Genomic DNA, 71540 nt, shown 5'->3' on the forward strand with positions numbered 1-71540 from the left:
TGGATCAGTATTGAGTGAGTCCCAGGTGGGGTCTCGTTCCTTTGCCAGCCAGGACGTACTAGCAGAAGACAGTGAGGGAGATTCGTGAGCTCCTCTGGATTGCTGTGCATGCAACACACCTCTAAATCCCAAGGAATCTTGTGCAGGTTAAGATTCTAATCCAACCTGCCCCAGCAGAATATTTTCTGACCAGAGACAGCTTTGTGGGCATTTTTTAATTAAATGAACAGTATCATGGAACTAGTATTTCCAGTATAGAATTGTTAACAAAACCACCATCTCACCCAGGCCTTTTTTTTTTTTGAAAAGAGACATTTCTTGCTTTGAGTTTGCAACTAATGTATAGCTCTAATAGATTCATTTTATTAAAAAAATGTATTTCTCAGTGTTTGATGCCAGGGCATATTGCTGCTGTAATATAGACCAACCTTGTAAGTTTCCTTTTAGAGCAGGGATCTTCAAACTTGGCCCTTTTATGACTTGTGGACTTCAACTCCCAGAATTCCTCAGCCAGAGTGCCTGGCTGAGGAATTCTGGGAGTTGAAGTCCACAAGTCATAAAAGGGCCAAGTTTGAAGACCTCTGTTTTAGAGCCTTCCACTGTTTGGATCCAGCTTTCCTCTCATTCCCTGTAATTTAACACATTTTACTGCCAAAGTTCTCATTAGTTGGAAGATATCTGGGAATGGAAAGTGAAATAAGAGGGGAGGAAAAAAACACCAGGCAGCTTCAATAGCTGCCATTATTCAGTAAATATAGAAGCTGGCAAAGGACTGGGGCCTTGTTACTCCCTGGTGCTTCCTCTAGCTCCTCAATCCAGCTTTGAAGTTAAAAACTAAAACCACTCTTAATTAAAGGTCTTGTACAATGTTTCCAAAAAGCAGGTGTGCTGCAGGGAAAAAAAAACCCTCTAGGATTTTCTTTTAGGCAGAGAAACGGTTGTCTCTAGAGAGGCCATGACAGAGAATACAGTCCAGAGTTTATCAGGTATTTTCCCCAGAGGAGGCCTCATCAAATCAAATGTTAGATAACTTGAAATTGATTGGATTTTCTGCCCGTCTAAAACGAAGCCCTGCAGAGCTGCTGCTACAAGCAGATGCTGACTTCATTGGTACAACTTGTTCAGTCGTCTGTACGTTTTCCCAAATTAATCCATGTAGAATATACACTTTATTGTACAGGACAAGCACTAACCCTCCTGAAACTCTGTGCCTCCCCCGCTTTAAAGAAGAAAGGGAGGGAAGTATTATTTTTTTTTTGCCTCAAAACAAGAAGCTTTTTTCTCCCAACCCATTTTATTTTCCCAAAACTATAAAGAGAAGCAACTACATTAAGAATATTACATGTTTATTCAAAAAAAGATGTGGTACCCCCAGGGGAGAAAGGAGCGCACACATCAGGACACAGTTGGCAAAAAAGTCAATCAAAAATACCCCCAAAAATAATGACATTCCCTTCCTAGAGAATGAGATTTATTTATTTTTTTGGTACTCAATCTCATTCAAACATTTTTTCTTTAAAAAATGGCTGGGTCCTAGCATCCTAGGTAGGCAGCCACTGTACAGTGTAACCACTATGCGAGACAGCCCAGGCCCCTCATCTGAAGACGGAGGGTGGGCAGGACACATTACTTCTTGGCCTTGGCTGAATTGCGTGGTGGAGTGACAGGGCGTCCACCAGGATTCAAGCCACTGAACTGGCCATATTTGCCCTTGTTCTTGTCTGCCGGTTTCAAGATCTGCAGAAAGGAAGAAAAAAGTTAAGAGGTTGGGGAGGTGGGAATTAAAGGCTTTTTTCTGTCCTTGGTCCCTGGTGGAAAAATTCCTACCGACTTCATCTAATAATTGCAAATGTTTCAGGGTGACAAAACTAGGCACCAAACCTCCTGGAATTTGAGCATGTATTAAAATTCTTATGATGAAAATGCAATTCCAGACATTGTACCATGTAAGTGGCAAAAATAAAACAGCCATAAATTCTCTTAGTGTCTTAGAATAATGCAAGCTTAAGGACATGGAATTGCAACTCCTTCTCACCACACTCCTCTCTCTCTTCGTAGTCCTTAAGCTACAAACTCCCACGAGGCCTTATGTTCTGTTTCTTAAATTATATAAATGGATAGTACAGGACAAAAAAACCCCTACTACATTCAATTATTTTCATTTTGAAAACTATGGGACTAAATTTGTATACTCGTAGATACCTAATCTGCTTCATGTAGCGTATAAAAAAGGAGACCAAAGTGAATGCAAAACCAAAAAAGGAATAATGTCCCCAATTCCTTTTAAATATGGGAATTGCTTTTGGCAAAGAACTTCTGAGGTCCTTTATCACATTTCCCTATTATCTAAGATCACTAATAATATGTGCGCACATGCATATGCAACCTGACAAAAGTATTTTGCTACAATTCTAAAACCTGCTCGTGACTTTGCCTTTGGTTAGTTCCAAAAAAAAAAAAACCAGCAACAAAACAACAACAAACCCACCCCACAATCACTCCTATTTCTGTAGCTTTTGAATTTCCACCCATGCAGTGGCCAGAATGCAACTGGGGAAGTTGTTTTCCCAAGTATCTCAGTTTCCTATAAACCAGAGATACACAAGTCTTGCTAGCATAGAAGGCATTTAATGGATACAGAAATCCCTTTAAAATACAACGGATGCTTCAACATTGTTTTCGAGAATCCTCCGGTTGTTGCTTCGTCACAAAATAGCACACCCTTGTGACTTCAGCTTTTATTGCTTGCCTTGTGCATAAAAAGATAAGAGCTGTAAAAGTAGCATCTTCAGAAGTCCTTACCTGGAAGGAGCACATGAGGGTCTCATCAACGCTCATCATGGCACCTGCATTGTCAAACTCGCCACAGTAATTTGGAGCAGAAAACAGTGTCACCAGCTGCCGTTTGGCAAAAAACTCATATCCATCTTCTACCACCTAAACGGGGTGGGAGAAACCATCAATCAAATATATGCACATGCTCAACCCAAGCTAATGTCCCCTTGCCAACAGCATGCTTCAACCCTTCCTTGTTTGATTGTCAGCTTTTGCAGCTATGTTTCCCACCCACCCCTAAAACAGACGTGTCAAACACAAAGCCCGGGGGGGGCAGATCCGGCCCACGAAGTGGTTTCATGCGGCCCACGAAGCCATCCTGGAAACCGTGAGGGAACGGCCCCCACTGCCTTGGCCCTGGCCCAGAGACCCTCCTTCTGCCAGAGACCCTCAGATCTGTCCTGCCCGGGCCCTCATAGGCACTCTTGATGCGAATGAGGTAGAGCTGGCCACGCCCACCCAGCAGGCCACACACACTTTAGCCACACCCACCCAGTAGGTCACACCCACCCGGCCCCCTGAGGGCAACCGCAATGCTGATGCGGCCCTCAGTGAAATTGAGTTTGACACCCCTGGCCTAAAACTAAGTAACTTCCTAGTTCACAGAGACCCCTTCCTCCCACTCCAGCCAGGTGTCCCTCTACTTGCTTTATCCTCTGACCTGATGCGCTCTGCAGATCAGATCAAGATCATGTTTGTGAAGAAATTTGGCAACTACTTCTGAACCAAATGTAAAGGAGACCCCACGGTCATTTTCGCCCCAGCCTTGCACATCCTTGTCAGGATCCGACCAGAGCAAGTCACAAAGCAGACCCTGGTCAGGCACATCCGTGGGCCTCATGATCCGCCGAATCTGTTCCATAGATTGGAGGTCAGGAGACAGTCCTGGAACACAGAATTTGCATTTATAAAGCAGAGTATTTCAACATGCGGCTCTCACTAGAGGTAACGCATAACTGGCTGTACCAGGAATCACTATTTTACAACACACTTCTGTTTGGGGTATTAACTGAAAAAAATACATCTGACAAAGCTTTCCACACTCAATCCTTTAAGCCAATTCTTATCCCTGTGGGATCAAAACTGGCCTGAATAAATTTGTCACCTAAAATGCTGCATCAAGGAGGAAACCCTTTATAGGAAATGAATGTGGTCTTTCACTTTTTCCCAGACTTCATTCCACCTCCCAAAGGAAACATGCCTACGCAATATGCAAAGGACACTAAATTCCCCACTGTGCTATTGACGTCGCCTATTACTTGATTTCTTTTCCCGTTGACGCAGATTGTGAACCATCTGGAGAAAACCTGCATTACTTCAGTCTCTTGCCTACAGCATTGCGGGTATCAGTAGTACAACCAGCTTCCTCACCCCAACGTTATAGATACCCTACCTCCATGACAGCAGAAGATTTTCTCATCAACGATGGCAGCAATAGGTAGGCAGTTGAAGCAATCAGTGAAGGTCTTCCATAATTTTATGTTATACCGCCGTTTACCTATGGAAAGCAGGAAAGGGGCAAAAATTAGCTGGGGAAAAAAAAGCTTAATAGTTTTGAATAGCCACATTCCTGCAAAATTTGTTGGGGATCTCCTTGGGGTTGAAGAGAAAGAAGGACTCGTGGCATAGACACACTGCCACATAGCATTTCCCAAATCTCTATCCCCATTATCTACGTATACTTGACTACGACATGGCTTCCTTTCCCACTCTGTAAGTCCACTCACATTCATCATAGAAGCCATAGATACGGTTAATGCTTGCACACTCATGATTTCCACGCAAAAGGAAGAAGTTCTCAGGGTATTTAATTTTGTAGGCCAACAGCAGACAGATTGTCTCCAATGACTGCTTCCCCCGGTCCACATAGTCACCCAAAAAGAGGTAATTACTCTCTGGGGGGAACCCCCCATATTCAAAAAGCCGCAGCAAATCATAGTATTGCCCATGGATATCACCTGGGAGATGGTAGAAAACAAAAAAAGAGAAATGCAGACATAATCAACAATTTATACATTGCACTTATACATATGCTGTCTTCTTCCCAAGTGAGAATGGCAAGGTTGGGAAATGACTATCCCAGAACCAGACATTCATAGGCATCAATGTGCCTGTAGACATCATCTTTAATGTCTGCCAGATTTTTTTGCCCTACTTTAAAACTGATTAAATAGGAAGGTGATACAATGCAACCTAAGGCATTGCCCTCTAGCATCTTGGTTTACATAGGCATGCTTGGAAAATTAAAATAACTGTATGATGCAGCTCAATGCTTTGTCTAAAAGTTCAATCTGACCAGAAAAAAGAAAAAGAAAAAGGCAAGCTTCAGTTCATTTTGAAAGTGCCAGTACAGAATCTTCTGCTCAGTATGTGTTTTTATGACGGACCATGCCTACAAAGGCAACCATTTTGAAAGAGCTCTAGCGAAAGAGAAGGAAAAAAACTGCAACAGCTTACCACAAATTTTGAGTGGGGCTTCTAGTTCCAACAAAATGGGCTGGCTTAGGAAGATCTCTCGTGACTTCAGGCATAGGCCCCGAATCTCATTTTCTGAGAGCTGAACATTTTTGCCTGGACGTGATCCTTGCACTGGGGGAACAACAACAACAACAACAACAAAAATTGATACTCCCATTCCCGAGCAAACACCTTTATGCTGGTTACCTTCTCGGAGATATTCCTGGCATGTTGCTCTTCTTGTTTCTACAATGTTCTGGTGTAATAACCAAATCCTACCTTGTTCCCACATGAAAACTATTATTTCCGTCTCCAGCTGAGGAAGGCAAAATCCATTAGCCAGGTCTGTACCTGAAGGACATGCATTAGCTTCTCACAGGTTACCAAACCATTATTGGCTGAAGAGACATCCACTGGGGAACTGCCATGCAGTAAGCAAAATCTTAAAGGAGCTTCATAACTGTGCATTATTTGCTTTAGTATAACATTTATTCTGTTTTGGGACTATGTTTTCAATGAAAAGCAGGCTGATGCAAGTGGATCAGTTAACAGTGTTAGTAGTAAAAACCTAACAGTATGGGATGACAGCACTGTCCCGCAAGCAGTCCTCTATCATTTAAAATAAACTGACACTCCTTAACACAATAATTGCAAAGTGATGGTGTTTCAAATTTCTAGTTATAGCCGAGCCAAAGTTTGTAATCAAGGGTTTCTTCTTTGCACTGCTGCCTTGGAAATAAACAGCTCTGAATCAAAATCAAAATCAAACCATTGCATCAACCTAAATCTATACAATCCAAACTTAATATTAAAATCCTGCCTTGTTCTGCTGCCAATCTCTCTCAAACTCCACCCACCCCTGCAACAGGAATAGATTGAACCCACCTCACAATTTAAATACAGCAAGATTAAATCCCAAGCTTATCAGAACTAGGGCACAATTGGATAATCTGGGAAAGCCAACTCCCACTGTGTTGGTTAGGCAGAAAAGCAGACTCCACATCTCCGGAATTATATGAGAGACAGACAACCGAAGTGAACAGTTAGGTTGGGGCTGTAATAAGGACCCAGATTGTTGGGGGCAATTAAGCTGACTTTGTAATAATGCCGCTTAGGGGGTGTGTGAAAGCCCTAATAAGCAGGCATATACATAGAATGAAGGCTACTGCTAAGCTTGTAAGCCGCCCTGAGTCTTCGGAGAAGGGCGGGATATAAATGGAATTAAAATAAAATAAAATAAATAAATAAATAAACTGCAGCAATCGCCTGGCGATTCGGCATCCAGCCTCTTCGTTTCCACCGTTAGCGTTAGGAAACTCCACTCCCCGCCTGAGTCAGGGGCTCGTCACCTTCATTCGGAGAGGATGAGTCCCTATTTTGCAAGAACATTCAGCCCAGGCCAGGGGTCGGCAACCTCGGCTCTTTTATGACTCGTGGACTTCAACTCCCAGAATTCCTGAGCCAGCATAGCTGGCTCAGGAATTCTGGGAGTTGAAGTCCACGAGTCATAAAAGAGCCGAGGTTGCCGACCCCTGGCCCAGGCTGACAAGAATCCCTCGGGCGCCGGCACACCCTTTTCGAGGCGCAAGGGCTCCCATCCGCCCCGACCCTCCGCTAAGCTTTCCCCTCCATCCTGCAGAATTGTCTCTTTCGGACGCCGGCATCCGGCTCTTTTTTTTTTTTTTTTTTTTTAGCCAGAAGAAGATCAGGAGAGAGAGAGGCTTGGCAAAAGCGGCGCTCGAGAGGCTAACAAAACGCCAGCCGCGGTGGGCGAATCGAGGCAGACGAGGCGGGGGCAACTAACTCCTCCGGGAGATTTCAGTCCCGAACCGACCTCGCTTTCCCCGATCGTATAAACTGCTAGGCTGAAGGGGCATTATAAACGCCGCCTCGCTCGCGTAAATAAAGAGACACCTCGATCTGCGAGCACGCCGGGGGAAAAGGAAGAGTGCGTGCCTCCTGCTTAGCCGTTTCATCCCTCTTTAACGCGTGGGAGAAAATGCCGAGGCGCCAACTCGCCCTGTTACAGCTCGATCCGGTTCCTTGCTCCTCGGCCCAGATCAAGGGAAGTAGAACCGCTGGTGGAAATCCTGGGAAACCCCCCACCCCACCCACACACCCCTGCGCCGGTCGAGATCGACCTGCCGCCGGGAGAAGAGGCGCTGGAGCGGGGGCGGCGTGGTACATTCCAGCGCCGGGAAGGGAAGCGGGAGATCGGAAAGCGGGCAAGGTCCGCCGCTCGCCCTTCCCCTGGACTCTTGCGCCACTCGGGCACTCCAATCGCTTTCCGCCGCCCAAAGCCGGCCCAGCCCCAGCCGCTTACCTTCCAGCAGGCGCCCGATGATGGAATCTAAATTCAGCTTCTCGCCGTCCGACATGGCGTCCTAAAGAAGCTGAAGATCGCCTGGTTGCTTCCTTCCTGCCCCTCGGCGCGCCCCCCCCTCCCGGCCCCCTCGGTGGTCTTGGCAAGCAAGAGGAAGGGAAAGGCCGGCTTTCTTTTCCTATTTCTTGCCAAGGAGTCTCCTCCTCCGAAAGCAACCCGCAAAAAAAAAAAAGGAAGCCGTGAAGCTATAGGCCCGTCGTCTGCCGCCGCCGCCGCCACCTACAGGCTGGAGGGATCAAAACGAGGCTTCTCTTGCGATTGCGCGAGCTTTGGCGGATCCCAGGGAAGAGGAGGAGGAGGAGGAGGAGGAGAGGAGGAGGAGGAGGAGATGGTGGCGGCGAGAGGCTTCTGGGAAGTGTGGTGTTTACCTTCACGTTGGTCCCAGTAGAGTCGGAAGAATCAGCTGGCGGACAAATATGCGGACCTGTAGCGCTTTGAAAATGCGAAGTGCTTTTGGCGAATTCATTTCCCTAAGAAAGCCGGTGAACTGATACCTATTATATGCATCTGAAAGAGAGAGAAAACAGAGTAGAAAAATGGCTAGTTGTCTTTAAGATTTGTTGTTAGCTGCGAAGTCGTGTCCGACCCATCGCGACTCTACAGACAACGTTGCTCCAGGCCTTCCTGTCCTCTACCATCTTCTGGAGTCCATTTAAGCTCACGCCTACTGCTTCAGTGACTCCATCCAGCCACCTCATTCTCTGTCGTCCCTTTCTTCTATTGCCCTCGATCTTTCCCAGCATTAGGCTCTTCTCCAGTGAGTCCTTCCTTCTCATTAAGTGGCCAAAGTATTTGAGTTTTAGCTTCAGGATCTGGCCTTCTAAAGAGCAGTCAAGGTTGATCTCCTCTAGGACTGACCAGTTTGATCGCCTTGCAGTCCAAGGGACTCCCAGGAGTCTTCTCCAGCACCATAGTTTGTCTTAAGATATGCAATGCAAAATCCTATGGAAGCTAAATCCCCACGGCCTTCTTGCCCGCTAGCCTGATAGCAGAAGCTCCGTCTGCCAGAAAAGTGGGATTTCATCTTCCCAAACGGAGCAAGCCCTTCGAAAGGAATAGTCCAAGTCGGCAACCAGCAGGTCCAATTGCCTTGTGGCAGGAACTGCCCGCCTCAGTCCAGTCACTGGGCTTGTATCCCCATGGCCATTTCTGCCTTGGCTGCCAGAGAGAGCAGAGCCCTGCTCCAGAAGCAGTTTTCTTCTTCCTTTCTTGGATCAGGAATATCTACCCTGTGGAATACCTTCCCTTGGGTCACAATTTCTTTAGGTAAACCTTCAAGCAGCAGGTCACAATGTCCCCACCATTGCAGACTTGACCTGCCTTGCCTTCCCCAAGCCAAACTGTTGCTGCACTTTGTCTTCTCTGCTGCCTGACTTTCTCCCCCTCCCTGCCTCAAGCAAGCACAGATCCTTTGACGCCCCTCTCTGCTGGAGAGATCCATCAATGTCCCCTCAGTTTGTGCATTAGACCTAAGGCAAGGCTGTGTGGAGCAAGTAGTTTATGACCTGTGAAGATCCAGTCCCAGTGTTTAGCTTATGGTTCATCTTATAAAAGACAGTCAGTTAGGTTAATTCACTTAAAACATGATTCTGTGTGGTATCAGTATGCTGTAAAAACAGTTTTACATCACTAGTGCTGATTTTTTCTACATTCATGTTTGTTCTTTCCAATTGAAAAGACAGATGAAACCTTTCAGTAGCACACCTTGGGATGAGTCAACTAACTGCAGAGGTACAGTTGAGCCAATTACAGCTGCCAATACACTACTTCCTATACAGTCATTAAGGAATTTAATTTTATATATGATAAAATTCCTATATAGCAACCTTTCAGTTGTTTAGGAATTTGCAAAATCTGCATTTAAACATGTATATACTAATGATCCATGGACTTTTTCACCCTTTGCACATGCTGGGTTTAGGAATGTGTTAATATCTACTACTATTTAGTATATATGTATTTACAAACGAAGGCAAATATACATGTCCCATGATAATGTTGCAGGATCCAATCTGGGTCAGTTATTGGGACCAGAGGTTTCATCTTCCGAGCTTTTGGACTCATACTGGAGCCCATCCTCAGGGAACTTCAAAGCACACACTCCGCTAGAGAGAAGTTCCCTGAGGATAGGCTCCAGTATGAGTCCAAAAGCTCAGAAGACTTAAACCTCCGGTCCCAATGACTGCTATATACATTTAAAATGAAACTAGATTTGTTGACTTACTACATAATCTGAAACATGCATTCACCCCAAATCTTGTGAGTAACAAAGAACAATCATGATTCCCACAGTAATCATCTGTGTCTTCAAGGAAGTACAACATGTTTTCTTGAGACAACTATCCAACAATAGCAAAGGGTAGTCATTTATGGTCTAGATCTTGTTGAGCAACCAGCATCTGTAGTGGAAAGAATAGAGCATAGAAAGTTTGTGGCTATTCCAGCATCTTCCAGAGTACCTTGTTGGTACTGTGCTTGCGCATTTGGAGAATCAGTCTAGTTCAAAGCATGACGCAAATTGATCGAGGCTAAAAATTAGCATCATCCATTTATAAATTTAATAGATGAAGGTGAAGGTTCATTCTCCAAGCTTGTGGCTTGGTTTCTAAACGTTTCATTACCAGGCTAGATAACATCTTCAGTGGAGTTTAGGGGATGTCGGTGTCAGTGTTCTTCAGGTGTGGGGGTGTCAAATGAGGGTCTTGTGATGGGTCAGGTGTGAGTCATCAGTGAGAGGCTTGTGATGGGGAGGTTACATCAGGTCAGGGAGGTGAACTGCTGGTGTGGGGGCTTACGTGGGTTGGTTGAGGGTTGGTGCTGTCTCTGGTTGGCTGTGTGGTTTGGATTCTGAGGGGTTCGTAGGCTAGTTGTAAGTCAATGTGTCTGTTGATGGAATTGCTTGTAGAGCGCCAAGCTTCAATGAAGTCATGAGCGTGGCGGCTGGTAGCATGGCCGATGATTTTTTGTGTTGCTCCAATTGAACTGGTGTTGTTTGGTGTTGGTGTGGGTAGAGATTAAGGATTTGGGAATGTGGTGTTTGACTGCCAGCCAGTGTTTGTGGATTTTGTTTTTTAATTGACATATTTGTCCCACGTAGAATCGGTTGCAAGGGTTACTGTGAACATTTAGTTCCCCACCCCCTTTGCCTTACTCATTTCACAGAGCTATGTATTACATCAGGAAATGGTTTAGGGAGGAAATAGCTTGCAGAACCTGTGAGGAACTCTTGTCATAACAGTAAGGGTACGTTCATAGAGACAATTTTCTCTTCAGAAGTTCCTGAGCCAAGGGCCTGCAGTCAACATGAGATAAATCACAAAATTGATGGTTTCAGTTGATTGAAAGGATCTGAATGGTAGGGAAGAATGTCAGACCTTTCTCTGTTGGCTGATAATGTAAGCCAAGCTATGGCGGAACTACCAGATGCCTTTGATTTCTCCTTACGTGATGATGCCAGCTCTCTGGGCTCCGACTCTGAGCTGAATGGCATGGCTCCCTATCGCAAGACGGATCGCTTTGGCTTTATTGGGGGCAGTAGCCTCCAGAATGGGTAAGAGGCAGCTTCTGCTCCACAGGTCGCTAGAAGGGTGAGGAATGAGGGGACGGACCTTTACTGGACAGAGGAATAACACTCGAAGGAAAAATGGCATTGAGCTCTGCTGTAGACAAGTGGATGAAATCTGTTTTCAAGCTAGTAGAAAAATTTCATATTCTCTGCTACTTCTTTCTGTGTTCTTCCTACTTCTGGGTGCTTCACTTTGCAGAAATTATTTTCATAGGTATCAGATTGTTTTGTTCTCACCTGACTGGCTGCATCTGTAGGTAAAGGTAAAGGTTCCCCTGCACATGCGTGCTAGTCGTTTCCGACTCTAGGGGCTGGTGCTCATCTCCGTTTCAAAGCTGAAGAGCCAGCGCTTGTCCGAGGACGTCTCCGTGGTCATGTGGCCGGCATGACTAGACGCCAAAGGCGCATGGAGCGCTGTTACCTTCCCACCGGAGTGGTCCCTATTTTTTCTACTTGCATTTTTACGTGCTTTCGAACTGCTAGGTTGGCAGCATCTGTAGATACTAACAAAAATATTCTTTCTAATCATTAGAAATAAGAAAGGCAATACATATGTCTTGGTTTTAGGTAATTTTCCAAGATGCATTACTTACTTCAGATGTGGCAAGTATTAAAGGCAGAAGGGAGGTATATAAATAAGTACACAACCTTATTCTACCCTGTTGTTAGGTAATTTTGGACTAATGCCTTCCAGGGAAGAGGGCTTTTTTCTCCAAACTTCTCTTTTGGAGTAAGCAAGCTGTGTTGAATTAGTGCCCCCTGCTCATTCTTCTGAATGACTATCTCTAGATTTCTTTCACAAAATCCTATCATGGCATCAGATTCTCTTTATAATTTTCTGGTAATGGTATCTTAGGAGTCTGCCCCCAATAAAATAATTGCTTAAAATTACTTTGCTATTTTTTTTGTATTTAACTTAGCTACCATTAAAGGAGATAGTAATAAATATCAAATGAAAAGGTCTATAGCTTAGGTTAGGGTAACTTTCCCCAAGAAGAAGCCAGATATTTTAGATTTAAATTCAAGTCTTCAATTAGGAAAAGCTGGCTAGAACAGAAAAGTGTCACAAAATTGTGGTTATTTGGAGGGCTGAGAACTGACATTATTTTGACAAGAGGGCAAAGGGGTTACAATCCCAGTTTCAAGTTTGGGGATCTGGATCTATTCCCTTTTGCGCTAGCTTTATGGTCATACTGGATGGGTGCTCTTGGATTCTAATCCTCATGCATTTGGAGGGTATCAGGTAGGAGCAGGCTGATGTAAAAAGACTTGAGGCTTTATGAACTGAATTCACACACACCAAAAGATGCACTTAGTTAAGTCAGAGAGATCCAGATGTTCACCTGCATTCATATCAATGGAGCACATGAGACCTGTTTGCAACTCAGATGCAACTTGCTGGATGAAGATGATAGGAAATAATTTTCCTCTCAAGGAAAACTGGCAATACAGTAATCCTGACCTAGTTATCAACTCATTTTGTAGGATAATAATTGTTAACTTTTTGTTTCTCACATTTTGCCAATCATTTTATCCAAGAACTTTGATGCTCCTGTGATAGAAACAAAAAGCTAAGTTTGCCCATCTAGTGCATCTACAGTATATACCGTATCTGCAGGCATTCTATTATTGCCGTAAGATTAAAGGACTTAACATTTCAATGATTAACCCTATGCCCCACCTAGATCACCTGTGCAGATACAAGTGGAATTGGTTGTATGCTGTGTTTTAGAATTCATTTTATTTTCACAGGAACACTGATATTTACCAATCATGTTACTTATCAATATCTAGGCAGGCTTGGGAGACAACAGGTAAATACCAGGATAGTAGGGTAGACAGAGAAGTCATAGAACTATCCCAGAATAAGACAATAGTAAACTTCTATACCAATGTCAAGAAAACTGCATGGGAAATAAATAGGAGTTGAGTTTGAATTACCATGTCTTTGTGCTGCATCATATTTCAGGGGCTAAATTACAGTTATATTTTATCTTTTGAACCTGCATCACTTTAAACAATTTTATTTCAAAGTATATTACAATATATAATTTGCTTCATTCTTGTATTTCTGGTGAATCTAAAATTGTTACAACTTCAGGAATACTTAAGGTTACAGTATGGAATTAATTAACCCTTGGTATATTTGGAATCAGCAATGTTCTATTCAACAATTAACCCTTCAGGTTCAGTTGTGGAATGGAATACACCAGCTATAAATGTTTGTGGAGGTTCTTTGTCATCTGGGTCATGGTTATCCCAGATGTGCTTTCTTTCCCCTTGAAAACATTTTCCTTCTCATCCAAGAAGCTTGTTCGATTCTGCCTGAATGGTGGAGAATGGAAGGATTTATATTCCTTAGCAGTCATCTGGTTGTTAGCACTCTGAAGGTCGGTTGTTAGCTCTCTGAGAGTCATTGAGGTGACTTGGGGGTTTATCTGTAGACTCAGGGTCACCTGAATCAAAGTGCAGTTGGCTGTGGAACCTTCTTGCGACGGTCCCAAGATGAGAAGTGAAACATTTTCAAGGAAAAAAGACCAAGAAAGTCAAGTTGCCTTTTGAAAAGCACTTCTGGGACAACCCACTGTAAACTTCTGAACCAGGCCTAGTTGTCCTTTTCATAGCAGCTTGAGCTAAATTTTGTAGTGCTTTGGTTCAGCCATAGAATGCCTCAGTGGCAGCATATCAAGGATGGATACACTGAGATTCAAGAACTGCATGTACCCAATTGCCCTTCCTGTAGAACTTGGAATTTTTTTTATCACAATTGACTAAAAACTGGTGGTAAGGTTTCTTGTCATCTTGAAATAGAATTGCAGTAAAACTCTAAAATTGGCTTGCTATCATTTAGGAAAGGGTCAAATTCTCCTCAGGAATCATAAAAATGAGTGACCCATTGCCCATGTTAGGTAGTCGTACTGTTGCTCCTACATTCTCAAAAACATTAAATGTATATGATTTCTCATTAGTGTGATAAAAATCCCTTTAAAATATACTTAAAGGACTCATATTTTTCTTTTCCTGTTGACTGATAATTTTAAGTCACCAAAGAGTACCATCGTTGTATAATTGGTCTACCGGTATATTTGTAGCTTTTTGTAATTGGAGTAGATCAAATATGTAGGGATAGTAAATGTCTTTTTTTTTTTTTTGCATCCTTTCGTTGTTGATTACAGATTAGAATTGGCCAAGCGGATAGAAAGAATCCTGTGAAAATCCTGTATACCTCTTGCACTTCTACAAATATTCTATATGTCATCCTTGTAATATAAGGCAGCTAGAGTACTCTATCTGGATAATAATTGTATATATAAATGATCCACTACTTTCCTATTTGATTTGCTGAATCAAAATAAAATTGTAATTGTCATCCATGCTGATTGGAATTATAGTCTGTTTAAGTGCTATTATGCGTCAAGATAACAGTCTATACACCAGTAATGAGGAATCTATGCCACACGTGTGAATTGGTGACATGTCGTGAGGTACTGCATTCACCAACACCCGATAACTATTTTTGAAAGATGTCCCATTCTCATATGATTTTCTCATGCCTTGTGTGGAGGCAGCAGGAGAATGAGGTATGGTCTCGCATGGTCTACAGACCCTCTGGAAGTTGTGTGACAGGACCATGTTCTTGTATAGCCTACAGGGTCTCTGAAACACATGCAAGAATGGGGTGTTCTTTTGCACGGTTTTCAGGATTGCCTGGATGTGGGGGAGATAGAGAATTATTTCTCTTTTGTGTGGTGTATGTGTGAGTGACCTGTGAGCAGAGTCGAATTAGGCATTCTCTCAATTTTTGATACACCAATCCCAAAAGGCTTGTCATCATTGCTATACAATCGGTATAGTCCTAATATATTGTCTTCCTTGGTGAGGAAGGCAAGCCTTTCTACTCCGACATAAGTGTCTGTGTGGCCAGCCAATCAGTAGACTCATGAGAGGCCAGCAAGCAGGAGTTATAAAAAGCACTCTTAACGATGATGTTCATATCAAGATTATTTGTAATGTGGAAGAAGGCCTGAGTGGAAAATGCCTTTGCCTACCTATTAACTAACATTTCCTGTTTTAGCAATGTAGCTCAGCCACATCCTCTCACCGTATCTATGACAACTGGTGCAACCACGTTGTGGTTACGGTGGCTATTGAGTGTGCTTTCTTGACTCTTTGGTCTACATGACTTTGGAAGGCTGAACTTAATACATTTCCATTAATTCTTTTTAGCCACACTAGAAGTTCCATTTCAACTTTCAAGATTTCCTGCGAAGAATTGTGAAACCGGTGTCTGATGAAATGCAGGCAACCTTATAGAAAACTCTAAGCTTCTCTCTTTCCTAATTGCAAATCTATTATTTTCAGAGCTCCTGAAGAAGAAAATTTGTGTATGTGCCCATGGTTTGAGATAAGGAAGATGGAACTATACAAGCCATAACCCACAGCAAGCAGGAATTAATGTGGGCACTCTTAACAGTGACATATACAGCAAGATTGTCTTTAATGTGAGAAGAGCCACTTAAACATCTCTCTCTCACACACACACCCTTTTTGGCAGCCACTGGAATTTTCCCAAGATCGTCTTATTGAGATTATGAGAGCAGGGTTTTCTGTCCTTGAGGTGAAGATAAGCTGTGAATCATGATGACCATAAGCAGTAAATTGAGGTTTTTAAATTCCTGATGCTCCTGTTTTACTGTCCTTAAAACCCCCCACTATTTTTGAAGCCTCCTGCCCTCCAGAGATGTGATATGTCACCACTGTTTCCCTTAGTCTTACAGGCTGAAAAAGATTAAGGGATGCGCGTATGAGAGAAAAGAGGCATGATTTCCAGTTATAAAAAAGATTCCGGCTTCAAGTTGGTGCAAAACATACCAAGGCGAAAAAACTCATTACAGGCATGATTAATTTCTTGTAATACCTTCATTGGCGTAAATGGGAAGGGAGATAAATAGGATTAAAATGACCAAAGCCCTACCCCCTTTTAATGGAATGGAATGGAATAGAACGGAACGGAACGGAACAGAACAGAACAGAACAGAACAGAATAGAATAGAATAGAATAGAATAGAATATTTGGCCAAGTGTGAATAGACACACAAGGAATTTGTCTCACAGTGTACACGCAAAGCAACAGAATAATAATCATAGTAATAATAATAATACCAGTAAGAGGTGGTAGTTAAGAAGTTAATAAGAAGGATAATAATACTACAGCCATGCTACATGAGTAAATATACATAGACATTAGATGGGACTATGAGAATTAGATGTTCAGCAGAGTGATCTCTGTGTCTAGATGTTTTGGCATGTAATGTCCTATGGCAGCATCCCAAGGGGAGGCATTGAAACAGTTTATGTCCAGGATGTGAGGGGTCTGTAGATATTTTCTTAGCCCTCCTTCTGACCTGTGAAATGCACAGATCTTCTATAGAAGGCAGGCTAGTTGCCTTCTAGTTCTTTCTGCAGTCTTAACTATCCATTGGACTCTGTATCTATCTTGTTTGGTTGCCGTACCAAACCAGACAGTATGTATTTTTAATATTTTAATGTGCATGTAAAAAGGGGGGGGGCTTTAATCATGCAGTTCTGTTCACCACTTTGATACTGTTGACCCCACCCCAGATATCCCTCACACTTGTTTTAATTCTGTTAGCAAGATCAAAAGTCATTTAAAATGCAACCATCAACTGGGTTCTTTCCTGTTATCTGAACACCCAAGATGTTGAGGAAGGGAGTCGTGCTACATTTCATTTCTGGAGGGAAAGAGAGGTTGTTTTTAATGTAATACTGTTTCTGAGCAAAAGATGTGTACTGTTCGGTCTACCCAAGACCCAAGCAGTGGATCCTCTAGTGACTCAGTTCTTCCCTGACCTTTAGTATGCAGATGTTCTAGTATTCCAATATCTGTCAGCACTAAACCAAATACGATGGCTTGATCAACACTGAGTCTAAATCAATCCTATGAAGGCAAGAGAAGCCAAAGACAGGTATACTTTTATTATATTTATAACAGGGAAGACTAAATAGACAGAATTCCCATACTGTATTTATGATCTACTGTACTATTTTTCCCAAGAACTCAGGATAATTTCATTTCACCCCTCAGTGTCTGGGTTAATAATCTGTGCTAAGCTACAGAGAAGTAAAATGGCTTGGGGCTTTGTGCATCATAGGAACTCGTCTCAGAAGTGAGGTCACAGCAGAAAAGGCGTACAACCCTCTGACTCAGAGAACAGCTTCCTCACCCTTTCCGGTTGCAGAGCATTTTGTATGCATATGTGCTTCATATTAAAGATGCTTGAACTTGGCTCTTTAAAAGGCAGCCTGAAGATCACACCCACTCTATTGGATGGTTCTTACTGGATAAATCTCTGCCTCTTTCTCTCTTTTCCATTGTAATTGCCTCAGGGCTTTCTCTGCTGCTCCATAGAGAATCTGCGTGCAACTTCCTACCAAAATAATGTGGCAACAAGCGGGTGGCTCCAGATCCTCCCTCTCCAGAAACCATTCCCCTTGGCCTGAAGAAGGTTCCAACAAGGACATTTCTTCTCTTTTTAAATCAACTGCTCCTTCTCCGTAGAAAAAAAAGGGAAGCTGACATCTCTTTTTATGAAATTAACATGTAATTTTAGCTGAAATCAGTATTTACAGTACCTGATCCTGACACAATTTATTTAAATACAGTCAACATTTGTGTCCTACCTGAATATAATTTCTTAAATATCTTCAAGATATTTACCATTAGCATACAAACGTTATTCCTCAGATTTATTCAAATGTAACTAAATGTTTGTTTCGATGTAACTTTTAGTCATATGTTGTGTTATTCAATTTTTTTTTCAGTTTCATAGCATTGTTTTGTCCATCAAAAGTTCGTATTTTGTACCTCTAGAATTTTTGTTCTACGGAGCACAATGAATTTGAGATCTGTGTTTGTAGTTTTACTGTTGGGAATTTGTTTTGTTTTGTTTTTGTGATCAAAAACCTGTAGTAAGCCAGTAGTAAGCTAGTCTTCTATTAACCCTTCTCGCAACATTTGATTGAAATGATTTTCAAGATAAGGATGTAAAATGGACATAGGTTTGAGCCAAAATCAATGAAATTCATCTTTTCCTGGTACACTCCAATTCTTCACCTTCTTAATTTGTTCCATTACAATATTCTCTGTTTCTACAATATTTTCCATTTGTTCAGGTTTGCTTGGTTTTCTATTTCAAATATCCATGTCGATTGCATTGCTTTTCCAAACATGTTTTTTTCTCATGTTTAAGAAAAAACATCAACTGAATATTAATTTTGTAAAATCCTCTGTATCATTGTATGTATGTGAACATTTTTTTTAGCTTTTTTGCACATCCACTAAGCATGATAAAATAAGCTTTCATGTTATGCACTTTTCCAATATCCACTGGAAATCCCTTATAGAGCCTTGGTGGAGCAGTGGGCTAATGCCTCCTTAAGTAACACCAGCTGCCTGCAATTAGTGCAGGTTCGCATCCCACCAGGCTCAAGGTTGACTCAGCCTTCCATCCTTCCAAGGTAGGTAAAATGAGGACCCAGATTGTTGGGGGCAATAAGCTGACTTTGTAATAATGCCGCCTGAGATGGGGCCGAAAGCCCTAATAAGCAGGCATATACATAGAATGAAGGCTATTGCTAAGCACATTGATTTGTGCTTTAAATTGTAAGCTGCCCTGAGTCTTCGGAGAAGGGCGGGATATAAATGGGATTAAAATTAAAATTAAATTAAAATTATACATTCTAGATAATTTCTAACATCATGCACTGATGATATATCATTTTTATAATAATTTTCTTTAAAATCATAACATAGTGTAAATTTCAGCCTCCTTTATCACATATTGTTCCATTAATCTAAAATAATTTGACCCAATTTAATAATTTAACTCCATGCTAATATGACTCAGAGTTTGAGGGGCTGTAGCAAAGAGAGATACAGCATTGGATTTTAAAATAATATTGTACTTTGTTATGGTCTGTAGAATGTTTAAATAAACTGACTGATTATATCAGGAGGACCTGCATATCTCTGACAGGGATTTCTCTGGGCAGCACTGACCTAATTCATCCTGGAAAGCACACTTCAGAAAGAGAGAGGAAAGGGGGCTGGGCAGAACATGCAGTGGAGAATCATGATAGTTAATGGATCAGTTCTCCTATCAGCTTCTCTGCTCTGAAGTTAGGCTATTTGATCTGCTGGAGTAAACTGGGGGAGGAATGGAAATTACTCAAATGCCATGTCTCCACATTAACCTGTTTATGCTTTAAACTGGTGTGTTTGTGTGTGTGTGCCTATGTGGTGGTAATCACAGAACTATTCTGGATGCAAGTTTACGCAAAACACCTGTCCACAGAAGAAGCACATTTTTTAAACCTGAGGAATAAATAACCAGTTTCAAACCAGATTTTTGTCAAGGGGAAAAGGGATGCATTTTCAGAGGACAATCAACAGGCAAAATGAACCCTTCTGTAGCTTACACTTCGAGCAGGTATTGGACTAATACTTCAAACCATATTTTCTCTTCAGCCAACCACTATATCCTTTATAGCAGAGGTGGGGAACTCTGGACTTCAATGCCCAGAGTTCAAAAACAGGCTCTATAGGAATAGATTTAATAGGAGCCCTCATGAAGAGTAATAATGTCTTGCAAGGGTTTTTTTTTTCACCGTGGGAAAGTACAGTGGGGAACATTATGGCCTTACAGGAAATTTAGAGATATGCCCTACGTTTTTATTTATTTATTTATTTATTTATTTATTTATTTATTTATTTATTAGTTTTTATAAACCGCCCTTCTCCCGAGGGACTCGGGGCGGTGTACAGAGGAAGGAAGGTATACAGATGAACAATAAAAAGTAATAAAAACAATAGTGAAAACAAACTGGGACCCCAATTAACGCTATCATGCCAGGCCGGACTGCTGGAACAGGAAAGTTTTTAAGTCGCGACGGAAGGTACGGAGGTCGGGGGCCATCCGGATTTCGGTTGGTAAACTGTTCCAGAGGGCCGGCGCACCCACTGAGAATGCCCTCCCCCTGGGGGCCACCAGCCGACATTCCTTGAGCTTTTTTGCTTTTTTTCTCCTCCATATGCAGTGAAGATCATCGCCCCGTTGAGCTCATCCGACACCGTGAAACCAAATGGCTGGAAATGACAGCTCACTGGGAGAAAACCATGGCCCGGCGCTATAGAAAGGTAAGAAGGTATCTAGCATTTTCTTTAAATAGTGATTTCAGCACATTAGAGATGCTATTTATTTATTTTTATTTATTTTTATTGAATTTATATACCGCCCTTTCCCGAAGGACTCAGGGCGGTTTACAGGGTACTTTACAGGGTATTATGATCTCATGTGACGTTCAAAAAGTAACGTGCATTTGACATATTATATCAAATGGCAGTTTGTTTAACCATGATTTATTGAATAAATAGCAAATGGTTAACTTCATAGAACAAAGTCTAGACCAAATATATTATATTGTGACATGGCATAACAACTGAAACTTATCAGAAGCTTTCCCTTTATCTCTCTTTTGCACGGTACCAACCCCAGACAGAAACAGTCCAAATAGAGCAATATAAACGGAAAGTGTTCCAAGATGCCAAGTTTTTGTAACCAACGTTTGCCGTTTCCTTGAAATATTAATATTACAGCTTCTAATTCAATTGATCTTTGCAAATACAGTGCAGTATAAACTGATATTAAATTAAAAGACCTGATGTTAAAAGCCCAGAAAAAAAATGAAAAGATCTTTGCATGAAACCAAAAGGACAGAAAGTTAGGAAGACCATTCTAACAAGTACGTAGATACTAAAACTGAGAAGTCTTCTTCCTGCATCCACCTTATCTCAGGTGAGCATGAACTACTCCAAGATAAAGGCAAGCTTAGCCTATGAGCAAATTCCAATGAAAGATGAATAATCCTTTTTGGCACAAAAGACCTTTTAACATTATGAGGCTTTTGAATCCTTCATATATTACCATTAATTGGATTGTGAAACTTGGCATTTGCTTTTAATTCTTTTGAATTTTGTCTTAATTTTGTGGGCTGCCTTTATACTGTTTAATATTGTCATCCTAAAATCTATACAAGGATCCAAATCTTTATCAAGGCTACCCAAGTTTAGAAAATACTTTCGAGATTAACCTACTAAAGCTATTGCCCTCTCAGGGCTTTTTTCCTCACAGAACGCTCAGAACGGAGTTCCGGCACCTTTTTTGGGATGGAACCTTGTAGGGTAGGCAAGGCGGGTTGTATGACATGTGTGAGTTCCGGCACCTTTTTCTTTTACAAAAAAAGCACTGGCCCTCATATGATTCCTGGAACTTTTTGTGTGACCAACATGGCTTAGTATTTTATTTATTCTCTTGGGAAACAGTTGGAAAAAAACTATTTAGGGCAATAAAACTGTTTAGAAGGCAAGCAATGATAGATAGATGATAGACAGACAGATGTGTTTGTGTGTGTGTGAGAGAGAGAGAGAGGGAGGGAGGGAGGGAGTGGGAGAGAGAGAGGAAGGGGGGGAGAGATGTAGGTAAGAATATGGATAATAAAAATGTCACGTTCACTTCTGGAAGCCACAATGTCTTGGACATTTACTAGGAAAACAAAATGCAGATTCAAACAGCAGACTGCCACTAATTTTTTTACACCAATAGATATATTGTTTTCCAAATATTTTTGATTGCATGTTTAATCACTGGCCATTCTGGCTACAGCAGGGAACAGTTTAGTAACATCCAGAGGACCATCCATATGTTACTCCTCCATGCTGTAGTATGAAGCCAACCAGAAAAGGCTAAATTGGTGATATGCATGGCAGTGATACTCCCATCTTGTAAGTCCTGAGCTTCAGCTTCTTAACTCCCATCCAATCCATTATTGGTTCCACACATCAATTTAGTCTTTGTAATGTTGCCCCAGCTGAAACAGATAAAGAAGAAATAGAGTTTATTTGTATGCTGATGACGGCCAATCACTGTTTAAAATTCCCTGGCAATTACCATAGATTTAGGTAGATGTTTTATAAAAATGGAGAAAAAGCTGAATCCTTCTTGCTGTCTGTGGCCCAAACCTTGGCTAGCTATAGAGACAAGGGGTATTGAGATTCTTTATAGGAGTGGGTTCATACAGGATCATTAGGCACTTACCGTAGTTTATATGGTTTATAACGACTCAGGTAAAGCTGCTGTGCCGAAAAGGAATCCCTTCCTCTTTACGTGCACGCTGTTGGCCTCTGTTGTGTGGAGGACAGACCAAAATGGAGAGGAGCCCTGGAAAGTACCAGGTAAGCCTGCATCTTATAGAACTTATTCTAGCCTTTGAGGCAGAAGATATTCCATGTGTGTTAAAAGTATTTGGATTAGAAATGTTCTATTATTACATCAGCCAATAGGACAATTGCCTCTTCTGCTATTGCACTTATCGTTTCCATCTGTGCTATCTATATCAATTAACTGGCAAATCAACTTGGTTGTCCATGACATTCTCAAGAATTCAAAAATACTGTCTTGCTTCTTCAAAAATCAATTTTCACTTCCATAGAGAACCACATGGAAAACTCCTGTCTGCATAGTTTCTGATCTTTATGGCCATAGATATATCACATCTGAATATTCATTTGTACTCTACCAAGAGGTAGTATTTCTTGATTTCTGGTTCCTTTTTGTTCAATAACTGATCATAACAGGCAGAAGTTATCCACTACTTCAATATCATTTCTAAAGCTGGTCATTGTACCCGTTATTATTGGTCTGCTCTTTTTTATATTTTTTCCTATTTTTTCCACTATGCTCCCAGCCACATATTTGCTTTTGCCTTGTAACTGAGCTCGTGCACTTCCTTGTACCAATAAAATTGTACCAATTTTATTTCTGTGTGCTCCATCTGGTAATGTCTCTCTCTCTCTCTCTCCCCTCCCTCTCTGTGTATACATATACATACACATACATACATACATACATATACACACACACAAATACACATACACATATATGCATCATTTCTGAAGACTGTGTTTGCAATAAAGGAGTCATTGGATGGATGGAAACTAATAGAGTCTTGGTGGAGCAGCCGGCTAATGCCTCCTTAAGTAACACCAGCTGCCTGCAATTAGTGCAGGTTCGCATCCCACCAGGCTCAAGGTTGACTCAGCCTTCCATCCTTCCGAGGTAGGTAAAATGAGGACCCAGATTGTTGGGGGCAATTAAGCTGACTTTGTAATAATGCCGCTTGGGTGTGGGTGTGTGAAAGCCCTAATAAGCAGGCATATACATAGAATGAAGGCTACTGCTAAGCTTGTAAGCCGCCCTGAGTCTTCGGAGAAGGGCGGGATATAAATGGAATTAAAATAAATAAATAAATAAATAATAAATCATTCTCTTGCTTCATTTCTGTTTCTTAGATCATACAGTTCAACTTCATTTTCCTCCTTACTATTTTCAGTTGTGGCATTCCAGTCTACAACCATATCTTGTTGACATGATTTTCAGTTTCATATTGAAACTGACCATAAAAACCATCAACTTCTTCATCATATGTTAAGGTTCAAGGGATAAACTTGGATAATTGTTATTTTAAAGAGTTGTCCATTGCTTTGATTACATTGTACCCAAGTAGTACCTCTGCTGTATCCTTCCTGACTATAACAGCAACATCATTCCTTCCTTGTTTTTTATATCTTGTAGTAAACGATATGATTTTTCGGTTAAAAGTGTTTAATTCCAATCCACTTCAGTTAGCTGATGCAGAAGATGACAATGTGCAGTCCATTTTTACTTTCATTTTTCAGTTTTCATGCTTTTTACATTCCATGTTGCAAAGTACAGCAATTCTGTCTTTGAGCTTTTGGTCCTCCCCACCCCACCCCACCCTGCCACATGTCAACATCAGCAACTAGATGTCTGGAAGATGACATTATAAACACTAGTACTGAAAAATCTTCAGCTGTCGCTTAGTAGATGTTGAGCACCTGAGGAGCACATCATCTGGCACTGTATTATGAATCGCTTTATTGTGTTTATCTGTGGTGCTTTTCTTTAACAACGTATAAAGAAGAGGGTATTGTTGGGAAAGAGTTATACAAATATGGGGCCACCACTGATAGAGCCCTGGTTGCTGTTGCAGGAATTGCTTGAGGTACCTGGTGATCCTCAGTGGGTGGAGACTATCACAAAGGACATTCACCGCCAATTCCCTTTCCATGAGATGTTCCTGTCTCCTGAGGGTCCTGGGTGAGTGAGATACAGTATGCAGAGTGGAAGTTTTTGAATAAATTATTATTTATTCTGAAATAATACAGGCTGAAATATACAGAATAGTTGTCTGAAGAACTTTTCAGTCCATCGTATTTGTTTTATGGAAAATAAATCGTATTTAACTAAAATATATAAATGCTTCATATACTGTCTCTTTTAAATTTTTTTATGTCTAATGTTTCATTGATAAACAAAAATCAAAGCAATTCCAAATCTAAATTGTAACATGCTTATGTGTTGTTCTATATGTTGTATAGTAGCATCAGGTCCGTGAATATGGTTGTTGGTTTTTTTTGAGAATTACAAAGCTCCCTACTTCGCTCCAATTTAACTTCAATTTTGAAAAGATTAAAAGGACGTTAGCATGCTGCAGCACAAACGGCTAGCCTCTCTAGATCCCAATAGCATTTGTAGAAAATAAAAGCAGTGAGGTAGCCATGGGTTATTGTTTGCTTGGAAAAATACCCACCTGACCAGGAAAAAAAAACCCCAAAGGAAGCCAGAATTGGGAAGATTCAGTGGAAGGCTAAAGAGATGATGGGGAGCAATTTCCCATGCAGAATATGGTATTATGCCGCTTGGGGGCTAGCAACAAGGAATTAAATCTGCAATACAACTGCCTGTAGCAGAACAGGGGGGCTGAAAGCCCTAATAAGCAGGCATATACATAGAATGAAGGCTATTGCTAAGCACATTGGTTTGTGCTTTAGATTGTAAGCTGCCCTGAGTCTTCGGAGAAGGGCGGGATATAAATGGGATTAAAATAAATAAATAAATAAATAAAATATTATGGCACTTATTTGGTGAAAAGTCAAATTCTCCCATGCTCATCTTATTATAATAGTACACTCTGCATGCTCCAAAAATTATATATGGTCACTGCCTTGTAAAGTGTACCTACCTCTGTCTAAGGAAGGGAAGGAATTGTGGATTGATACAAGAAGCAAGACTTCCTTCACTGAATATTTTCATCTAGAGGCTAGATAATAATCTGCCAGGGGTGCTTTCAGTGGGATGGTTGTTTTGATGACTGAGGTGGACCTTTCCCTAACTGTGTCCCCACAACCCTTTACCACATCTTCTGAAAAACTATGCAGCATGGATAAAGACTGCTGATCCTAACTCTGAGTTGTGGGTATGTAAGGCTTAATGGGTTATCCAAACTCAGTCTTTGTGTGGTTAATAGTTCAACGTGTTGTGTGATCCTAGAAAATGAATTAACTCAGTAACCACACTGAGTGTGCTGCATGATTACAGACTATGATTCTTTATAATTTGCATGGCTGATTCCATTTCCAACTTTGACTTGGCTAACCCCAAGTTGGAATTTTCCAGATGTACTGGGATACTACTTGAATAATCCCAGCCAGTTGGTTGGAACCTAGTTTATACGGGAAGCCCATGAATCTATGGAAAGTGGACAGTCCTGCCATGTAGACTGATGATTTGCCCCATGGAAGAGTGTTGGGGAAGGGAAAGGCCATTTACATATTCCGAGACTGAGCAACAGGTTGAATCCCACTGGCAAAGGCACAGCATAGAGTTCTACTTAAAAGCAGAACAAAGCTGAGCTGGATTGCTCTTACTGAATTGGATGGGATCTGGTGAACCCAAGGCAAGGATGTGACCGTGGCTTCCTCAAGCCTTCTGTGATCTCTATTCCCTTATAGACAGCAGGGGCTGTTGCAGCTGCTGAAAGCCTACACTGTCTATCGACCCCAAGAAGGTTATTGTCAAGCTCAAGGACCAGTGGGTGCCCTGCTTCTCATGCACATGCCACCAGAGGTGAGTCTCAGGCAAAGCCATTCACCCTTACACTTATCACTGTGGCTGCTGGATTGATTGACTGACTGACCAAACAAAATATATGAGCTAGTCGAATCTGAAAAATATCTGGGTAGGGTGTAAGACCATATAACATTAAAATACTTCCCAAATAGAAAATTGATGGGGTTGAACCCAGTTCCCAAAGCTCCTGAGAAACCAGATTGCTTCTACTTTAACTACAAGTTAAAAGACAAACGACAGTGGTGCGTGCAGTTGGGGTAAAAAAAAGTCCCCGTAGCATTTGAGTCAAGATGCAGCTAGTCCAGATGGCGCAGTTGTAGATCAGTCTGTTTTTATATACATTGCCACAAATAAAAATTGCCAGAAATTTGACTGCACCATCGTGACCTCCTGACTGCAACTTGACTTTTTTTTTTTAATGTACCCTTTGAAGATCCCTGAGAGGGACCAGGTGGCATCCCTCTGATTTTCCAAACCCTCTCTAGAATTCCAGGCAAGATGGGCAGGATCAGATTTTTCACCCCTTTTATCTTTCCTACATCAGAGTTATTCCATACTAGATTGTCTCTATCAGCTGCTACTGTTTGTCTTCCCTGATGGCTGCCTATTTATTTTTTTCCAGCAAGCTTTCTGGTGCCTGGTACAGATCTGCGACCACTATCTGCCTGGTTACTACAGCCCCCAAATGGTGAGACATTTAAGGAAGAAGGGAAATCCAACAAACTGGATTGGGACACCAGTTCTTAAGGCTTCTCTTTAGGGTTGAGTTAAAGTTCTATCCACCAATTTTTAATAGCAGAAACTATATTGAGATAATTTTTTTTCTGTCCCCACTGCTAATGCTTATCCTTCTTCCACAGCCTCTATTCCAGCTTGTTGCCAAATGGTGCTGTCCTTTTAATCAAAATATCTGCAGGGTTTTGAAAATGAAGTCATGGGCTCAGACTCTGGTACCCATAGCAGCAGCCAGGAAAACAATGATGGGCAGGAGTGAAGATTTAACATTTTCTACCTGCTGGCTTGTGCTGGTTCATCAAATGCTGATCAGCTTTTAACAATCTGGCCCTTCAACCCTTGTTGAGAAGAATCCATTTAGCTTCTTATGAAGGTTCCTGGATGACAGTTGCTAGTAAAAATGATTTGTTAGGTTCCTTTGTTGAAAGCAACATCCTAGGCAGAATGTTCTCCAGCTGGAGATGATATTAATTACCACTGATTGGGGAGAAGAATGGAACCCCTAACATATCCCTCTTTCAATCTCTCTCTGGTTTTAATTAAGCAAAACAGGCATGTAATTAGAAGACTTTTGGAAGTATGGCACTTTGAAAGAGCAGCTCTTTCCAGATCTGGCATCTCAAGAAGCCTGCTGATCAGCTGCTCACATCTTGTTCCACAAAGTGAAAGAGAGTGCCTGGGGACTAAGTGTGTGTGTGTGTGGGGGGGGAGAAATAGGACTGCATTTTTATTTATTATTTTATTTATTATTTTTAAATAGCTAGATTAAAGGCAAAAGTTCAGGTGGTACAACTTCATGTTTGATTCACATAAAGGAACATTCACCCATGAAATTAAATCCTAAAGCTCAAGAATTGTGCCAGATGAGGATGGCAAGCAAGACTGTAATGCAGGGGTCTCCAAGCCTGGCAACTTTAAGACTTGTGGACTTTAAATTTCAGAGTTCCCCAGCCAGCATAGCTGGCTGAGGAACCCTGACAATTGAAGTCCACAAGTCTCAAAGCTGCCACATTTTGAGACCCCTACTGTAGATGGATGAAGCTGCAGGATGGAAGGATGGAAGTCTCAGAATTCCCCTCCTGGAAGTGCTTTGTGTCTTCATACCCTGGCCTTCACACTCTGTTTATTCTGTTCTGGGATAATGGCTTAGTAGTTCCTACTACTACAGTATCTTTCAGGGGCCATTTCACAAATTATTTTTCTCTCAACACTTCCTGTAACCTTAATTGGGCTTTCTCAGCCTTGTTCTCTTTCTGATGATAGAAAGATTACAGTGCAAAAAGTGAAATAATTTTCATAATGCCACTTCCTGACTATAGCATGGAGGCACGTGACTTGAAGGTTCAGCCATTGCTTGGTAAATAGACCATTTTCACAAGTCATAAAGGAAATAAAATTTATTTTAAATAAAACCTTCAATTTTAGATATTGAAATGGAAAATAGTTGAATGGCCACTAATATCACAGTTGCCAAAAGGAAATGACAAATGAAAATGCAGTACTCAAGTCAGATCATAAGATATCACCGGTCTGCTACAAATGATGTGTTCTCCCTATGACATGGTTTATGTTGCAACATAAGTTTACAGAGGCAAGAAGAGTCTAATTAAAATCTCCATGTCCATCCAGAAAGCTACATGCAGCTACATACTATTCTATCATTTATAGAAGAATAAAGAAAAAGTAATTCAGTGTTTTAATACCCAGCTTGCATTCACACTGTCATATTTTTTAACAATTGTAAACAAATAGTTATAAGTCGAGGACGGGTGAGAGTAGGAAGGTAAGAATAACAGAAGAGGAGACTATTTGATTAAATGATGTAGCTGCATCTTTTTCCCGCAGGAGGCGCTGGTGCTAGACAGTGAAGTTTTTACAGCTCTCCTCCATCGTGTGTGTCCCAAGGCCTTTAAGCACTTGCAGAAGCATGGGGTGGGGCCTTTGATGTACATGCCTGAGTGGTTCCTGTGCCTCTTTGCCCGCACGCTGCCCTTCCCCACAGTGTTGAGAGTCTGGGACGCCTTCCTGAGTGAGGGTGAGTGAGTGAAGGCAATGAGCATTTGGGATTTGTAAGTCCGGACTGAGAGAAGAAGCAGAATCACATTGCAGAACTTTGCAAACGCAGCAACTGAGGTGACTGGAAGAATGAATTGCTAGAGTTTAACCCTACAGATGCAGGAGGCTAAAATGGAAAACGACGGCAGGAGAGTCGTAACAACCTTCCTTTTAGAAAGAGAGGTATCTTCTAGGGATAAAGGAAAAGATTAAAATCTTTTTGAAGTAAATTTAAGAAGAAATGGGATATTGGATGGAGAAGGACAGGGATGCAGGGATGGTCATGATTTGGAACCAAGATGGACAATATTATGATGGACTCACACTTAAGATCTTTTGTAAGAGCAAAGTAGAGATGTTGCCCAGTAGGCAGTTTTGCTCTTGTGTTTTCACAGAGAACAGGACATTCTGGTTTTTTCCCCCCTACGTTTTGGAATGGAGATATTCCAAAATCATTAAGCAAGATCATGTCTGATAATTATTTAGGTGAAGGACTTACTAGGGAAGTCGAGGGCTGTAAAATAGATTAAATGGGGAGTTGAAAAAACATTCAGGAAAAAGGTACTAGCATATTGTTAGCTATGCCATATAATTGCCAAGAAAAGCTTATGGACAAGTCCAAGAAGTCGCCAAAAGTCCAATGTTATGCAGGGACTTTTTGGAGGTTTTCTCGTTTTTATGTTATTTTAGGGTTTGTACTACATTTTTATGTGTTTCCACTTCAAATAATAGGAAACATAATGCTGATTTTCAGGAGCTATAGTTGAAGGACGTACTTGAGATCCTGGAAAAGATTTTTTTTTATCATCAAATTACTCAGTCTTATTTTAGAGGGTCAGTCATCCCCAGCCTTCTATAAGTTCTGAGACTGTAACTCCCAGAATTCTCTGTGAACATGGGCAAAGAGTGGGAATTTTGGGAATTATAATTCTACCTTAGCTGCACTACTCTGAGTAAGCAGGATAGCTTGGTATCAAAGAACGACTTCAGTAAATTCATTCACCAGCATTATGGGGAAGAAATTTGAAACACTAATTCTGCTTTCCTGGAGTTCTCAGATTATCCAGAAACCATAAGAATCACTATTGTTCAATGGAAGAACATCCAGTTTGAATCCCAGCACTTCCAGCCAACATGAAACCTGAAAGATGTTGCTGCTTGTCCAAATAGGCCTGGCTAGATGATTGGGGAAGAGTGTATAAGAGTGCTTGTCATGAGCTCAGCTGCTCTGAATCCTGTCCTGGCTTTCTCCCGCAGGGGTCAAGGTGTTGTTTCGTGTTGGTCTGCTGTTAGTCCGCTTAGCCCTGGGCTCCTCTGGAAAACTGCGTGGCTGTTCAGGATTGGTGGAGACACTGGAGAAGCTGCGCAACATCCCACCTCAGTTTCTGCAAGAAGACAGCTTCATGGCTGAGGTAGAAACTACAAAAACTTCCTTTCTGGTGAAGCCAGCTCCCTTTTGTGTTTCTTTCTAGCCACAACCGACTATTTTTTTGGTGTGCAGGCACGTGAGACCTGCGGAAGATGATTACAGTGATAATTGGGAGTTTTTGTGAAAGTGTAGGAACTCTCAAGAATTTGCCTCTGGTGTTTAACGGTACACAAGGAAGGCATACACTGTGTCTCTGTGTAAAGAGTGGGATGTTAAAAAGGACAGAAAAGAATGTATGTTCCAAAGGTGCTTTTTCCCCAAAGCAACTGGACTTTCTTGGTTGTTGTTTCTTCCTTTGAAAATGTCTCACTTCTCATCCAAGAAGCTTCCTCAGTTCTAACTGACTGGAGGGGAATGAAAAGATTATATTCTTTGCAGTCATCTGATCGTTAGCTTTTGAAGGTCTGCCCTTAGCTCTCTGAGAGTCATTGAGGCCACTTGAGGGTTTATCTGTATCTTTAGAATCACCCAAATCAGAGAGTAAATGGGTGTGGAACTTGCTTGGGACTGCTGAAAGGACTGCGTAGTAAACAGGAGATAGGTGGTGTCATACCTATTTCGAAGGGATTTGAAAACTTGGCTTTTTGAGCTGTCTGGCCCAGACTGAGGGGTTTTAATTATTTATTAATGGGGTTTTAGTTTAAATTCAGGGACTTAATTTAATTTTAGTTTTAATCGATTTTAACTTTGTATGTCTGTATTTTTAATTTTTCCCTGTAAACCGCCCTGAGTCCTACGGGAATAGGGCGGTATACAAGTTTAAATAATAAAATAAAATAAAAATAAATACCCCTTCCCCATGGTTGAGGGAGGGCGCTTCAGTTTAAACATAGATGGCCTCTCTGAGCCCTCTTTCAAACTATGATCCTTTCTGTCCAGAATATGAACTTCGCTGTCTTCAAAAGAGTGACCCTTTTCTTTCAGACGCAGATGGACTGCTCAACGGAAGGTCATGGAGACTTAATACATATGCATGGCTTTTCTTTGTTTGCAATATTTATTGACTATCACACTTATAAGACTTGGGCAGTTTACAATTAGATAGAAACAGAACCAATACAATACAGTGCAATAAAATACAGTATCTACATACCAAGATAAATGCCATGTCAAACAGGACCAAAACATGATAGAATAAAAAAAAAGATTCTGCTTTTTTGCAGAATGCAAGGAGAGAGATACTACACATACATGTCCAGAAAAAGTATATTTCAGAAGTCAGGGGCCACCGCAGAAAAGGCCAGCCACCTGATCCAAGTCCCACATATTTCCTATGTATATGGTAGGGTAGTGGCTCTCAAGGGATAGTAAGAAGCATGGCTCTAATGAGTAGAATCAGTTTTGTGATTTAATTCTGTGTCATGTTATATAGGGCTTTGTAAGTATCCAACACATAGAATTTGGCTTCTCTCCTTTACTTTGGTCTTTTCATGGTGGTGGTTGTTGCTGAAAAGCGCCTTGCTTGAAATCAGCTATTCCAGGGGCATTTTTTTTAAAGTAATCAGGCGGTTGTAAACCTCATTTTACCCATAGGAGCCTTTACTGACTGGCTGCTAGGCACCCAGAAATCTATCCAGCAGTCCCAATCTATCATACACAGAGACTGGCTATAAGCCTGCGACATTCACCAATGCCCTTTCCACATCTCTGTTGCAGAGATGGGGAAATTCAAGAGCTGAGAGCTGCCCTTGGGTGATAGTAAGCAAAGAAGTAACTTCACTCAAGGGCCTAGGTCCCATTCCAAGGCAGGGGTTTTGATTTTATTGTATTGCTGGGCTGCTTCTTGTTATTCCTAGTGTGTTAAATTTAAATGAAACCTTGTGTACCCGTTTTTAATTATTTTGCTCCTCCAAATGAGAATTTTTTTTCTCAGGGAGTTTGCAGCCCAAATTTAGGAATGCCATTTATTGAAGCCATAAGAGCCATAAAAGGAGGAATTTATGGTCCCATATGGTCTCAGATCGACAGGTTTCACCCCTCCTTTCTTAGAAGTCCATTTACTGTAATGCAAGTACCGGTAATTCTAAATTCCTATTTTCCTCCTTGGGCCTCACACCTAAACTTGTCCTTGTTGCTTTCTTCACCTTTGGTAGGTCCATGATGTGCCCATCTCAGAGAGTGACCTGGAACGTGAATGTAGAATCCAACTGGGAAAACTGTGCAAAACTCAGCCTAAATTCCAGTACAGCTCAAAGCAGCGCCTTTCTGGTGCAAGGGCCATCTTCGACATTCAGCAACTGGAGGATGCACAGAACAATAAGGCAGAGAAGGAAATTCACTCACATACTTTCCACATCCCCAAAATCAAGGTAGACCCGCCCCCATCATCCCCAGAGGAGCAGAAGAGGGCCTCGGAGATGCAAGGTCATAAAAAAGAGCAGAAAAGGAAGCCGCCCGACACACGGGGAAAGACTTTCCATGTCCTTGAGCATCCCAGGGGTAGAAGGGAGAGAAAGCTAGAACCAGAAGCCTCAAAGTGCAAGTCGTCTTTTTACTTGGAGGCATGATTCTCACTCAGGGCAGAGAAGACATGGAACTCTGGGACAACATCATGCAGCATTTTCTCACTGCCCTGCTCTGGTTAATGGATGAATTCAGAAGCTTCGACATAGCCTGAGTTGAAGGCAATCCTAAATTTCTAGCAAAATAAATAAATGGGTGGGTTTCCTAATTTAGGAGCTTCCTCTTTCTGAAGCCTTCACCTATAACCCTGCTTGAATTAAAATAAGAGATGGGTAGTCCCATCCTACATATGTTTTGGGATGTACATAAAGCTATGAGTTACACATATTGGGGGGGGGGTGTGCGTGCGCAGACACAATTTAGCTATAGTAAGCTTGGTGTATTTCAAAGGGCAGAGCAAATGGATTTCACTAAGTACCCTTCTTCCCATCACTCAGCTCCCACCCACCCCCACTAATTTTGGCATAGTGTCAGAAGGTGAACCCTTGATAATTTGGAAACATGGTAGCTCTCATTTAGCAACTGCCTTGGACAGAAAGTGGTGATGAAAAAGTAATTGTGTGGGAATCTTTGCAGAACCTGTAAAGCAAAGGAAAACTGAAGTAAACTTGTAAAATTGTGACGTTTTACTTAGTGACTGCTTTGCTTAACGACCAATTTGCTGGTCCCAGTTCTGGTCACTTAACAAGGGCTACTTGTATGCTACACATTTCCATCTATTTTTGCTGTGGATGTTGCAATCTACAGTCTACGCTTGGCAATGAGGGGGAAAAAAGAGGAAGAACTCTAAGATCTTGGGTGAATGAAACCTAATTTGAAATGCATTGTGTTTACCATTGCTCCAGGCTTTGAGGTATTTGGCACCTTGATTCTAAGGGGGTAAATTTATTGCACATGTATACATAAAACAGATTCACAGAATCTAATTTAGTAAAATAACAACAATGTGATTTTCCTATATCCATAAAAAAATAGAAAGTTGCTCTGATTCAGTGTGGCAAAGGGATGATGGTATATAATTATTTGCTTTCAGGAAAAGACTGTTTTAAATGAACAAATTAAAGAAAATAGAAAAGGGGTGAATCTATTAGTGTTTAAAGGAACTAATCATAACAATTACATTTTTTTAAAAAACCCCAATAACAAAGGTAAAAGATCCGCATGATCGGTATAAATATAAGGCGTTAATTTAAATTGTTGAGTCTATCATTAAATCTAATTACCATTTAGCAACAAAATGTGTCATTTTTTTCATTTTTAAAGCATAAATGCTCTTCAAAAACAAATAGCAAACTGATATCCTGGATCCATTCTTTAAAATTACAAAGACTTTCTTTCCATTTATGTACTAGTATCCCCTTTGTTGTACCTCCAGCTTCATAGACCCAAAGATCCTCATAAAATGACTAATGCAATATTTTACAAATATAGTTCAAAATCACACTGAGATTCGTAACTATTTCTTCCCAAGATTACATTAATGTATGTATTAATGTGAAACCCCCCAAAGCTACAATAGAACAAGATAAAGTCATGTGAGTTAAAGAATTTAACTTTATTAAACATTCCTAGACAGGTCCAATAGACCTGTCATAATATGTAATGATTAATTAGTTTCATCTTTAAATACTGTAGTAAGAAGTGTATTTACCATTTTTAATACATGGACCCATTGATTTTCCAAAACTGGATATTCTAATTTCTCCTTCCACAGATCCAATATTTTTTTTCTTTCATTTTTTACTACCTTATAAAAATGAATTCTTGATATTCATTTGACTGCAGCCTCTCTTAATGAAGCTAAAATAACACGTATCTTGCAGGCTGATAAAGTTTTCAGGACATATTGCCAAGAATATATTGCAAATAAGCTAAACTCAAAAGACAATCTCTCAAAGATTTTAAAACAGCCATTGAAAATCAATTGATTTAAAATAATAAGCCATCATTTAGCCCAGGTATTCAAACAGAACCTCTTCCTTGCTGTTTTCAGATTTGAGTTCTACCACATCAAGTTATCGTGATTTGAGATCAAATCACAACTGCTTACCTATTAATAACCAAATATGCCTAGCAGCTTTCAAAGTTGGAAATGATCTTGATTTAATATACCTAGATCCTAACACCTGCCAAGATTTCAGGGATGATACACATTGCTTTCCAAATCAGTCCAGAAAAGGAAGTGAACTTAATACAGTAAGTCTTATTCCACACAAAAAAAAACATAAATGTTAAGATAAAGGCTCAATAATACAGTTGAAAATCTGCTAGGTTATCTCGTCTTCATGAGATAACTGCAGTTTGCCCAAGTACATTCTTGAGACTAACAGAAGAAACCAATTGTTCAACAACCAAGTTAAAAATCAGACTGATCTGAAATCCATGGCCAAATTCATCTGCAAGGTCCTCCTATTAATCACAAAGAAAATGATCTGCAGGCTATCCAATTTATTTGGAATTAATGCTGTGGACAAAAGTAAAGCCGCAAAGGCGGTATTAAACACTGAACTTGAGGTTAGAGGTGAGGATCGGGGAATAAAAATGCTACAAAGTTGCAAAGCCCCATCCATTTGGCTAAGCCAGGGGTCGGCAACCTAAAAAAGGAAAAGAGCCACCGGGAACCGGTTCCATCACAAATTAAAAAAACTGGGAGCCGCGTGCGTGTGTCCATGCACGCGCATGCGCAAAACGGTTTTTTGCGCATGCGCGGACGCACACGGTTGCCATTTTTTTAAAAAGTGAGATGGAACCGCTTCCCGGTTGCCCGACGGCGACGGCCCGTCTGCAAAGCTGCCGCTTTCGGCAGCTTTGCAGATGGCCCACGGCAGCTTCCTCAAAGAGCGACGCCGCGGCCCGTTCGCACGGAGGTACGCGCGCACCTCCGCCCATTCGGGGAGGTGTGTGCGCACCTCTCGGAACGGGCCGCGGCGTCGCTCTTTCAGGAAGCTGCCGTGGCCCATCTGCAAAGCTGCCGCTTTCGGCAGCTTTGCAGACGGGCCGTGGCAGCTTCCTCAAAGAACGACGGCGCGGCCCATTCGCGAGGAGGTACGCGCGCACCTCTCCAAAGGTTTGGGGAGGTGCGCGCGCACCTCTCCAAACGGGCGGTGCCACTCTCCATTTGGAGAGGTGCACGCGCACCACTGCCCGTTCGAAGAGGTGCGCGCGCACCGGGTGGCTGGGAGCCGCAGGAGACGGCTCAAAGAGCTGCATGCGGCTCCGGAGCCGCGGGTTGCCGACCCGTGGGCTAAGCTGATCACAATTCCTGGATGGCTAATACTCACTTTACAAAGGGCATAACAGAAGAGTCCAATATTCTGTAATAACTAAAACCTTTGCTATCCATGTGGAATGAATGTGTGTAAGAGAGAGGTCAATAGGAACATATATCTGCTCTAATTTTCCTTTCCTCTAGTGATTTAGGATTATTCCTCATCAGAATCTCATTTGAGGCCCTTTCTTCTAATCCCAGGGACTGTGGGAAAAAATATGCCAGCACATTTTTCACTGTGTTCATCACCAAAACCTATTCAGCTTGGTAACAAGCAGCTGCATCTACACAGAGGTTCAGAAAAGTCAGGATGGCAGTTGTGGTCATACAATCAGAGCCCCACTCCTTTTTGTACACATGTCAATTGTGCATGCATGTACAAAAGGATGAAACTTCATTCACATGTTATGATCAGTATTTTGAATTTTTTGACCCCTTCCCTCAGATACTTCTGGTAATAAGGGCAGGGGGTAGTTGTCCCCTCATATGTCTGTGGAGAGTCTAAGTCATCCAGGTCATAGTTGTCTCCAAGTTGTTGTTTTTTTTCTTCAAAAGGCAACTGGACTGTTTTTTTTCTTGAGGAAGAAGAACAAAACATTTTGCTTCTCATCCAAGAAGCTTCATCAGTTCTGACGGTGGGGAAGGAAGGATGGAAGGATAGGTACTGACAGTTGAGATACATGCTACTTGTAGTATGGAATAAATTAAAGAAAGCAAATGGTGGAGCCTCTGGCTTTGTTTCCTTTCTCAAGCAGGTGTCACCAACAGGTTGGGCAAAACAACCAGAAATTACTCTCTAGTCTATAGCATGGCCTGGCTGGGGAGAAGGTCAATTTTGACAGCAGTGATGTATTTATTTCAGAAAACTTGTTTTGGTTTTGCACAGCTGTGTGGCAGGGGAATCTGATTATCTGTAAGCAGTCATCCGAATGCATAAAACAAACTTCAGGGGTTAAATTTGGGTATAGTAATTTAGCAAGACCACATGCAGAAAATGGGGATGAAAAGACTTTTGCAAACGCCAGCTGGTTGAGGTTTAGTTGAACCAACTATCAGCTTCACTGATAATGAATGATTATCTATGCAAAACATATGTGCTAATAACTGTGGGTAGGTGTTTGGAAGGAAGACAAAGTACGGTATGTGTGGGAGCAACCATAAATCCATCGGCACTTGGACTGAAATCTATGATGCCGCTAAGTGGTGGAACTCTTTGCTTATGGATAATCTGAAGGGTATGAAAGCTGCAAGTAAGAGGCAACCCTCTTCTTTGGCTCAACATGATAATTCAATTCCATCAGAAAGAACAAAACAATTCCCAGAATCCCCCCCTGCGCACACACACACACACAGCATGCTCAAACTCCCAAGACATCTGGAACACACAGCTTAAAATCATCAGAACCTTCCCTTTCCCCACCCACATTCCTATCCTGAATGGCGGCTGTCAGCCATCACCTAGGGAGAGAAACAAAACAAGAGTAATCATTTTACCTAACATGACTCAGACACAGACAGAGACATACAGTAGAAACACTCAGACACACACCAGGACACTACCGTTTGTTGCCAATAAAGAGCAGAGGTAATAAAGGCAGGATGGGGATCATAAGTAGGGATTGCAAATGTTGTGTCCCTATAGGCAGAGGTCTTCAAACCTGGCCCTTTTATGACTTGTGGACTTCAACTCCCAGAATTCCTCAGCCAATGTGCCTGGCTGAGGAATTCTGGGAGTTGAAGTCCACAAGTCATAAAAGGGCCAAGTTTGAAGATCCCTGATATAGGTTTCTGCTGACTCAGGAAGTAGCATTTTAATTCAACAGTGGAGAAAGATCCTCACTAAAAGGTTGATTGGTTCAGTGTTGGCTTAGCATGTTGTATAAATCCAGCTCTTAGGTCCCAGTAGGTGAGAAAAACAAGGGCATTTCAGGCCCTCAAATCAGGGCAATATCTGCTATGAAAGTCCAAGGAAATTTTTTTTAGTGTGCTATCCAAAACCAACTAGAAATCATGAGGGTTTCTGCTGGGGGGAAGGCTTTAAGGACAGCTGTGGTTTCTGTATTCTCAGGAATTGTGGAGAAATAAAAAATATTCTGACCCACAATTGACACAGAGCTGTGCAGAGACACAAACAGGACTATCTCTGAGGAAGACATCTAGCTCCTGCTGCTGAGTATGAGAGTGAGGAAAAAGCGAAGGGGATAATGCTATTGTAAAAGTAATGTATGCTCTCTATTTAACCTGTTCAACAATTTCTTACTCACACAAAATATATTTTCTATTGGAGGAATGGTGTATTCTGAATGGATGCATTATTATAACAGATCACATCTAGTATTACTTTAATAGCATGTCTTGACTCTTAACAAAGACAATTATTCTTGGAAGTAATAGCAATTTTCCTCTCCCATTCCACTCATTTTCCATGCTTTGGAGGAATATTAACATGCTTGCTAAAGCTTTGCTGTCCTGTCAGATTACAACAAAAGAGATCCTGCAGTCTCCGTTAATCCATTTCTCTGCCTTTCCTGAAACCTCCACCTGTTCAGTTACAGATCGTAGTAGTGCTCCAACAGGATTAAAATTTATATAACATTGGAATTATTTGAGTCCACAGCAGGTGGAGACAATGAGAGGTGGTCAGTCTTACGCTCTTCTGGTTATATTTAAATAACAGCTAGCCAAGAATAGAGACCAAATTTCTCCAGTGAGTGCATCTATCAACGCTGCTAACATCGAATGTTATTGCTTGACAAGAGATGAAGAGGTAGCTATTTCATATGTTAAACTTGTGTATTGCTTTAAGACTTGTGTATTGCTTTGGCTTAATGTTGGGAGGAGGGAAGAGTAGGAATGCGCTTTCAAGGTCATTGACAGGTCCCACTTCCTAAATGATTACATCTCCTCTCTAAATGTACAGTAACTCCAAAAATTGGCTGCTTGTAGTTGGCTTTTCTCCAGCACTCTGTTCCTTATAGCCTTTCCTTTGCTCTCCAGGAAACCATAGCAGGGGCTTGTCCTAAACTCAAAAACACATCATATTGATCAGAAGCATTGGGGCATAGCTCATTACTAATGCAGAGTTAAGCTGGCGACATGATAGTGTTGAAGGAAAAGTCTTCATCAGGGTCCAGTCCAAGCTGGGAATAAACAACATGGCAACTGCTTTAGAAAGAAGATTGTAGCTTATTGAAGAGGAGAGCCAGACAGAAAGATGGCTCTAGAAGAAAAGAGAGCACATGCAGTAGGGAGTGGGCTTTTATACCTTCTTGGGCTTTTGTTTGGAGTTGTTCCTGTGTCTAAACTTTGACTTGAGTCTGAGTGTGCCTTTCTGGTATTCTGATTGTGGTGGGTTAATCTTATTATGTCTTGTCTTAGAGTTTGGGCGGGGTGTGTAGATTTTAAGGGTCTTTGTCTTCCTGATGTCTTCAGCTTCTAGCCGGAGGGCTCCAGCCTTCCTGAATGGATTATTACATCTGCATTTCTAAAAGCTGGTTTCTGCTGAGTTGTCTGGGTGTGTGTGTGTGTGTGTGTGTGTTGTGATTCAGTGTCAGCCTATGGTCCCAGCAGCTGAGTCTGATGAATCTGAGGAGCAGGAGGAGGGGTTTGGACAGCCTTTGGTGTCAGAGGAAGGCTCTGATGCACTGCAGGACTCTCAGCCTGGCCCCTCCAGTCATGTTCCTCATGAGACTCAGCTGTGTGAGCACAAGGTGTTGGACTTAGATGAATCACAGCTGAATCTGTTCAGAGATGCTAGAAGCAGAAGGCAATCCAGCAGAGCAGAGCAGAGCAGAGCAAATCAATGAGGCAACTCATTGAGAGGAGGAGAAGGTAGTGAGAAGCCATGCATTGGGACTGATAATAAAAGGGGAAGGTGTGGGCGGGGCTGGTTGCTGAAGGCAACTGTTTGAAGACATTCTGAAAGAGTCCTGGTCTGTTCTTGATACTTCTGTTTAACTCTTGTCTGTTGACTCTTGCTTAATATTTTGATTTATTTATTGAAGGAAATATTCTGTTGCTTTTTTGTTTGTAAATAAATTTGGTTGGGTTTTTCCAGCCTGTTGACTATAAAAAGGAAAAAGGGGTTGTCCCTGACACACAAACAGGGCCGGTCAAAGGCTGGAACAGAACATGTGTAGAAGTTTCTGCCTTATTTAAAGATCTTCTCCATTCCTTTGGGGAAATATATCTACCTTTTTAATATTCCCCAAAATATTTCTTTTCTCTGGATTGTTCCCACAATAGTGTTACTGTTGTTTTCCCCCCACAAGAGTACAATCAAACTGAAGGCCCAAATATAACTTTTGACTCAGCTGTAAACAGATTTTGCAGGGTTTGGTAGTATTTCTGAAGCAGTAAATGGTGATCAAAGATTATAGCACGTGAACATTATCCTGAAATAATGCGACACCAACAGTTTACCCTATTGATCTATTTCAGATGTGAAAGTTCAGCCCTTGTTTAATGTAGGATATACCGGTATACTGAAGGATACAAATGTAGCCTCCCAGATACATGACTCCTAACTTTTGTTTAACTATCCCAGTAAAGGAGAGCCAACCCCTTTTCAATATTATATATTTTTATTATATTTTATCCTAAAATGTAGTTGCCTTCTGCAATCATTGGTTCAAAATCTTAACTAAGAATCTTCACAATTGTGAAGAATTTATTTTTTTAGTATTTATTCTTATCCCATCTTTATAATTTTTATAAATATTTCAAGATGGTGAACGTACATAATACTCCTTCCTTCTCCTATTTTCCCCACAACAACCCCATGATATGTGTTGAGCTGAGAGAGAGGCTGGCCCAGTCACCCAGTTGATTTTCATGACTAAGGTGGGACTAGAACTCACTGTCTCCTGGCTTCTATCCTGATCCCTTAACTCAGGGGTCTTCAAACTTGGTGTGCCTGGCTGAGGAATTCTGGGAGTTGAAGTCCACAAGTCATAAAAGGGCCAGGTTTGAAGACCCCTGTGCTTAACTACTAGACCAGACTGGGTTTTGTGTCTTGTGCCAGATTTATTACCTTGTTTACCTCATGTTGTTTCTTATGTTGTAAGCCACACAGAATTGGTTTAGAATTGAGCAGTGTCTAAATAAAATAAATTATGATCCAGCAGATTTTAGAGTGAAGAAAGGCAAATGTAAGGTATGTGACAACGACTGGGTTTTTTTTAATACAGAAATCAAGCTATCATATTGGGGCTGCAAAAAAATAAAAAAAAAATCTGACAACACCAGAGAACATTCAAATCAACACTGCCATCTGATGGCTGTCCAGAGTTCTGCAGCACAGATATGCTAGTCTAAATGGAATTTAAAAAAACATTACTCTGAATCCACTTGTCTTCTGGATGATGCAACAAATAGAAAATGCTTAATTAAGTACAGAAGTACTTATGCAACTTATGTAACAGAGACACATAGGAGTTGCAGTAAAAGGGAAAAAATCAGTGTTTTGTTTGTTGACTACATTTATATGCTTTTTTCCTCAAAAAAGCTCAATAGACCTTTGCTTTCCATTTATCCTCCCATCAACCCTGCGAGTAAGTTAAACTGAGGGAAGAGCCACCCAAGAGCCCAGTGCCTGAAGAGGGATTTGAAACTTGATCTGCCAAGACCTCACAAGATCCTGCACTGCTAAAGACTTCATGACTACAATTTCATTCTTGTTTTCAAGCCAGAAATGTGTGTCCAGTTGACACCTGGAACCAATATCAACAAGGATATCTGAAATAGATGCTTTCATCAAATGGACCCTTTCCAAAAGCACAGACATTTTATTACAGTAATCTTCTGCAATAAAGGGGGGGGGAGAGCAACCAATCCACCACACTGGAAGAAATTTGGTTCATACAAGTATATTGCAATATACAAATCAGCCACCAGGTGACACTGTGCTGCAAAATTGTTTACTTTGACTGGTAAGGACCGGTTAGAATAGCAGTGGCGTAGCGTGGGTTGTCAGCACCCGGGGCAAGGCAAGTAATTTGCGCCCCCTAACCCGTGGATTTTAGCTCTCTCTCTCTCCGCACCGCACCGCACGCCTGGCACCCCCCCTCCACAGTGGGCGGCGACCCGGCGGCTCGGATCGGATTCGCAGGAGCCAGGCAGGGGCAGAGAGCTGCGAGTGCGAGCGCGCCCCCCCAGATGTTGCGCCTGGTGCGGCCGGCCCCCCCTGCACCCCCCACGCTACGCCACTGGCGGGAAGGGACCTTGGAGCTCTTCTAGTCCAGCCCCTGTCTCACCCCCACCCCTCGCCCACTCAAGCAGGAGAACCTATACCATCTCAGAGAAGTAACTGTCCAGTCTCTTTTTAAAAACCTCCGATTTATGGGGCCAAGCTGTTCCACTGGTTAATTGTCCTCACTGTCAGGAACTTTCTCCTTAATTCCAGGTTGCTTCTCTCTTTGATCAGTTTCCAACCATTCTTTCTTGTCCTACCCTCTGGTGCTTTGGAGAATAAGTTGACCCCCTCTTCTTTGTGGCAGCCTCTCAAATACTGGAATACTGCTATCGTGTCTCCCCTATTTCTTCTTTTCTTTAGACTAGCCAAACTGCTCCTTCGTCTCTGAATTGTTTTTTCCCTTACAAAAACACTCTGCTGCATCTTAAGTCCCTTTTCCTTCATCCCAGGTTGTAATGGTATTGTGCTAGCATACAAGAATATGTCGCCCTTCAAATATCCCGTTCATGCTACTCCATACCTTAGAATCCAGTTCAGCGCAGAGCTAAATATCTCCTCTTTTTTTATTGAAAAGTTTTACAATACATTTTTTTAACAAAACAAAACCCCTCCCAACCCCCTCCCCTCTCCCCAGCCCTCCCCAACACCTCCCTCCCTTCCCCCTCCCCCCTCCCCGACTTCCCAGAGCTCAATACAGGGTATAAAAATACAAACAAAAACTATTAAATCTATCACACTTTAACTCTTATAAAATAACTACAAGCAATATAAATATCACATCAATACTTATTCAAATGCTAAATGAAACTTTTTAGTCCCATATTTATTCTGGATATAATCAATCCATCTTCTCCACTCCACAATATATCTCTGTTGCGACTGGTCTTTCAAGTACGCTGAGATCTTTGCCATTTCCGCCAGGTTGGAAACTTTTAAAGTCCATTCTTCTATAGTCGGCAGTTCTTCCTTCTTCCAATATTGCCCTACTAAAAGTCTCGCTGCCGTAATTAAATTCAATAATTTAATTAAATTAATTAAATATCTCCTCTTATATAAATGAAACATCCTTCTCAGAATCTGCAGAACATTACCCTGTGCCAAAAGTAGTTTTCCTGCTGTTTGAAATGCCTTGGACCCACTTATTTCCTTCAAGAGCTTCCACCCTTGATAAACACAAATGGTTATCAGTAATTCTACCTCTAAATGGGTTGAAGATTCTTCCCCAGAGGTGAAACTTTTTTTCTTTTTCTCTCTGAACTACCTGAACAGGTAGTCCTTAACTTTTTTTTTAGAATAGAATAGAATTCTTTATTGGCCAAGTGTAAATGGACACACAAGGAATTTTTCTCTGGTGCATAAGCTTTCAGTGTACATACAAGCAACAATTGATAAATCATGCTTATAATCATAAAAACATTCATCATAATTCATAAGATACAACACTCAGTGATGGTCATAGTATACTAAATAGCAATCAATATAAATCATACTAGGATACTAAATAAAGCAATATGAATTGTAAGATACACACAACTAAGTTATAGTCATAGGAAGATAAGGAATAGGTAATAGAAAAGAGGAGAAGGATAATAGTAATACAGCCCTACTAGGTAGTTTGACAATGTTGTGGGAATCCTCAATTTATGACCACAATTGAGCCCCAAATTTCTGTTGCTAAGCAAGACATTTGTTCAGTGGCTCACTGAGGAATTCTGGGAGTTGAAGTCCACAAGTCTTAAAGCGGCCACATTTGGAGACCCCTGGCTTAAGCAACATCTCTCCTCCTTCGTCAGCCACTTCATTAGCCTTCACTTACATTTCCCTACAATGCTCCTGACACAAATGTTAATCTATTATTGTCACCTAAACCCTTAGCTTAATGTCTGGGGAAGATAGTGCCACCCAAATATCCTGCCAGGGTCTGCAAGGTTCTGATAGAGGCATTTACACATCCAGAATGCCTATGGTGCTACTTCAGTAAACACTCTGAAATGTGGGAGTCACTTTTACATTTATTTGTTGTGGGACATTATGTTGAGCTGGGCTGCTATCCCACAGGGATAAAGGGGACTGTATTTGGGAAGACTTGAGGATCTCAGGATGTGGGACATCTTGTCTCTCTAAATCAAAGAGGCAGATTAGCACAAGTGAGAAAGAGTCTGGCTGATTTATGTCACTCAGAATTGTAGCCAAAAGAAGGATTTGCACCAGGGTCTATATCCTAGTAGTTCACACAATTCAAACAACTGGACCAAATTGTTGCTGAACATACAAATTACAGACCTTATGTGAAACACATTAAATACTGTTCTTTTGTCTTCCCAACATCTATTAGCCAAGTGCATTTCCAAAGGGAACTTATCCATTTTCTGAAAGTAAGTCAAATGGCTTCCCTAGGGACTGAAATGTTTGTACCTAGATGTTTTTTCTGATTATGCCATCAGTTCCTTGAACTGTGTTATTACATTCATATTCGTGGGCATCACTCAGCATCTCTTCATCAGCTGATTACTTTAAATTCCCCGGGTCTCCATATATTCCAAAGAACCAGTTGTGCCTCCGTGTTGGGTTGAAAGTGATCTAAGAGTGGTGGTTGACCAAGGCTGTGTGTGAGCTGTAAACTGTAATTGTAAGCTGAACCTGGGAGCATGCTTAACATTGAAATGAAAATGTGTATTTAGAAATGACATTTATGCATTCCAAACCCTGAAGTGCTTGTGGGGTCAGCTGAGTTAGGAAAATATGCTGGGGGGGGCGGGGCAGAGGGATGATGGCAAGGGTGAGGTGTGTGTGGGAGGGCTTCTAATTATGGGGAGGCCAGCAGAATTAGGTTTCAAAAGGGGAAGAAGCCAAGACAAGGAACTGGCTGGAAGGCAAAGGCTATAAAATGTCAATTCACCTACACAGTTGATAGAGTTACAACCCAAATAAAGTACTGTAAATCTAATGAGAACACACCATAAAGCAAGCTGTCACCTTCATGGATCACCTCTTTCTCATACTATGGCTCATATGAAATATAGTCCCATATCTGGGCTGTTCCCTTTTTTATTTCCCCAGAAGAAATAATAACCTCTTCAGCAGAAAATGAAACTGGGGGAGACACTGGGAGTATGGCTCCTTCTCTGCCCTTAGAGGCGCCACCAATACTTTTCCTTGACTTTCTCTCTCTCCCCCACATGGCCTTCTGATCCTCAGCCCGTGTATGAGGCAGGCTTAGTAATTAGTAGCTGTACTGGTGTTAAAGGTGTTTTTCTTCTTATGCCAATTCCCTCCAAGGGCAGGGGCAAGATGTATACCATCTATTAAGCTTGTTACCCACTGCTGTACATCAGAAGAAAATCGAATAGCTGCAAGGGCCAGGGAGGGAGGCAGTAACGACAGGATGGGTGTCAGGAATGGTACAGTAATTTTCATGCCAGTATTTTTTTCTGCTAACACCAGGATAAGTAGAGAGCACTATAACTTGGTAATGGGAAGAGGCCCTAGTACACTTCAGGCAGAGGGAGGATTCTTATCACTTATCACTTGTCCTGGGCTATAAGAAATGACAAGGAGAATTCCAACGGCAATAGGCCAGAGAAAGATGGTGTTCGCTGATTCACTGCTTATCTTTTCCAGAATTTTCCCAGGTATTGAGGTCAGGCTGATAGGTGATGTTCTTCAGTATCATACTAATGGATCTTGATTGTCACACTCATTCCTGGTGGTGGTGCTTATTGCCAAGCCCACCTTTATTGCCAAGCCCACCTTTATTACTCTTAATGAGTCACATCCAGAGCAGGACTGGACACGCAGGTGCATTTTCAGCTGAGTCAGGTGCCAAAAGCTGTTTCTGTAGGAGTCCAGGAGCTCCATAAGAATCACTGCTAAATTTTGAACTCTGCCTTGATTACATTTAGGTCTTTCTCCTAAAGCCTAGCTGACATTGTCATTACACTTAGTGACTGTTTCAGACAGCGACTGTTTGAGTGCTGAAAAAGTAATTGGTGAACAATGCCTTCATTTATTGCATCATCTCTCTCATGCTCTTTACAGTTTGTGTGTGTGTGTGTGTGTGTGTGTGTGTGTGTGTGTGTGTATGTGTTTAAAAATTTTTCTTCTCTCCCCTATGGGTAGTTATGTGTCTTTCTCAATTTTCTATCAGAAGCCTGGGAGTTTGAGGGTTCTGCCCAAAATCTTAGCATTTCATTAATGTTGTTTCTGGGATCTGTTGGAGCCACTCTCCCATTGTAGGAGCCACAGCCCGAGTCCTCTACTTTGATTCTTATTTTCCACATCCTCCTTCAGGGCTTGGTATTTCTCCAGCTTACCAAATTCTTTGGCTAGACCAAAGTGTTATCTAGACTCAGGAAACCTAGGTGGGAAGAAATAGGTTGGATCTCTGTGGGGGAGGATTATCATACTCTCTATGACATACTTGAGGACTAATAGAGCCCTTCAAAATTTTATGTTTCACATTACAAGATTTGTTAGGATGTTAGCTTTTACCAATAAATGCATTCTAACATCCTACAATTATTTGTAATGGAGGTTCCATAAAAGTCCTCAGTATTGTTGAACTTCTGAGGCAGCTCAGAATGGGAAGTCATCTACAGCAAATTTTCACAACAGGGCTTTCTTCTAAGCTGAATCAACAGTTGGCTTGGTCAAGACCATTGTCCCTTCCCTCATAACAATCCAAGTAGAAATGTGTTTCATAACCAGCTTGGTCTCTGATAAAAAGATATCCCCTTTATCCTTCAGTGGCCCAGCTGCTTCCTGGTGTAAGGTTCTTGCATTCCTTTATTCAAGTCCTGTGTTGCCGAATCTTTTGTATTTGCAGAAACAAGCGCTGTTAATTGGGGGGGTTGGGTTTAAAATTTAGGTTTTGAAGCCTTCTTAATTTTTCTTTAAACCTGCTGGAATCAGATGGTGGTTTACAGATGAAACTATTTTCTGGCCTTTCTTTTGCTTCCTGATTTGATGATTAACAATTAACCTGAGCAAAAACACCAGCTGGAATGCTCCTGTTTGGTATCAAAACACAGGGTGATAAACATACATGAAAAAACATTGGCTATTTTATGTACAGAATTTAAGGTTATGCTAGGCAGCATAGACATGAATGAAGGTTGCTGCATATGCTGTCTCCAGATAAGGGCTGCAGCACGAGACCAGAGAAATACATAGCCTAAAAGTGTAAGGTTTTTTACAGCCATCATACACTGTGTTCCTGCACCTTTGGGGGATACTGTACCCATCCTCCCATCAATATAAGCTGAACTATACAAATCTGCTAGCCAGGTCAGGGAAAGGTGACATCACTATTGCAAAGATGGTTAGGATCATGCATTAAAAACCATGTCAAATCCTTTCTAAACGAATGCAAACTGTTGGCGGTATTGTTATTTGAAGACCTGCCTCTGTTGGAGTTGCATCAACTGGGCGAGTGGTGGTGACATGGTTCTGTCTCATTGGCAATGCAAGTGTGGGGAAGGGAATGGGGCTATCCCCAGGAAGGGTTTCCTTTAACCCCCTTGCTTGTTTACAAAGCAAGCGAAGAAAAAGAACACAAAAGCGAGAAAGAAGCAATCACAGGCAGGCAGAACAGGAGGCTGGTGTATAAAAAAAACAACAAATGACAAGTGTTTCTTCCAACAAAGAATAAAGGCAATTCCCAGCCAATGGGGCCCACAGAGCAGTCTTTGTCTGCAGAGACTCAGGTGCCCCCGCACCATGTGGCTTGCAGCAAGAGGCATCAGAAGTTTCCCAAGAACTCAGCGCAGGAGGGGGTGGCCGAGCAGACAATCCAAGAAGGAGTTCAACTAAGGGAAGAAAGTGAAGAAATCAGAACCAGGATTGCCTAGCTAATTGCATTTTCCAAGCCCCAGTTAGGTTTAATGATAACTGTGAGTGATTCATGGTTTTCAGTAACTTAGTGCAGAATCTTTTCTGCACTGTGGTTTATATCATTATTGTATAACAATAGCAGTATTTATTACTTATAAAACATCTGCATCTTTCAAATCTCTGAACACTTATGAAAATGGTAGGGGATATTCCCATACTCTTCCCCGCTCTTGCACCTCCTGTGAAATGGAGCCACAGTACTCCCATTTTCATGCAACCCCAATGAAAACCATGCACAAGCTCTTCAGGCTAGAGAAGTAATATTTTGCAGGCTGATATTCAACATAGTTTTTAATGCATGAAATTAAACACCCCTACAAGAGCTGTATCACCCTTCCTTAGGTTAAGGATGGCAAAAGTTGTAACCTCGGCATATCTGAAGCATGCATCTTGCTAGGGCGAGGAATATTAAATTACTGTACATCTCTGCCTGACTGAAAGCCAAAGGAAGGGAGATGCAAAAGGAAGCAAGAATTGGAACCTTTTCTTTCTAGCAGGGAAGAAAGAAGCAAGCTGATGGTAAGTATCTCTCCTCCCTGTTTTCTCAAGAGGCAGGGGACGTAGTCTCCCATTACCTGCCAAGGGATAAAAACCAAAGTGACAGTTCTTTCTGCTCTCAACTCCCAGGACAATGCAAAGGGAGTAAAGAAATAGCAAACAGAATGTTAATGCATGGAACAAAGACCCTGCTTAAAGATCTTTTAGTCTGGCTCTGCTATGGCTGTTTATCCCTTGTGGATTCGATATCCCATACTGAAACAGTTTTTCATAACCATTCCAACTGAAATTGCTTGACTTACAAGGAGGAGGAGACATTTCCTCCCCGCCCCCCAAATTATTGGAGCAAATCTCCAATTATACAGTAATGCATGGTGGCTGAAGGTGATGAGAATAAAATTCTGTAAGGAACAGATGAAGGCAGCATGGAAACTGCTAGGGCAGCCCGTCAATCAGGCCCGAATAATCCCTTCATTTTCCCAGCAATTACTTTTGAGCTAGGCAACGTTATAGTAGAGAAGTACCACAGTCCCATCAAACTAGTCCTACAGGCAGAAGAGGGTGACTTCACCTTTACGCTTAGATTTTCCACTGTGCCCAGAGGTAATCCTATCTGCAGATGGGGGATTATGATGATGCATTTAGAATACAGCTCAACTCAAGGGAATCTTGTTACAAGGCTTCACTGTGTTCCCCATCTGTCATTCTCTATGCTTATTGGAGTTTGTCTTCTCTCTGTGATGAAAGTAATAATCACTGGCCAGCCAGAAGCCGGGGATACAAATAAACAAGGTATATCAGGAGTTTCTTTGTATTGGACCAGGCCACCTGGCTGAGGGTGGCCAAGTGTGCAGAAGGCAGCATTGTATGATTTTAGAAAAATGGAACGAAACAAAATACCCCAGGTGTGATCCTTTTGCAAATTACCTGTACTGGAGACTTTGGTATGCAAAATATGTTACTTCTGAATTACAAGATGGAAGCAGTCAGAGAAAGATGTAGACACATCTCAGCATTCAGTTCCAATTCATGATCCTTTCTAATTTATTTATTAAGCAAATATATACGGCCGTCGAATAGACACACAGGTGACTCTGAATAGCTTGCAACATTAAAAATCCACAACATAAAACCTCGCAAAAATTCCTTCCAACAATCCCCCGCCCCCATGGCAGCAGCAATACAACATTAAGAAATAATATTTCTAATGTCCTCACGCCACTGGACATTTCAACACATGTTTGTTGCTATTTCAAGGAAGACCCATAGATAGAATTTTTAAAATTACTTGCAACCTCTAAAATAAACATTAAAAAATCCTCACTATAAAAAATGGCTCTGACTCCTTCCTGTCTTCTGCTCAGGGAAATGCGTCAGTTTATGGATAGTTCCATTCAAAACTTACTGCACAATTACACTAACTTTTTCCAAATTTTACAGAATGCCAAGCAAATAACACCCTACATTTTCCTTCTATAACCTACTTTTCCTTCTCAGCTGTTCATTTTTTTTCTTCTTACAAGTAAAACAAAAAGATATGTTAAGGAGGAAAAATGTCTCCACAATCCCTTTTGAACTACTTAATGGCAAATATGCTATGTTGCCACAATCCCTCTTATTCTTCATCTAAAGAACTATAAACCTGGACAATAACATCATCTCAGACCTCTTCTAGTCCTATTTTATTGATTATCATGCCTAATGAAAGGTAGTCCGGCTCTTAAAAAATTGAAGAGAATGGATGAATGGACTCTTATGCCCAACATTCTGTTCTCACAATAGACAACCAGAGATCCTGGGAACTCCATCAGTAGCCCCCTCAAGAAGATTTGTGGTGTTTTGTTTTCTTTCAGATAGTCCAAGTAACTGAATTAAAGCACTATTTCTGTAGCTTTTGGATGAAAATGTATTTCCTCTTTTTAGTTCCTTAAACTGAAAGGAATAAGAATATCAACTCTTACATTAACTCTAAAATTCTTCCAAGGAAATTTGATAGGACATCATGTAAAGTTCTTTCGACTGGAACAAGGCAGCCTAGAATGGATATGGAGGCTGCAGCTTTTGGGCACTGTATCAAGTGCCAATGAAAAAGGTCCATCTCCTTCTCAAGCACACAAATGCCAAAGGGAGCTCATTATACTCTAAGGCTACTAATAGCAATGACGTTACTAGTGGTCGCTCTTGCTTGCTGTGCCACTGTTTCTATGGCTGCAGCATCTCTAGGGTTGCCGTGTTTTTCTGGCAAGATGTGTATGTCTTTCTGATTTATGACCAAAGATTCAGCAAGCTTTCCATAGAAGGGTTGCAATATTAGTTGAAATATTCAGCCCCAGGCAGGGATAAGTGCAGAGAAACCCTCTTAGGAAATCATGGAGCATCTCTACAATGAAACTGTTGGAGTTCAATCTGATATCTATAAAGTGAGGTATATAAAGGGCTGACTGCTGGATAAGTAAACACAGAGTAATCCTTTTCCCGTTAGCAAGAGCTAGTATCTCCCCAAGAAAAGCTATTTTAGGTTGCAGAACTCTTTGTGAATGCTAAATTATCCTAAGCCATTTCACCATGTTGACAAGCTTTTTATTTCAAGAAAAAAAGAATGAACACCTCTGTTGCGATGAGCGACCGGTCAGGGTTGTGGCTTCAACTCTTAGAGCCCCTTGACAGGGGTGAGAATTTGGAGGGACCCTCACGAGGGTGTGCACCTTGAATAAGGAAGGATCTTGCCCGTTACCACCGACCCAGCATGCCGGAAATTCCAACGGTCATACTTGGGAACTGCGATGATTAGAGCAGAGTCCTAGGACAGACTGAGACACCTACACAAGTTTGCTCAAGGTGAGAGCACAGAAGTGCCCGGGGTGGATGTTATGCCCCCGAATACCTCTGGACACTCTCTGTTTATTAGGCTGTTTCAATTGGGAGGGGGGAAAAACACTCATGGAAGGTCAAAGGGGAACATAGCTCATGGTATACAATTGCTAATGAAGAAAGCAAAGGTCATTACAGGAAATAATAAAACATAGTTTATGCTAACAGAAAACTGCTAATGAAGAGGGCAAAGGTCATTACAGGAAACAATAATGCATAGCTATCTATACAAATGTTAACAAAGTTGACAGGGATTATTGCAGGAAGACATAACTTGAGGCAGAGATAATTGCAGGAGACAGGGCTAAACACAAATGCTAACAGGGAAGACAAAAGGTTATCACAGGAAGACATAATTTTGAAACAGAAACAATTTCAGAAAACTATATATCTTGAAGCATGGGCAATTTAAATGAAACAAGTCTTTGTTGTATACATATGTGAATCAGAGACAGGAATGTGGTTGTAAATAAGAAAAGAGTTTTATCACCAGAGGCAGAGATGGAATGTAGGAATGTGGCCTTACAATTGCAGATTAGGTAGAACTGAATGCAGGAATGTGACTTAACGATTACTAATTGGGGAAAAGGCAGAAGTGTTAAACTTTTTCAAAGAAGGTCTTTGGCAGGCAGAGAAAAGCAGATTTTACACTGGCAGAAATATAATCACTAGAGACAGGAAGGGAGAATTCTGTGATTTTTAATATAGGAATAAAAAAAGGTCTTTTGTAGGTCTGGGTTCTCTACAACTCCTCTTTTTCTGTTTTTTAAAGCCAATTACTGAGAAGGCCCCTCAAAATCCAAAACTTTCTCTTCTAGGATACTTACGCTGGAAAAAGAGAAATCCTCCGATACCTCCTGAGCCTGCGTTAATGTTCCTTTCAAAGAGTGCTGGTGTGAGGGTGCATCAGTCTCTGGGTCAGAAGTGAATTCTAAAAGAGGGTGTTTGTATTCACTGTCAACAGTGTGTTTCATCAACAGAATGTCATCGCTAATGCTGCTCAGCCTTCGTTGTAGAAAATTTAAAAGTTTACCCATAACACATGGGCCAATTGCACATGCAAGTAATAATAAAATTAAAGGACCAGCTATGGCTGAGAAAAGGGTGGTCAGCCAGGGAGAGAAGTTAAACATTCCTTGATACCAAGTATAATGCTGGGAGCGTTCTCTCTCTCTGTCTTTCAATCGTTTGTCTAATTCTGCCATGGAGTCAAGCACAATACCTGAGCTATCAGTGTAAAAGCAACATTCCTCTTTTAAAGCTACACATAGACCTCCATTTTTTAAGAAAAGCAAATCCAAACCTCTTCTATTCTGTAAAACAACTTCTGATAGTGAGGTGAGAGAATTTTGGAGAGCAACCATAGACTGTTCGATTCGTTTGAGGTCTGCATCAATTTCGATACTTAACTTGCGGATGCTTTGGTCACCCAGGACCATGCCTGTAATACCTGTTGCTGCACCAGTGGCTCCCAGGCCTAAGAGAATGGCTAAGGTCACAGTGCTGATTACCTCGCGTTTAGCTCGAAGAGAATATTGGGGTGGTTCCATACGGGAGATATAGTCATTATCAGAAAAGACAGACATTTTTGGGAGAAGGTAGACTTGAATACAAAAGGCTTTTTGTGTGTGTAATATGTCTCCACTGACACATGCAGTGGCACCAGTGGAGCAAGCCCAAGTGGATCCATTGGAAGGAATGAAGAACTGACCCTTAAGTCGTTTGGAAAGATCTGCTGTTGTAGAGTGAGTATACATTATAGACCATCCCTCAGCTCCATAGGGAAGACCTGTCCTTTCATTTGGTAAAAATATCATACAAGATATATAAGCATCAGATGAGGCATTAATACAATAGTGGGAATAATTAGAAGGTACATATCCAAGACAGCATCCTTGGCCTTCAATGGAAAATATAGTTATAGAAGAATTGGACCACCTGCAAGTGGCATCAGAGGTGCTGTTTGTAAATGGGGAGGGGGAGCCAATAGCTTCATAAAAAGGGGGTTGAGAAGATAAGCACAACCAACATTTAGTATCATTGTCAGGGAAAGCATGGGCTGCTACTAGGGCGTCGTGTGTGGAGGAAACAAGAGTTATCAATGGATTAGTTTCCCTTGAAAAGGGTTGTAAAAAAGGAGAGTTATTTTGCTTATTTGGACCCACAGGTGGGGATACTTCTAGGGACATGGTGAGTCGAATTATAAAAACATTACCTGGATGACTGTATCTGGATTTTTCATAGGATCTGCCCCCCCACTTTTTCCCTGCTAACCAAGCAGCAAGCGGGAGCCTTTTTCCATGTGATGTGAAGGTGACGTTCATTGGGTTGAGGCGAACACCACAGCAGGCCCAATTGCTGCATGATGACCAAGGCAAGTTGGAGTCCTGCCCCAGTCTTGCCTCGATGTAATCAGTAGTGTAAGGTGCAGTCCACCAAATTTTTCCTGTGGACACACATTGCCAAGATTTGCAATACCAATCAGAGGCGGTTCCACATTCATCTATATGGGATAGGTCTGTAATATAGCCTGGGCAAATGTACAGGCCTGGGCCTGTGCACCAGACACTACGAGGGGAAGGATCACACTTTGTTTTGTGCTTAAACCCATGGGCTCCTACGAGCATTTCAGCAAAGTCAAAATAGAGCGTGGGAAACCAGGGCCACAGGGTACGGTTGGAGATGGAGTATAGGGTGTTTCCTTGAAAGTCAATGATAGTCCAGGTGTAGTTTGCAGGGCGGTGCTGGTTGTTAGGGACGGAGAGCAAAGAGCGTCGTGATCGAGGAAAATGTTGTCGTGGTGATGAGGCTTGTAGAATGTTTCTTGGAGTGATTGGTGCAGCAGGCTGTGCATCGGTCCAAGCAATGTTACGCGGCTGGCGGGGGAGTGACAAAGGACGTTGGTCGTGTCCTCGCTGGCCGTGATTTGGCGAAGCCCGTTGATGAATGTGATGATGAGGCGGCGGGGAATTTTTGTTTCCTCCTTCACAGTGGCCGACGAGGCGATCAAAAGACCAGAGGCACTTTAGCGTGTTGACAGGAGCGGGGTGTCTGCAGCGGACGTAGCGTACAGCACAGGGATCCTTTGAATAGGGTGGGTATCTGGAGAGCCAAGAAGCAAGCAGAGAAGGAATAGGAAGGTAGGAGGCAGAATATGAAGAGAAAAGATACACGGTTTGATTGAAACGAGCGCCATTGGCTAGAAATCCAAGGCAGGAGTAAGAGCCAATAGTGGAGGGGGTGACTGTTACACGAAGGAAGATAGTACATGGAAAATAAGTGTATTTAATATGTGCCGGAAAAGGAGAAGCAAGATAATGACCACGGTGTTGTAATGTATAATTACAGTGAGGCAGAGAGTCATCTTGAAAGGTGAAAGTGACAGATGTGAAGGGGGGTGCAAGTATAATATGCGGGTCAGCCCTCAATTGAGCTGTCGCTAAAGAGTAAAGGCAAAGACATAGAGTCAGCAGCAGGGGAAGGCTTTGTGATGGCATGATAGGGCCGTACGCAACGTGCAGGAACCCACAATGTGTGATTTGGAAGTTGGACTGCAGCGTAGCCTTTTCCCCAGGTGATCAGGGGTACCGGTCCTTTCCAAGCAGGATCTGGTAGTTGCCTATAGTAAACAGAAGGTCTGGAGGTTGGACAAGGAGGGTTAGAAAAATGTCGAGAAGCGGCTGAAGTGGCCGGTGACCCTGTAAGGTTCAAGAAATTGAGAGTATAAAGACAAACATTAAGAACATTTTGCAACACTGGGAGTGTCGGGGGGCTTACGCCTTTTGCCCCTAAATATCGTTGCAATGCATTTTTGAGTGTTTGATTTGTGCGTTCCACAATAGCTTGCCCTTGGCTATTAAATGGAATACCAAATTTGTGTACAATGTCCCATCGATAGCAAAATTCCGAAAATGCAGTACTTGTGTATGCAGGACCATTGTCAGTTTTTAAAATTTTAGGACATCCCAGTGTTATGAAAGATCTAATACAATGATTGATTGTTTGTTTGGCCGTTTCCCCTCTTTGTAGGGTGGCCATGATAAAGCCTGAATACGTATCTACGGATACATGAATATACTTCCAAGGGGCAAATGGAGGGAATTGTGTAACGTCCATTTGCCAAGTCTCACAAGCTTGTGTACCCCTAGGATTTACTCCTTCAGGGATACTTCGAGCTTGAAGACTACAAGTAGGGCATTGTTGAATGATTGCAGCAGCTTCTTGGTGTGTGAGTCCGAATTGCTTTACAAGAGCCTTTTTGTTTTGGTGAAAATATGAGTGACTTTCTCCGGCTGTTAAAGCACAAATCTGTAAGACAGATTTACAGGCTTCATCCGCCATGTGATTCCCTTCTGATAGGAATCCTGGAAGATGTTGATGACTCCTAATGTGTGCTACAAATAATGGTGTTGTCCGTTTTTGTAACAATTGTTGCAGCTGTAAAAATAAATTCATTAATGATGGTGATAAAGAAGGAGAAATATAGGCATCAAAAATTGAAAAAACAATGTTGGCAACATAAAGACTGTCTGTGATTATGTTCAATGGCTGATTTTGAAAAATGGAAAGAGCCAGATTAAAAGCAGCTAATTCAGCTTGTTGAGCTGATGATTGTCCCGTAGTGAGACGTTTGTGCCATGTGGAATCAAGTTGCCAAACACATGCCCCAATGGCTTTTGAACCATCCGTAAACACTGTTAGTGCCTGCGGGATAGGTTGTTTTGCTATTGGATTAAAAATTGTAGTTGGGATTGTTTTGATCAATTGTAATCGAGGGTCTGTTGGGAGATGGCAAGATAATTTTCCATTCCAATTTTCAAGAGCAATTTGAAGGACATCTGAATTTACAAACATCTCTTCCCATTGTGTCAATCGGAAGGGGAGATAAATTGTGTCTATTTCCAGACCCATCATTGCCTTTGCCCGTTTCCGAGCTTTGGTGAAAAGAGCAGCAAGTTGGGTGATTCGAGAAAAAATAGAAGTTTTTGGAGTGTGAGAAAGGTGTAACCATTCCAAGATTAAAAGTTTTTTACTGCTACTAATTTGCATAAGAATCCCTGTGTACAATTGCGGAGTAGAAAGAACAGCCAAAGATATTGGAATGTTGGCCTCTAATCTATCCACCCACAAAGTGCGAAGGGCCAGATTAACCTCTTGAACCACTTGTAATTGATGTGAATCTAGGATGATTTTATCTGCAGGATGCTTGGGGCCTATTAAGGCCTTAAATAAAGGAGATAAGATATTAGTAGGAAGAGAGAAATAAGGTCTAGCCCAATTCAAAGTACCAAGATATTGTTGTAATTTGACCAAGGTAGTAACTGGTCCAATATTTAAAAGTGGAAGATCGGGGGCAGCTGCAGCTGCAAGTACCTTATGACCCAAATATTGTACCGGATATTGCGACTGTATTTTGTCTGGGGCTATAAAAAGACCAGCAGAATTTAAAAGCTGAGTAAGGAAAGGGATAGTTTGCATAACAGTACCTTTTGGTCCTTCTGCTGCAACTAGTATGTCATCCATATAGTGATAGACCAAGATTTTCGGATATTGTTGTCTAAATGGTTCTAAAACTTTATCTACATAGTATTGGCACATAGTTGGAGAATTTAACATTCCCTGAGGAAGAACTTTCCATTGGTACCTTTTAGTGGGTCTGCTATTATTAAATTCAGGAATGGTAAAAGCAAAAAGAAGACGGTCAGGTTCTGCAAGCGGAATAGAAAAGAAACAGTCCTTTAAATCAATTACAACAAGGTCATAATTTTGGGGAATCAAATTAGGATTAGGTAGGCCACATTGCAATGGGCCCATTGGTTGGAGAATGTCGTTGATCTTTCTGAGATCCTGTAGGAGGCGCCATTTGCCTGATTTCTTTTTGATGACAAAAATTGGTGTGTTATAAGGGCTAGTAGAAGGCTCAATATGACCCTGCTGCAACTGTTGTTGGACTAAATCTATTAAAGCAGTGAGTTTTTCAATAGGAAGTGGCCATTGATCTACCCACACAGGAAGACTAGATTTTAAAGCAAGTGACAGAGGTTTAGGCAGCATGTTTAAGGAATATGTAGAGTAGCCCGAAGTTGAGAAAGAAGATCTCGCCCCCAGAGGTTACAATGAAGAGGCAATACGTAAGGTTTAAGAAAAGCAGTAGCCGAAGAATCAGGAGTGGAGGCAGACAGCCAGTTAGTGCTAACCTTGGCAGCCTGTGCTCCTCCCACTCCCTGAACGGCAGAGGTATTGGTAAGAGGCCAATCAGCAGGCCATTCAGCTGTACGGATCACGGAAACATCAGCTCCTGTATCTATTAGACCAGAAAAAGAACGGCCTTGTAAGGAAACAGTAAGAAAAGATTTAGAAACATGAATAGGTTGATGCAAAGAAAAAACACCAGGGGTATCGTCAGTTGGTGGCGACAGAAAAATTAGTGTGGCGACTTGTGTGCCTGCTTTAAGGTGGAAGGTCCTATCGCCATAGGCAGATAAAGAAAGATTATGAAGTGAAGTAGAGTCATAAAGGAAAGGAGCAGCGACTACTCCCTCAACAATTAAAACAGAATTAGGAATAAGTAAAGCCGGAATATTAGAGGGGACAGGCTTCTGTAATGTAATTGATAATGGCATGGTAAAAATTGATCCAGGATCATCATATGTTATATCTGAAGTTAGAGTAACAGGCAATGAAAATGTATTTGAAGATTGAGTGTTTGCCAAATCAAAAGGAAGTGTGGAAATAGTTTCAACCTTTGGAGTGGGGCTGGTTGATCGCCCCATGTCTAGTTTCCCTGGTTTTGTTGAATGGAAATATTTGCTCGACATTGTGAAGCCCAGTGGAAGCCTTTGCGGCAACGTGGGCAAACTGTTTTTGGCTTTGGGTTGGGGGGTGGCTGTGGTCCCCGTGCTTGGCCACGAGGCGCACCCCCTCCCCCAGGTTGTCGACACTGATTTTTGAAGTGACCCGGTTTGCCACAGTTAAAACAATTCCCTGTTCTTGTAATAGGAAAAGCTTCTGGAGAAGTTTCAGGAGATGTTTTATTAGTAGAAATAACTGCCGCCAGTGCTTGCATCTTATAGGAAGTTGTCCCTACACTGCGACAGAGTTCTAAAAATTCTGCAAGTGTAACTCCTGGTTTGTTAGCAATGGGTTGTAAGACTTTCTGACAGTCATCATTAGCATTGCTATAAGCCAATTTAATAATCAATTCATCCCTGCCAGCTTTATTATCAAATTGTCGTTCTAATGCCAATTGAAGGCGACTAATAAATGTAGCATATGGTTCCATAGGTCCTTGAACAATTTTAAGAAAATTTTGAGCAGATTCTCCAGAGGCATCATCTACGTGGCGTAAAGCTGCCATTGCACAAAGATGTATTATGGCAAAAGCACGCCGGGGACAATTTTGCTGTTGAATTAAGGTGGCAAATTGACCGATGCCCAACAAGTGATCACGTGTTACACCCTGAGGGAGTCCTTTTCGGACCTCAGATTCAGCATTTTTTTGGTATTCTGATTGCCAGATGACATATTGAGCAGGAGTTAAAAGCATAGAAAAAAGAGTTTTCCAATCATAAAGTAGCATTGTCGAATTGGCATCTACTAATGAATTAAGTAATCCTTTAACATATGGGGATTGGATACCATATTCTTTTACTGCCATTTTCAAATCTTTTAATAATTTCATAGGTATATTTTGATGAATTGCGGGACCCCCTCCCGGGGCTATACTTAAAGGATAAAGAGAAGTTTCTTCAGGAGAATTCATCAGAAAAACGGATGAAGTTAGAAGATTTGTTAATTGGCCTCCTGGCAATAAGGTTGGAGAAGGGGAGTCTAGAAATTCAGAGGAAGATGGAGAAGGCAAAGAAGGTTTCTTAGAAGATGTTGTAGAAGGTGCAGAAGGATAGGGTGGTGGTGCTTCAGGTGAAGGCGAAAGATCAGAAGAAGGATCAAGAGGTTTAGAAGTAGAAGATGTCAGATCTAGAGGAGATGGCAAAAGTTTTAATGCTGCCATCACTGCTTGCCATGCGGACAGAATGTCAGTAGGTGCCCTGGGATGATTGTGAAGATATTTCCCTAGTTTCTCCCAGGTTACAACAGACAAAGTGCCTGATTCCGGATAAGCCGGACAATTTTTGTTAATATATCGTAAAAGTTTTGTTAAAAGTCTCTTTCCTACAGGATGGACCATGGTGCCATTGTGTTTTTGAACAAAATTAGCATTCTGCACTATATTAAAAAGTTCGTCCCTATGAACTGACGAAACTTTGGAAATTGAGGAGCCCATTTACTCACGATTTGAAGCCTTCTCCGAGGTGCGTGGAAAATGAGGGTGCAGGTAGCACACGCCTGGACAGGAGTCGTGCTGTGGAGTTGAAGCTGCGATCCAACGGACGAGCCCCCAGTTGTTGCGATGAGCGACCGGTCAGGGTTGTGGCTTCAACTCTTAGAGCCCCTTGACAGGGGTGAGAATTTGGAGGGACCCTCACGAGGGTGTGCACCTTGAATAAGGAAGGATCTTGCCCGTTACCACCGACCCAGCATGCCGGAAATTCCAACGGTCATACTTGGGAACTGCGATGATTAGAGCAGAGTCCTAGGACAGACTGAGACACCTACACAAGTTTGCTCAAGGTGAGAGCACAGAAGTGCCCGGGGTGGATGTTATGCCCCCGAATACCTCTGGACACTCTCTGTTTATTAGGCTGTTTCAATTGGGAGGGGGGAAAAACACTCATGGAAGGTCAAAGGGGAACATAGCTCATGGTATACAATTGCTAATGAAGAAAGCAAAGGTCATTACAGGAAATAATAAAACATAGTTTATGCTAACAGAAAACTGCTAATGAAGAGGGCAAAGGTCATTACAGGAAACAATAATGCATAGCTATCTATACAAATGTTAACAAAGTTGACAGGGATTATTGCAGGAAGACATAACTTGAGGCAGAGATAATTGCAGGAGACAGGGCTAAACACAAATGCTAACAGGGAAGACAAAAGGTTATCACAGGAAGACATAATTTTGAAACAGAAACAATTTCAGAAAACTATATATCTTGAAGCATGGGCAATTTAAATGAAACAAGTCTTTGTTGTATACATATGTGAATCAGAGACAGGAATGTGGTTGTAAATAAGAAAAGAGTTTTATCACCAGAGGCAGAGATGGAATGTAGGAATGTGGCCTTACAATTGCAGATTAGGTAGAACTGAATGCAGGAATGTGACTTAACGATTACTAATTGGGGAAAAGGCAGAAGTGTTAAACTTTTTCAAAGAAGGTCTTTGGCAGGCAGAGAAAAGCAGATTTTACACTGGCAGAAATATAATCACTAGAGACAGGAAGGGAGAATTCTGTGATTTTTAATATAGGAATAAAAAAAGGTCTTTTGTAGGTCTGGGTTCTCTACACACCTCTGTATCCCAGGGACTGCTATGATGCCTCATTAGCATGGTGTTTGTGTACAGCCTCAAAGATAGAGGTGTGCTAATTGTTCTTAATGATCACTTCTCTCCATGTAAAACAAGTCAGCCGAGTGGTGATTTTGTTACCTTTAAAAATCCCTTTTCCGCCTGACAAAAATCACATGCACACAAGCAAACACACACACACAAAGATGCTCTGGAACCATGAAATTTGAATGGCTGCAGCCATATTGTAGATAAATTGATACAAATATAGACTTTAATATATGAAACTCTATTCATGGGTTTTACAAACTTCATGTTACCATTCCACCTCTTAAAAGCAAACAACACTGTCCTTAAACACACACAAAGATGCTCTGGAACCATGAAATTTGAATGGCTGCAGCCATATTGTAGATAAATTGATACAAATATACGCTTTAATATATGAAACTCTATTCATGGGTTTTACAAACTTCACGTTACCATTCCACCTCTTAAAAGCAAACAACACTGTCCTTAAACACATGGAGAAATAACCTCAGTTAACCATTCTTGCTCTTGTTTAGGGATGTAGCCAGACTGAGAAATGTCCTAGCAATGACTTTTCTCTGTAAGCTACGGATAAAATTATGCTCCCCCCCCCAGACACAGAATAAATAGTTTTTTTACTTTCTTTCTGAGTACGTGCCTGAAGTTTTCGGTCCATGCTACAGTTAAATGACAAAGGTCATTTCCCTTCAAGTGACTTAGAACATCTTCCAGAGTCATCCACCCTTTGCTGTATCAATACAAGAATAAAGCTTCTGTCATCTCACAATAACTGGGTGACTCTAGAAAATGCTGCAAGTCACTGTGAAACCAGTTGTCCTGGTCAGGTGAATGACAACATGCCTGTAGCAAGCAGGCTTCCTGATGGGGGATGGGTTACAAATTTGTTCTGAATTCAGACAGTCCTTTGTTGTGTATTGCAGTGTTTCTCAACCTTGGCAACTTTAAGATGTATGGACTTCAACTCCCAGAATGGGAGTTAGTTCACACATCTTAAAAGGTGTTGAGATTGAAAAACTCTGCTCCTTTGAGTGAATATTGCTTTATAAATATGCTGGTTCTGAGCAAAATGTCATGAGGAAGCCTCCATTTTCCCAACACAGCCACCACTGGTCATTCACATGCCTTCTGTCTCTGGGCAAAACCGGCTCAAAGGTTCAGAAGAAAAGCAGAATCAGCAATAGAAAGTGGTTGAGCTAGAAAGCTCAGGAAATACAACGAAGACCTTGTCACTGTATGGTCAAGGGAGAGCCCATTGATGTTGGCCCCCAATGCAGGTGGTTTGAGAAGAACCAGATAGTTAATTTGGCTCAAACATTATCGGAAGGGTGAAACTTAGATATGGCTTTCTTTGTCTTTGCTAAATAAATGGGACCTTGCTAATTTTCTGGAATTTTGCCTCCTGTGCATTTCATTTTTAACACATTTTTTCATCTGTAGTCATCCTGAGTGGCATTTTAGCTGAACAATAGAAATTTTAATATGAAAACAATAACTTTTAGCAGAAAGATAAACATTTTAATATAAAGCGTACTGTAACATAAGCAAGAAGCACTAGTTTAAAACTTCTTGTTTTTAAAACACTTCGCTCTTTGCTCCATTCCCTTCTTTCTATTCACTTTTTTGATGCTATTTAAGAGAAGGATTACTTCTGTCTTTGAGTCCTCATTTTCTCTTACTGACTCTTTTATCTGGAAAGGAGGATTTGGCAATTGTTTAAAGAACATTTGGAAACAAACATTTGCCTTCCTTTTTTCTTTCTTCCTTTTGTGAATGGATTCCTTTTATTTTTTTAGTTTTTTTTACATCTCTGTTGTACTAAATAAACAAATCTGTTTGGATCTATTTTAGAAGCATCAGAAGAACTCCTCCTTTTGAAATGAAAGAACCTAGCCTAGATAATATTTCATGATCCTCATCTTACTTAATAAGTCATGCTTACTTGTTTTTATGGATTGGAAAGCCTGTTATGAAACCAGATTAATTCTTTCAGCTCTGAACCATAATGAATTACCTTATATAGTATGATGAATAAACTATACAGAAACCAAAGGATTTCTTCAACTTGTTGCACGTGGATATTGAAAAAAGTAGTTTTTTTAATATAAATTATCTCTTGAGTCAGGTCCAATGCCTTTCAGATCATCTGTAAGAGAACCACATTCCACTATTCCGCCTGCCCTCTGGAACCAGCTGCCGATGGAGCTGAGGACTGCCCCCGACCTCCGATCATTCCGCCGGGGCCTGAAGACCTGGCTCTTTGAGCTCTCGGGCCCAGACTGAGGAGGAATTTTTAATTTGGGGTTCTTTTTAACTGACTACAGGGTTAATTTAATATTTTTTAATTTGGTTCTTAATTTTTGTATTTTGGATTTTTAATTCCCTGTAAACCGCCCTGAGTCCTCAGGGAATAGGGCGGTATATAAATATAACTAAATAAATAAATAAATAAAATAAATATTCAGTCCTATCCTATGCCAAAAAAAGGGCAAGGGAGAGCTCCCTAGAAATGTATCTCACATTATGAACCTGTGTTCTTCTCCTCTTTGAGTCCCAGCCATCACTCCTCTTCCAGCAATAATTATTGTAATTATTGAGCATGTCTGGTTTAGAGAAAAGGACTAGGGGTGACATGATAGCAGCATTCCAGTATTTAAGGGGCTGCCACAAAGAATAGGTCCACCTCTTCTCCAAAGCATCTGAAAGCAGGAGAAGAAGCAACGGAGGGAAACTCATCAAGGAGAGAAGCAACCTGGAACTAAGGAGGAATTTCCTGACAGTGAGGACAATTAATCAGTGGAATGACTTGCCTCCAGAATTTGTGAATGCTCCAACATTGGGGGGTTTTAAGAAGAGATTGAACAACCATTTGTCTGAAATGGTCTAGGGTTTCCTGCCTGAGCAGGGGGTTGCACTAAGAGACCTCCAAGTTTCCTTCCAACTCCATTATTCTGTTATTCTATTGTCTCTAAAGCATATGTTGAGCATAGTACAAGAAGCAAGGGATGGAAAGTTATCAAGGAGAGAAGCAACCTAGAACTAAGAAGAATTTTCCTGGTAGTGAGACTAACTAATGAGTGGAACAGAAGTTGCCTTCAGAAGTTATAGATGCTCAAACACTGGAGGTTTCCAAGAGGAGATTAGGCAATCATTTGTCTAAGGACTCCTCCCTTGGGCAAGGGGTTGGACTAGAAGACCTCCAAGGTCCCTTCCAACTCTGTGGTTCTGTTATTCCAAGCAAAATCCGTGTGGCTGAGAGCATTGGGATATTCATATTTATGACAGGATGAATCAGCACTTCTTAATGGTAACACAGATTTTCCTCCGCTCTCCTTCCAAGATTGCTACCTGATAGTCTGCAGAGTAATTTTCCAAACTTTGAAGCCCGCTAGGTAACCTGGTAGGAGACAAAATTATGACCTCTATGGCTCTTGGTATTTTTTCCAGAAAGCCTGCCAACTTGTGCTTTTTAAACAACCTTTTGGTTCACAAAGCTTAAGTGCAAAGTGCAAGTACAATTTGTATGTTAGTGTAGTGTTGCAGCTAAGGTGTTAAGACTAGATCTGTGGAGACGTAAATTTAAGGCCCCAGAAATTCACTGGATAATTTGGGGCCAGCCAGTCTTTTAGTCCATCATTATCAGTTTGTTACTGTGTGGAAAAATAAGAGGGCGGAATGTTATGTATTCTATTTTATATTCCTGGAGGAACATTACATTCCCTCTTCTAATTTTATCCACACTGTAAGACCCCAGGGGCATAATTCTAATAAATATGGAAGAAAAAAAATAATGAGCAGGCAGTTCACTGCTGATGGTGCCATAAAGCAGGGCTTTTCAACCTTTTTACCCATTGTACCACTCTTAGGGTATGGCAACATCCAAGTACCACCAGTCACCTAGCAAGGTGTCAAAAATTTGATGACCAAAAAAAAAAGAAGGAAAAAAGTGATGAAGTACAGGTAGTCCTCGACTTACAACAGTTCACTTAGTGACTGTTCAAAGTTACAATGGCACTGAAAAAGTGCCCCCCAAACCACAGCCGAGCAAGACACCTGCCTGCCTGCCTGGCGGCACTCTTCCTCCTGTCCGAGGTTTTTATTGTTGTGAGCATTTCTGTTGAGGATTGGCAGTGGGGGTGGGGTGGGAAATGTTTGGTTTTCATTCCCCCCCATCTGCTAGGTGGTTGCAGCAGGTTTTGGTCACTTCACATGACCCTGGGACACTGTGCCTGTCATAAATATGAATCAGTTGCCAAGCATCTGAATGTAAATCACAAGACCCTGGAGATGCTGCAAGATTCCAGCTGATCGGCGCTTCTTCTGGGCTCAGCAGAAGTGCCAGGATCAGTGCTGAGCTCCAGCTGGAACCTGGAGCTGATCCTGGCTCTTCCCCTGAGTCCTGACAGCCCTGAAGAAGCGCTGATCCTGGTGCTTCCGCTGAGCCGTGACAGCTCTGCAGCTCCAGCCATCTCTCGCTCAGGATTGTGCAGTGCTGCCACCGGTTCAGCTCATTCCCCTCCCCCGCTACCACTTTTCTAGGATGGTCAGGTGCCAATGTACCACAGGTGGTACCCATACCACTGGTTGAAAAGCCCTGCCATAAAGCACATGCACTCAAGAAAGGAAACCAAAAGTTTCATATCCTATTTGGGCATCTTTTTGTTTTTTTAACGTGACCACTGCATTCTTTCAAAGGTTCTGTTTTTTTTTAATTTAGGGCACAGTAATAGATGTCAATGTGGAAATCTTAGAGGCAGATACTTGAGTACACAGACGGAAATATCACTACAACTGATTTGTTAGGCCACCTATCTTACCCTTCTAAGCCATTTATTTGATGTGTTCAGTCTGAACTGCATGGATAATATTCCATTTTGTGAATTTCCAGCATTCTGTTACAACAGGGCTTTTCAAAACCTGCTGCAACCACCCAGCAGGTGGGGGGGGGGGAATGAAAACCAAACATCCCCCACCCCACCCCCACTGCCAATCCTCAACAGAAATGCTCACAACAATGAAAACCTCGGACAGGAGGAAGAGCGCCGCCGGGCAGGCAGGCAGGTGTCTTGCTCGGCTGTGGTTTGGGGGGCACTTTTTTCAGTGCCATTGTAACTTCGAACAGTCACTAAGTGAACTGTTGTAAGTCGAGGACTACCTATACATCACTTTTTTCCTCTTTTTTTTTGGTCATCAAGTTTTTGACACCTTGCTAGGCGTCTGGTGGTACTCGGATGTTGCCATACCCTAAGAGTGGTACAATGGGTGAAAAGGTTGAAAAGCCCTGTGTTACAATATGAGATGGCAAGGGACAAAGGGTCTCCCAGGGAGCTGAAATATAGCTATGCAACTATTTGAACTCCTATCCGTGAGCCAATTATCTTGAATGGCTCAATGAAGGCCAGCCTGTTTGTTCAACTAGAGAACATTGGTTACTGTAGTAAAACCTAAACCACTCCTTCAGCTATGTACTACTGCTCTCTTATTTGCAGTGTAATGCCATTATCTCTAATGGATAATAATGATCTCAGGGATTGAGGAATTCCCAACTGAAGTTGGAATTTATCAGACTCCAGCTGCTTCCCTTTATATGAATGGAACAGTGTTCTTTCTTTTCTGGCACTTCCTGGACAGTGCAACATGATAATATCCACTTACTCTGTGTCACCAAGAGAATGTAAAGACATTACTGTCTAGGTAGGAAGAGATATAGGGAAACAATCCTAAGCAGGCAATGTTTGCAAAGGCCCTCCTGGCCATGACTGCCACCTGTCCTTGAGCAGGAGTTGTGAGTCTAGGGGGAACCCCCAGATTATGTACCAGGTTTGTCTGTGTCCTGTCACAGGCCAAGTACACATAAATACACAAAGGGGTGGTTTTGCTCCCTTTAATAAACAAGACTTGCAAAGGTGCACATTTGCCATATAGAGATATGTTTTCCTCTACAGTTCAGCAAGTTTGGCTTATAAGAGTTGCAAATTAAAGCAGAGTTCAAGGATCAAATCTTGTAGCAGATTCGTCATGTAGTCCAGAATCTCAAAGTCAGGGTTGTGAAATTCACAAGTTAAGGCACAAAGAGTGGGAATTAATAGGTGGTTGTCATCAACAAAGAGTTTGGGCTTGCTGTTGCATTTTAATAGAAACAGCCTCTTTGTAGCTCATTTAGCGGAGTTGGACTCCTTTCATTTAAGCAGCTGCTCTACTTTCTTTGCAGCCCAGCAAACTCTTGGGTTGGGAAGAGGCAATATTTCTGTGCCCTCATCTTCAGAGAGCAATAGCAGCTGTGTTTGCTGGGGGCTGGTTTGCCCCATATCCTCTGCCTGCTCGGATGGCAGTCTCTGATGGCACTGGAGCTGGCCGCTGGTCATATTTCAGAACTTCTGGAGCTGGAGCTGACTGCTCATCATCAATCCCTTCCTCTGATTCTGACTCGGAGCCCACAGTCTGGGGCAGTGCAATCCCATGTGAGACCAATGGTGGCAAGTCTCTGTAAACCAAAACCCCCAAGCCCAGGGCCATTCCATCATGCCAGGCTTCAGTTTCAGCCCATCCAGGCTTTAATAGCCTGCAGGCACTGCAAAAGGCAGGTCAGGACATTGCTTAACTCACCATGAGCTGAGATATACAGCTTATTATCAACATACTGCTGATATCTCACCTCATGGTGACAGATGACTTCCATGTAGATTACTTCATCAGGTGACTTCAGGTGAATGTTAAATAGAAGTGGAGAAAGTACTGAGCCCTCTGCAGGAAGAACACAGATCTAAAACATAGGCGCGTGAAGTACTAATACCACTTTACAATGCCCTGGTAAGGCCACACCTGGAATACTGCATCCAGTTTTGGTCACCACGATGTAAAAAAGATGTCGAGACTCTAGAAAGAGTACAGAGAAGAGCAACAAAGATGATTAGGGGGCTGGAGGCTAAAACATATAAGGAACAGCTGCTGGAATTGGGTATGTCTAGTCTAATGAACAGAAGGACGAGGGGAGTACGTGATAGCAATCTTCCAGTATCTCAGGGGTTGCCCCAAAGAAGAGGGAGTCAAGCTATTCTCCAAAGCACCTGAAAGCAGGACAAGAAGCAACGGATGGAAACTAGTCAAGGAGAGAAGCAACCTAGAACAAAGGAGAAACTTCCTGACAGTTAGAACAATTAACCAGTGGAACAACCTGCCTCCAGAAGCGGTGAATGCTCCAACACTGGAAGTTTTTAAGAAGAGACTGGCCAGCCACTTGTCTGAAATGGTATAGGGTTTCCTGCCTGAGCAGGGGGTTGGACTAGATGACCTCCAAGGTCCCTTCCAACTTATTATTATTATTATAACATTCCCTAGGATTCTGTCCACTCCATCAATTGCAACAGGATTAAACTGTTCTTGGGTAACTGGGCAAAAACCTGTCTAAGATACTTCCAATGGACCAGCAGCCATGTCATCATCTAACTAGGAACAAATCCGGGCAACTTTGTTTTCCAAAAAAAATCAGCACATGCCTCAGGGTGCTCCTGCAGGTAGACCTCTGTATCTTCCTCCCTCAGAAGTAAGTGGGTCATCTTAAAGAGGGCTGCTGGGCAATTATTTGCTGACTCAATGAATGTGGAGAAATGTTTACAATCTGGCATCTGAACTGCCACGAGGTAGGCTTCAATAACATCTTACCCATATTTGGTCAAATTCATTGTCTTCCACCAACGGTGCTTTAGATATTTCATCCCTCTTAATTCCTCTGTATACCTTTTGAGGGCAATGAGGACCATGGGTCAAGAAAAGTTCCATTTGCACAATCCTATTAAAAGCCACTGTCCTATTTCAGACAATTACTAGGGACTTGGTTGAACTATGCAGCAAATCTTTGGTTATAACTCCTACTCCTTCTGAAACCCATCTGTGTCCATCAGTCACTGGGGACAGATCAATCTAATAGCTCCTGTCTCCCTCTGGAGGGGTACAGCTCTAGAGACGTTCATGGCCAAGGCATGATCTAACCATGACAAGGGGACCAAGGATAGGCCCACCAATTCCAGTTCACATAGGTACTGTTCCAACAAGAAACACCGAATCAGGTGTGTGACATATATTCTTTTATGTGTCTATGATAACATATATTCTCTTCTATTGAAGTAAGATTCTAAGCACAGTCATGGTTTTACTTAGCAACTGCTTCATTTAGTGACCAAGTTGCTGATCCCAGTTGTATTTGCTAAATAAGGGCTACCTGTAAAAAGTATCCATGTATTATTATTATTTTTTTATCTTTTCTTGATCTTTTCAGCATCATTCAATATGGATTTTTGATCATCTCAGCTTTCTAGCTCAATGCTGGATTTTTCTCTTTAATTCTAGCAGCTTTTGAAAAAGCATTTTAGTCCCTCCAATATTTTCATTTGTTTGTTTCCTTGCAAGTATTTTTGTAGCAGTTTTCTTTGTTTCATCTTGCAGTATGCTGGAAATTTTGGTTCAGTCATACAATTACCTCTCTTGTTTCTCGGTTTTTTGGTTTTATATTTTTCTGCACAATTTCAGGAATTTTTCCAATTATCCATTTTGGCCATCTTTGCTTTTGCCAAAGTGTTCCATTTTCTTCCAGCTCACTTTTTAAATGTCTTCCCATAACATTTCTGATATTTCCCAAAGGTGCTTTTTCAAAAGGCAGTTAGAGTTTCTTATTTTTTTTCCTTGAAAAGATTTCGCTTCTCATCCAAGAAGCTTTCAAGGGGGGAAAAAACGAGAAAGTTCAGTTGCCTTTTGAAAAGCACATTTTGGACAACCATGACCTGCATAATTAAGAAACTCTATAGACATCCCTTCTGATACTTGCTAGTATCCAATGCAGCAAATTTACAGAGAGCCTTTAAATTTTATGGGTATATTTTTAAGATCACATTTTGTGACATTCATGATTGGTTTGTTCTGATGCAACTTTAGTCTGATTTGGATACTCATAGGTGATTATCTTTGCCACAGTCTGCTCCAGCTTTTGTCTTTGTGAATGTCATTGAGCTTTTCCATTGTTGACTTCGACAGATGTAGTCAATATGATTTTTATTCAGTACATTGGGCAAAGTCCACGTGTACAGTGAATGCTTGTACAGCTGGATGGTGGTAGAAATAAGTGGTTGGTTAATCTTGCAGCGTTTGGTCAAATATTCTCCACTTTATTTCTATTGCTGAATCCATACTTTTACCTCTTTTTATTTCCCAATTTTTGCATTCTGATTGTTCATAAATATTAGTATATTGTGTTTGTGTGTTCTTTCAATTTCAGTTTATACGATTCATAGAGTCAACTTCATCTTTTCTGCCTCTGGTGTTGGCGTATATATAGCTGAATAAATGCAATTGCAATGGGCACTTCTCAAAACCCAGTAGAAAGGTGTAAGTGTTCATTGATTGCATTACATTGCATTACAGCTCTTACAGCCTTGGTTATGAATGCCACTAGAAAAGATTCTTGAGAATACCCTGGACAGTCAAGAACACAAACCGATGTATCACTGACAAATCAACTCAGGATTCTCATTCAGGGCATAAATGACCAGGCTCCAATTATCCTACTTTGGACCCAGCTCTTTGTAAAAGATTCTAATGCTAGAAAAGGTGGAAGGAAAGAGAATAAGCAGCAAGATGGAGTCAATATAGTGTTGACGAATGCATTATTGGGACACACGAAAGAACAGGTTAGAGATAGATTGTATTGGAGAAAATCTATGTGGTCATTAGGAATCAAAAACCAGTGGATGGAACATGATCAATCAATCAATTAATCAAGAACATGAAATTAACAGAATCATAGTGCCCAATGCCAATGCATTTCTGCTTAATAATGCCCAACAAGTTAACTTGGGTGCATTCAATTTCATTCTTGGACCTTTCTAATTTTACTTGCTTCATACTTCACATATCCATGTAGGTTATCTTTACTGGTTCTGATCCTCATATTCAACTATATCAGCAGTTAGACAATAAAGAGCTTTGCTTCAGCTAGAGCATATATGCCAGCTTTAATCTGACATATCCAAAACATTTAAGAGTTTTAAGTCCAGGTGTAATGAGCTATAAGAATAACCTTGACAAATAGGAGGAAGAGCTGCAACCGAGACAGTACAGATTAAAGACATTTGATTCTGAGGTAGAAATGGAATTTGAGAATGCATCTCAGGCTTGACCATTCCTAATTCTCTTGAAGATAAAGGGAAAGGCAGGGAGGCACATTCAGACTTGCAAGATTCTGTTATTGTGATCTTATAATCAAAAGTAGTGTTATCATTCATAATTTTGATTTCTTAATCTGATCTACCTCTAAGGGTTGACACCAAATTTTTGGACAAACTATGTAGATGTGGAATACCTGATATTATAGATTGTG

The 71540-nt window shown here is 41.5% G+C and overlaps 3 protein-coding genes across 8 annotated transcripts in view; 2 read left to right on the forward strand and 1 right to left on the reverse strand.

Moving 5' to 3' along the window:
* RAD9A (RAD9 checkpoint clamp component A) overlaps positions 1 to 388 on the forward strand; it is an 11865-nt gene extending 11477 nt beyond the window's left edge. For both annotated transcript variants that reach the window (XM_083350808.1, XM_083350809.1), the window contains exon 12: positions 1 to 388. This exon is cut by the window's left edge and continues 17 nt beyond it. In XM_083350808.1, coding sequence (XP_083206934.1) covers positions 1 to 88 — 88 coding nt within the window. In that variant the 3' untranslated portion in view covers positions 89 to 388.
* Positions 389 to 1329: 941 nt separating this feature from the next.
* PPP1CA (protein phosphatase 1 catalytic subunit alpha) lies at positions 1330 to 7855 on the reverse strand. 3 transcript variants are annotated; one of them, XM_083350133.1, is made up of 7 exons: positions 7616 to 7855; positions 5293 to 5424; positions 4563 to 4793; positions 4229 to 4333; positions 3497 to 3720; positions 2803 to 2937; positions 1330 to 1737 (listed from the first exon to the last, which is right to left on the reverse strand). In XM_083350133.1, the coding sequence occupies exons 1-7, from the start codon at positions 7668 to 7670 to the stop codon at positions 1627 to 1629; spliced, it is 993 nt and encodes a 330-aa protein (XP_083206259.1). In that variant the 5' UTR covers positions 7671 to 7855; the 3' UTR covers positions 1330 to 1626. The 3 variants fall into 3 exon arrangements, with proteins under 3 accessions (XP_083206259.1, XP_083206260.1, XP_083206258.1); XM_083350134.1 differs by having other exon boundaries at positions 5293 to 5463; positions 7616 to 7795; XM_083350132.1 differs by lacking the exon at positions 7616 to 7855 and having other exon boundaries at positions 5293 to 5815.
* A 3084-nt stretch (positions 7856 to 10939) lies between these two features.
* On the forward strand, positions 10940 to 34228 carry TBC1D10C (TBC1 domain family member 10C). 3 transcript variants are annotated; one of them, XM_083350798.1, is made up of 9 exons: positions 10940 to 11225; positions 20358 to 20457; positions 22444 to 22551; positions 24390 to 24496; positions 26191 to 26305; positions 26931 to 26996; positions 28889 to 29078; positions 30356 to 30510; positions 32621 to 34228. In XM_083350798.1, the coding sequence occupies exons 1-9, from the start codon at positions 11041 to 11043 to the stop codon at positions 33032 to 33034; spliced, it is 1440 nt and encodes a 479-aa protein (XP_083206924.1). In that variant the 5' UTR covers positions 10940 to 11040; the 3' UTR covers positions 33035 to 34228. The 3 variants fall into 3 exon arrangements, with proteins under 3 accessions (XP_083206924.1, XP_083206925.1, XP_083206926.1); XM_083350799.1 differs by having other exon boundaries at positions 28892 to 29078; XM_083350800.1 differs by lacking the exon at positions 10940 to 11225 and adding an exon at positions 19170 to 19750.
* Positions 34229 to 71540: the final 37312 nt, after the last annotated feature.

The sequence above is a fragment of the Vipera ursinii genome (assembly GCF_947247035.1).
Source record: "Vipera ursinii genome assembly, chromosome: 1".
In the NCBI taxonomy this organism is placed as follows: Eukaryota; Metazoa; Chordata; class Lepidosauria; order Squamata; family Viperidae; genus Vipera; species Vipera ursinii.

Excerpts from the sequence above, each read along its gene's own strand:
- PPP1CA (XM_083350132.1), bottom strand. The coding sequence starts at position 5,584 with ATGTGGGAACAAGGTAGGATTTGGTTATTACACCAGAACATTGTAGAA. Across the intron at positions 4,794-5,292 it reads AGCCCCACTCAAAATTTGTG|GTGATATCCATGGGCAATAC; the intron begins GTAAGCTGTTGC and ends ACCATCTCCCAG. Across the intron at positions 2,938-3,496 it reads TGATCTGCAGAGCGCATCAG|GTGGTAGAAGATGGATATGA; the intron begins GTCAGAGGATAA and ends CACCCCGTTTAG.
- TBC1D10C (XM_083350798.1), top strand. The coding sequence starts at position 11,041 with ATGTCAGACCTTTCTCTGTTGGCTGATAATGTAAGCCAAGCTATGGCG. Across the intron at positions 26,306-26,930 it reads TCATGCACATGCCACCAGAG|CAAGCTTTCTGGTGCCTGGT; the intron begins GTGAGTCTCAGG and ends ATTTTTTTCCAG. Across the intron at positions 30,511-32,620 it reads AAGACAGCTTCATGGCTGAG|GTCCATGATGTGCCCATCTC; the intron begins GTAGAAACTACA and ends CACCTTTGGTAG.